General features: G+C 43.1%; 1 protein-coding gene across 1 annotated transcript; it reads left to right on the top strand.

Annotated features, from left to right (window-relative positions):
* Positions 1 to 918: 918 nt before the first annotated feature.
* SF3B3 (splicing factor 3b subunit 3) lies at positions 919 to 41,839 on the top strand (the record flags this gene model as incomplete). The annotated part of the gene is made up of 25 exons (XM_084257453.1): positions 919 to 988; positions 3,299 to 3,625; positions 4,348 to 4,520; positions 5,082 to 5,223; positions 7,852 to 7,964; positions 11,629 to 11,766; positions 12,524 to 12,627; positions 15,556 to 15,721; positions 18,122 to 18,217; positions 18,879 to 18,951; positions 24,466 to 24,617; positions 24,919 to 25,074; positions 25,769 to 25,924; positions 26,704 to 26,847; positions 30,111 to 30,233; positions 31,060 to 31,214; positions 34,905 to 35,079; positions 35,792 to 35,997; positions 36,089 to 36,245; positions 37,222 to 37,347; positions 38,384 to 38,596; positions 38,871 to 38,969; positions 39,951 to 40,094; positions 41,199 to 41,303; positions 41,699 to 41,839. 25 exons carry the CDS (start codon positions 919 to 921, stop codon positions 41,837 to 41,839), a joined length of 3,654 nt encoding a protein of 1,217 aa, XP_084113579.1.
* Between the last annotated feature and the right edge of the window lie 19,459 nt (positions 41,840 to 61,298).

Here is a 61,298-nt window from a genome sequence, read left to right as displayed (position 1 = left end):
AAAATTTATTTATTTATGCATACAAGAGCCACAGGGGCAGGGGTACAGGCCACAGGGGCAGGGGGGTGAGAAGATTCACCATAGACAGAGTGGGGAACAGAGCAGGCAAATTGACTGAACTATACTGCTGAGGGGAGCAGCGGGAGAGATAGGAGAGGACTGCTGCGCAATGTGGTCACCTCCCTGGCCGGGGATTGAACTCGTGCTGCAGTGGCTGTGGATTGCTTCATAGTGCTGACACTTAACCCCTTGTGCCACCAGGGAGGCACCAGAATGTCTTTTAAAATAACTTTCTTGCAACCATTTAAGCTGACCTTGTTCTTTTCCCCCATGAGGGCTGGTGTACAGTGACTGCAAACAGCAGTTTTCTTAGTGTATGCAGCCTGTTGGCAGCCTTAGGTGCCTTAAGGGACCTTGGAGATAACCTTTCCTGTGGACATTTATGTGGTACTTCATGCTTTCTCCAGTCTTAGACTATAGACATGTATGTAGGGTATAGTTGGAAACCCCTGGGCACAGTGTCCTGGACGGGTCCAGACACTGCCAAATCATGTCAAAGCCACAATTAAAGCCCTGTGCAGGGCCGAGATCATGTTTCCTGGCTACCAGAAGATCCAGGTCTAAGAAGTTAGGTTTTATCAATAAGGTGGCTGAATTTGGAAGACATGGTGGCTGAAAAGGAGCTCATCCTAGTGACTCTGGGGTCAAATAAATCCTTAATCATGATCCTGTGGGCAAATGGCCGGCCTTACATGCATGAGAGACTCAAAGCTGCCCCCTTCTTCCTATCTGGGGGTCAGGGGAGGGGAGATTTCCCTGCTAATATTTTTCCGCTTTTATGTGCTCTTAGCTTTTTTTGAATTGGTGCAACTGAGGCCTGGATTGTGGAGTTGTGAGTAGTTCAGTGTTGCTGTCACCATGTTCCTCTACAACTTAACCTTGCAGCGAGCCACTGGAATCAGCTTTGCCATTCATGGCAACTTCTCTGGTAAGTCTGTAGTTATCTTTCTGAATTTAATATCTTTAATATTGCTAGTTTTATTCAAATCCCTTTTTGAAAATTCAGTGTTATTCTAAAACAATTTACAGGAAAGAAATTTTTTAAGTCATCGCAGAACATTGTACTCTGCGTAATGCTTTATGGTTTCCAAAGCACTTCAGAATGCTTGATTTTATCCGATACCCAGAGGACCTTTGGAAAGTAAGGTGACCTCTTTAGTGGTGGCCTGAGCAAATGATGATGTATTGGCATGGAGAGGGTTGAGGTATCAGCTAGGAAGTGATTTAGGCATTAGATAGTGAACGTTTGTATCAGGGCAGTGGATCTAGAACATGAAGGATTCGAGTTTCTAGCCTAGGTAGCAGGCATTGACAGTTGAGACCAGAGAGGAAGTTTGGGAAAGGAGGAACTTAATTATTTTAAACATTTAGTTTAAAGATAATGACAAATCATCAAGGTGAAATTATGTAGCAGTCAGGGAGAGATGGAGACTGTTGACGTTTATGCATTTGAAGTGTTGGTTTTAGGAAAGTGTTGCAATTAGGAAAGCAAGTCAACTTTTTTAAGGAGTGAATGTTTGTTTTTTTTTTTAATTTTTATTTATTTATTTATACAAGCACTGGGTACAGTCAGAGGCGCAGGAGGGTGAGAGAATTCACCAGAGCCAGAGCGGGGAGCAGAACAGGCAGAGTAACGAAATACACTGCTGAGGGAAGCAGCGGGCGACAGGAGAGGTCTGCATGCCATGTGGGACCCTCAGCTGGTGGCCTGGGATCGAACCATCGCTGCAGAGGCTGCAGGCAGCTTCGCAACCCAGCGCTCAACCACTGCGCCATTGGGGAGGCCTTTTAAGGAGTGAATTTAGAAGTAAAACTTTACATTAGCAGGTCTCTTGCCTGCCTGTGATTATGAGAGTATCTCTTTTTTCCTCCTTTCCTTTTTTTAAAGATTTATTTTTATTTATGCCTACAAGAACTGGAGAGTAGGACAGAGGTTTGGGGGGGTGAGAGGATTCATTAGAGACAGAGTGGGGAGCAGAACAGGCAGATTGACTGAAATACACTGCTGAGGGGTGCAATGGGCGAGACAGGATAGTTCTGCTGTGCCATGTGGATTAGATCCCTGGCCAGGGATGGACTCATGCTGCAGTGACTGGTGATAGCTTGATAGCACTGATACTTTTGACTCCTCAGCAGCAGGGAGGCCCTTTTTCTCCTTTTCTAGTAAACCTGTCTCTTTAAAATGTAGAAACAAATTTTTTTTATGAAAAAAATTTTTAAAATTTTTTTTTTAACGGCTAACATTTTTTTAAGATTTATTTATTTATACAAGCACTGGGTACAGTCAGAAGCGCGGGAGGGTGAGAGAATTCACCAGAGCCGGAGTGGGGAGCAGAGCAGGCAGAAGGACTGAGGTACGCTGCTGAGGGGGGCAGCGGGCGGCAGGAGAGGTCTGTGCGCCATGTGGGACCCTCCTCCAGTGGCTGGGGAGCAGCCGGGGATCGAACCGGCACTGCAGAGGCTGTGGGCAGCTTTGCAACCCAGCACTCAACCGCTGCGCCACCGGGGAGGCCCCCCCCAAAAAAAAAACTCTTGATGACAGCTTAGAGAATTTTTTCAGATACTAAATCAAACTGCATAAAAAGTTAATAAGTTTTTTAGAATAATAGTTTTGAATATGGAGTTGAAAGTACCTTTAGAGATTTTTATTTTTTTAAAGATTAATTTAATTAGGCATACAAGAACTGGTTGTACAGGCCAGAGCTGCGGGGTGAGGGATGTCAGAGGATTCACCAGAGACAGAGTGGGGAGTAGACCAGGGCAGTTGACTGAAATACACTGCTGAGGGGAGTAGCGGGTGAGTCAGGTGAGGTCTGAAGTACCATGTGGGTCACCTCCTTGGCTGGGGATTGAACTAATGCTGCAGTGGCTGTGGATAGCTTCATAGTGCTGATGCTTAACCCCTTGCGCCACCAGGGAGGCCCATTTAGAGATTTTTAATCTTAGGAAACAAAATATATATCAGCTTCTAGTTATAGATAGCTCCTAATTGTACAGATTGATGATCAATCTGAAGGGGAAAAGTTTTTAAGAAAGTTAACTGGGACCATTTTTTATTTGATTCGATATTACTTCCAGCAGATCATTTCAATTCTAGAGAAAGTACTTGTCCAAATAGAGTAAGTTAATATGGTGAGCTTCAGACTTGTTTAGTTATCTTTAGTGGAATTACTGTCCATTCAGATTACTTTTTACGTTAAATCTCACTGTTCATGGATTTTATTTTTTGGCAATCTAGGAACCAAACAACAGGAAATTGTTGTTTCCCGTGGGAAAATCTTGGAGCTGCTTCGCCCTGACCCCAACACTGGCAAAGTGCACACCCTACTAACTGTGGAAGTATTTGGTGTTATCCGGTCGCTCATGGCCTTTAGGTTGACAGGTGGCACTAAAGACTACATTGTGGTTGGCAGTGACTCAGGCCGGATTGTTATCTTGGAATACCAGCCATCTAAGAATATGTTTGAGAAAATTCACCAAGAAACCTTTGGCAAGAGTGGATGCCGCCGCATCGTTCCTGGCCAGTTCTTAGCTGTGGATCCCAAAGGGCGTGCTGTTATGATTAGTGAGTGACTTGCTCTAAGAGTGCACCTTGGATTTTTATGGATGCTTGCTTTAAGATAACAATGCTACGATTTTGGTATTGTGCTAATAAATTACAGCTGGGTAAAGTTTGGATCATATTTGGTTTACTCCATGGTTTAAAGTTGTACCTTTCAAACCACGGAAAAGTCTTAACACACCTTTCTACTTACACTTCAGTTGAAAATGGATATTTTTCCATTTCTTTATTTGTAGCAAAAAGACTACACTTAAATGGTTTCATGTTACTAGATGATGAATATGATTGCTTTCATCAGCCTGAAGTGATGATCCACATTCATGTCTCTTCTCTGACAAATCTCTTGAAGAAACTTCTGTGTATCTGATCAGGCCTCCAGCGGGCAATTTTCTCTGACCAGTCATACAATCACTAGATTTAATTGAAAGAATGAAAGTTGGCAATTTTATGAATTATTGTTTTGTAGTATTCTGCTAAGGCACACTAAAAAGATTTGACGCGTTAGTGTGATATTAAGATTTCTGAAGCTTGAGGGCATGGATGATTTTATTGTCTACATTAATGATAGCAGAATCCTGTTAGTAAACTTTTAAAGTTAATACACTTGTACAGTTAATCTGTTACTGTTAATTTTTAAAGATACTTTTGATGTGAAACTAAATGTTCTGTAAGTCCTTTTGTTCCTTAACTGGAAATGTTACATGTTTTCTCTTACTCAAATGCAGGTGCTATTGAAAAGCAGAAATTGGTGTATATTTTAAATAGAGATGCTGCAGCTAGGCTTACCATTTCATCTCCCTTGGAGGCCCACAAAGCAAACACTTTAGTATATCATGTGGTTGGAGTAGATGTCGGATTTGAAAATCCAATGTTTGCTTGTTTGGAAATGGATTATGAGGTAAGGGGGATCATGCCTGTCTTACTATCTATTTCCCCTCTTTAATTCTCTCCCTTTTCTTCCCTCTTTTTGGGTTTCTTCCTGTCACCTCACTGCTTTCCTAAGATGTTTTCTTCATTGTACTTGTCTTACCCATCCTGTTAACAAATCTTACCTGTATTCAAAAGCCTTCCTGAAATGTTTTGTTCCAAAGCTTATTATGTAATAAGCAATGGTTTGATGGTCTCCCTGTGGAAATGGTATTTATTGGGAAGAGCTCCCTGAAAAGGGAGGTAAATTGATTGGTATTTTTTCACAGGGAGGTACTGAAAGATAGAACATACTGTTTCCCTTGAATGAAAAGGTGTATCCTTGAGTAGAGAAAAAGCTGGTGTCAGAGTTAAGAGACTTGTATTCTGTTTACAGCATTGTTATTATGTCCAGTATAAACTTTGGCAAGCCATTTGGCATCTATAGACCTCTGGTTCCTCATTTCTAAAATGGAGACTCCTAATATCCTTTCCAGCTATAAAAGTTTTGTTTCATAGTAGTGATTAGTTGTTGTGCCATTGTACTTTATAGGAAGCAGACAATGATCCAACAGGGGAAGCGGCGGCTAATACACAGCAGACACTTACTTTCTATGAGTTAGATCTTGGTTTAAATCATGTGGTCCGAAAGTACAGTGAACCTTTGGAGGAACATGGCAACTTCCTTATCACAGGTACTTTTTGGTCAAGACTATTCTATGTTCTTTTGGGTTTTTTTAAATATATATTTATTTATTTATATAAGCACTGGGTACAGTCAGAAGCGCTGGAGGGTGAGAGAATTCACCAGAGCCAGAGCGGGGAGCAGAGCAGGCAGAAGGACCGAAGTACACTGCTGAGGGGAGCAGCGGGCAGCAGGAGAGGTCTGTGCACACCAAATGGGACCCCCCTCCAGTGGCCGGGGAGCAGATGGGGATCGAACCGGTGCCGCAGAGGCTGCGGGCAGCTTCGCAACCCAGTGCTCAACCACTGTGCCACCGGGGAGGCCCTATTCTGTGTTCTTTTGCCTGATTCATCTTATGCCTGAATTTGGAAGGATTTACTTAATTGGGTTTTGAAGGGAATGCTTTTGTAGCAGACTTCAATGTGTTTAAATTCTGGTGAGGTTAGAAATGTAGGGGTGGTTAACTCTTGCCTTCTAATGGGGGCAGGGAAGAAAGGATAAACAGTCAGCTTGGAATGTTGAGACTGTGGTTGTTGTGATATTTTGACTACAGTCAGTCTTTTACTAATTAAGAAAAGCAAAACTTAGGTTATTGGACAGATGAATGGATAAATCCAGTAAGATCAAGCTGTATATACGTGACTTTGAAAACTTAGGTGAAATAGAATATTTCTGGGAAATATTATCAAAACTGATCAAATAAAAATCAAGAATCTGAAGAGCATCAACTGAGGGAATAGTCAAAAATTCTCCCAAAAGATTTAAGGTCCAGAATTTTCAGGGACTATAAGTTTCTCCTAAGACAAGAAAAAGAATAAAAACTACTCTCCTGCTTTACAACCTGAAAATAACTTCGGTACCAAAACTGGGGAAATACAATAACAGGAAAAATTTACAGACTAGTTGCCATTACAAATTTAAAAATCTATAGCAAATCAAGTTCAGTGGTGTCTTGAATGCACCATGGTCAAAGATATGCAAGGTGAGAAAATCAGTTTTCATTATATTAAAAGACTAAAAGGACAACTATGTGGTCATCTAAATTTCAGCAGGCTTGGGGAAGAACTGAAGGAGAATGGTAAAAATGACTTATTTTTGAGCATTAAATCTTAGGAAGAGACTTAGCAAAAAAACCTTTGAATGTAGGTTTTACATCTTATTACTTGCTGCAACATTAGCATAGCTTTTCATTTATGAGGACTTTAAATGAACTTCTATGTGTAAAATCAGTTCTACTGGGTCCTGCAGTGAAAAATTAGATGCGGTTTCTCTCATAATGTAAGATTATGTTCAGTGGGGAATACATAACAAGAGAGGACAGTATGCCAAGTACTTGAGAATGTGGAGGAGGGATTCCTAACCCAGGAAAGATAAAGGGATGTATTAGAAATTTTTTTTTTAATTTACACAAGAACCAGGGTACAGGCCAGATGTGCGGGAGGGTAAGAGGATTCACCAGAGACAGAGCGGAGAATAGAACAGGCAGATTGCTAAGGGGAGCAGCAGGCGCGACAGGAGAGGTCTGCTGCGCCATGTGGGCACCTCGCCGGCCAGCCGGGATCGAACTGGTGCTGCAAAGGCTGTGGACAACTTCACAGTGCGGCGCCCAACCACCTGCACCACCAGGGGAGGACCTAGAAATTATTTTTTAAGTTTATTTATCCTTGCAAGAACTGGGGTACAGGCCAGAGGTGCAGGGAGGAGGTGTCAGAGGATTCCACCTGAGAAAGAGTGGAAAACAGAACAGGCGGATTGATTGAAATACACTGCTGAGGGGAGCAGAGGGCTAGACAGCAGAGGTATGTGCCATTTGGGCTGCTCCCAGGCTGGCTGGGATCAAAAACTCATGCTGCAGAGGCTGTGGACAGCTTCATGGTACTGTGCTTAACCCCTTGCACCACCAGGGGGACCCTTAGAAATTGTTTTCTGGAGAAATGCTTTCCAAGCTAGCACCTGAGGACAAGTAAAGAGTTAGCTAGGAACAGTGAAGGTAGAGGAAGACAAAGGGAACAACATATAGAAAGAACCACGTGCCAGAAAGCTCATTGCCGGTGATTGGATCATTAGAGCTAAAGGGTTGGGATAGAAATAGCGATGGAAAGATTATAAGTACGGAAATAACTTGAAGGTTACTTGCTTATATTTTGACTATAATGGAGTAAAGAATATTAAGAATATGCCAGGAGAACAAGCAAGGAGATTGCATTAAGAACTATTGAAGAAGAAGCACCATTAGGACTGAGATGAGAAGATAAAGGAAGATGTCTGGGTTTGGGATTTGGTTTATTGGTTGATAGTGGTTTTCTGTCAACCGATAGACTCCAGGAAGAATCCAGGAAGGAACTTGAGTTTGTTTTTCAGCACCTTGTTTTTCTAAGGCTGCCTATGGTATGTTCATGTGTCCAGTAGACTGTCAAGATTACAGATCTGAAGCTGAGAACTAAGTCCTTAGATCTAAAACTGTTTCTACATTTTCCGCATTATCAGATTTTTGGACAGAACTGCCATCAACCAATTCTATTCCATCCTTGTCTAGCCTAATAGGAGAATGAAACAGTGTTGAAGGAGGGAAGGAATTGAAAGCTAAACTGTAATTCATGGTTATCAAGTCATTACTATGTTTTATTTTCTCTGGCAGTTCCGGGAGGGTCAGATGGTCCGAGTGGAGTGCTGATTTGCTCTGAAAACTATATCACTTACAAGAACTTTGGTGACCAGCCGGACATCCGCTGTCCAATTCCTAGGAGACGGGTAAGGTTTTTGCTATAAAAGAAAGAATATTTTTGTTAGTGAAGTGAACTAAATTTTTGTAATTGAAAGTGTGATCTTTTTTTTTTTTTTTAAGATTTATTTATTTATTTATTTATTTATACATACATACAAGCACTGGGTACAGTCAGAAGCGCGGGAGGGTGAGAGAATTCACCAGAGCCAGAGCGGGGAGCAGAGCAGGCAGAAGGACCGAAGTACACTGCTGAGGGGAGCAGTGGGCAGCAGGAGAGGTCTGCGCACCATGTGGGACCCTCCTCCGGTGGCTGGGGAGCAGCTGGGGATAGAACCGGCACTGCAGAGGCTGCGGGCAGCTTCGCAACCCAGCGCTCAACCGCTGCGCCACCAGGGAGGCCCGAAAGTGTGATCTTTTTGTCTGATAACAGATTTTTGTTTTCCTTGCAAATTATTATTTAAAGATTTTATTTATTCATAGAAGAACTGGGGTATAGGCCAGAGGTGCAGGGGTGAGAGGATTTACCAAAGACAGGGTGGGGAGCAGAATAGGCGATCTACTGAAATACATTGCTGAGGGGAGCAATGGGCAATAAAAAGGAGAGGTCTGCTTGCCCCATGTGGGTCAGCTCCTTGGACAGGGATCGAACTCAGGCAGCGGCCATGATTGTATGATAGTGCTGGGACTTAACTCCTAGGCTACTTGGGAGGCCCCCCCTTTGCAAATTTTTAATAAAACTGTTAAAATGCTTTAGTAGAGGCAAAACATTCTTTTTTTTTTTTAAAAAAAAGATTTATTCATACAAGCACTAGGTACAGTCAGAAGTGTGGGAGAGTGAGAGAATTCACCAGAGCCATAGCGGGGAACCGAACAGGCAGAAGGACCGAAGCACACTGCTGAGGGGTGCAGCAGATGGCAGGAGAGGTCTGCGTGCCACGTGGGACCCTCGCCCGGTGGCCGGGGGTCGAACCAGCGCTGCAGGGGCTGCGGGCAGCCTCGCCGCTGCACCACCTGGGAGGCCCCAAAACATTCTTTGAGAAAAGGAATTAAGACCACCTTCCATTTCAGAAACTAATGGGAATTAGTTTGAAACTTTCTAGTTTGTGTGAAAAATAGAGGCATATTTACCGAAGATAAATTGTTTTTCATTTTGTCTTTTCCCTCCATTCCAACAATCAGAAAAATTTAAAATAGTAGAACAGTGAATTTGTGTAAACTTTTCACTTAGATTCAGTTATTAATGTTTTGATACATTTGCCTTTTCTTCCTCAAGATAATTCTATATACTGTTCGGCTAACCCTTTTGAAAATAAGTTGCAGACATAATTACACTTCAAGGAAGTCCCAAGATGTAGCTAAGAGTAAGGACATTTCCCACAATTACCACACTACAACATCATGTTTAAGAAATTTAAATGTTTTGTGCAAAAGTTATCTTACATATAGTCCAATAAATATATAAGTTCATATTCCAATTTTTCTCAGTCTCAAGTCTCCATTTAGAATATTTTCTCTTTGTTTTTGGTTGTTTATGATACTGGTAATTTTTAAATACTTGGTTTAATTTTCTTACAGTCTGTTTCATAATGTTTTTCCTCATGCTTATATCTAGGTTAATTTTTTGTTTTTTAAGATTTATTTATTTGTTTGTTTATGCAAGCACTGGGTGACAGTCAGAAGCGCGGGAGGGTGAGAGAATTCACCAGAGTTAGAGCAGGGAGCAGAGCAGGCAGAAGGACTGAAGTACACTGCTGAGGGGAGCAGCGGGCGGCAGGAGAGGTCTGCGCGCCATGTGGGACCCTGCTCCGGTGGCCGGGGAGCTGCCGGGGATCGAACCGGCACTGCAGAGGCTGCAGGCAGCTTCGCAACCCAGCTCTCAACCGCTGCGCCACCGGGGAGGCCCTAGGTTAATATTTTTGATAAAAATATATGGTGGTGATACTCATTTCACATTACATCACATAGGAGTGTATAATGTTGATATGTCTCATTAGTGATGCTAAATTGGTCCTTAAGGTGGTATCTGCCTGCTCCTCTTGATTATAAAAGGGTGTTTTCTTTTTCATAATTGGTGTATTCTGTTCGCAACATCTTTTCACCCAGTGGTGTATAAGTCACTGCACTGGTGGTTGAGTAAAGGTATTTCATTGCTTTTAATTTTTTTCCTGCCCCCATACCCACGGTATGTTCTTAATATGCGCAGTTTACTGTGGAAATTAAGCACACAGAAAAGTAGAATATAATGAAACTTATGTGTATCCAGCTTTGGCGGTTATCACAAATGATTAATCTTGTTTCATTTTTGCTTCCTCAATTTCTCATCCCTGTTATTTTTTGTTATTTTTGGACTCTGGGCTAAATCTGTTAGACTTAGCTTATCTAACATGGCATCTGAGTAAGATTCCCTCAATTTTTAAAAATCTGGGAAGATATATGGCAAATTAAATTCTTCTTGGTAAAGAATGAGAAGCAATCAGATTTGGTTAACCAGATATTTATTGAGCACCTAACTGCCATGCACTATACGTGTACTTGGCTTTAGGGTGACAAAGAAGTAGAAAACATGTTTTGCCCTTGAAGCACTTACAGAGAAGAGTAAAACATGTTGGAAACATTAAAGTAAATCCAAAATCATAGCCATGGGGTTGCATTTTTAGAATCAAGGAAATTGACATCAGACAAGGCTGATTTTTGACGTTTTGTATCGCATTGTTGTGGACATTGTGAGAGTTCAATTTACAGCCTGAAATGATAATTCTTTAAATTTCAAATCTCTTGACATTTTTGTTTGATAATAGCTTTTACCTTATTGATGTGATCAGTCTGTGTAATAAAATTATAACTATTTTTTTAATTATAGCTATTTAAATTATAACTTTAATTGCACAATTTTTTTTTTAAGAAAAGATTTATTTATACAAGAACTGGGGTACAGGGGGCCTCCCCGGTGGCTCAGTGGTTGAGCACTGGGTTGCGAAACTGCCCGCAGCCTCTACAGCGCCGGTTCGATCCCCAGCTGCTCCCCGGCCACCGGAGGAGGGCCCCACATGGCACGCAGACCTCTCCTGCTGCCCACTGCTCCCCTCAGCAGTGTACTTCGGTCCTTCTGCCTGCTCTGGCTCAGTGAATTCTCTCGCCCTCCCGTGCTTCTGACCGTACCCAGTGTTTGTATAAATAAATAAATCTTTAAAAGAAAAAAAAAAAAGAACTGGGGTACAGGCCAGAGGCATGGGAGGGTGAGAGAATTCACCAGAGACAGAGCCGGGAGCACAACAGGCAGAAGGACCAAAGTACAGTGCTGAGGGGAACAGCGGGCAAGACAGAGGTCTGCTGTGCCATGTGGGTTTCTCCCTGGCTGGCCGGGAGTTAAACCCGTGCTGCAGAGGCTGCGGACAGCTTCACAGCGCTACTCTCAACCTGCTGTGCCACTGGGGAGGCCCCAATTGTACAATTTTTTTTTTAAATTGATAACTATTTAAAAAATTTTTTTGATATCTAAGCTATGTGTTTATACCAGATAGGGCTTTTTTGCTATTGTATTTTACTGCAACTTGGAGGCTGCTCTGGGTAGAAACTTCTATAGAAAAGTTCCAGGTGATGCTAGGTCCTTGGTGACCTGAATGAAAGTGCTAAATTTCAGCAATAAATCCTCATTTATGGTGTTGGTTGTTCTGTATTTGTCTTTGCTAGAATGACTTGGATGATCCTGAAAGAGGAATGATTTTTGTCTGCTCTGCCACCCATAAGACCAAATCAATGTTCTTCTTTTTGGCCCAAACTGAGCAGGGAGATATCTTCAAGATAACTTTGGAGACAGATGAAGATATGGTAAGCAGATGGAGGGGGGAAGAATGAAAATCCTCAATACCACTTGTTAGTCTGGTTTGATCAAACTTCGTACACTATTACTCTAATTTTAATATAATTAAATAGTCTTATTTTAAAAGTTGATATTTGTGTGTAGTCCAAAGTTTACAGGGTGGTTTACGAGCCAGTTCATTATGACGACAGTGACTCTGAGATAAGTGAGTTGGTACTTTACAAGTTAGAAACATGGAAACAGAAAAGGCTTTAAAGTTTTGGACTAGTATATGAATAGATTTTCTCCCTGTGGTTAAGAATGTTTTGGTTTGGTGCATGAGATTGGGTAATGTCACTTACGGTGAATAACAAGGGAAAACATTCCTGTCTCCTGAAGACTGGAAATATATATGATCTGTTAATTTTTTCATCCTAAGGAGGAGCTCTAGGAACAAATGGGCAATTTCTAAGTTAATTGTTTTAAATCAAGATTTGACTCTGGGAAATTTTTGTAAATGTCAGGTCATTAACGTTTTCAACTTTTGTGGCCATACATTTCTGAACAACTCCACCCTGTCATGGTACAAAAAGAGCCATAGCAATATTTAAATAATAAGGTTCAACTGATCTGTGGGCTGTAGTTTGCTGGCCCCTGGTTTAGATACTAAAGTACTAAAAATGCTATTTATTAGTTACTCTGCTTGCATGGTTTTATACTGGGCTCCCTTCCATGGCCTTGTTTCATTTGCCTACATACTAGAATCTTTTTTTCTTTTCACTCCAGGTTACTGAGATCCGGCTCAAGTATTTTGATACTGTACCTGTTGCTGCTGCCATGTGTGTGCTTAAAACAGGTTTCCTTTTTGTAGCATCAGAATTTGGAAACCAGTGAGTAACCCTCTTATTTCTGGTTACTATAAAAGTTGGGAGTAGGGAGATATAGCTTCAGGCAACAGGTTTTCACGAGTGTTAGTTTTTTTAAAACAAAAGTTTTGTCTTTTTCCTTTTATATTCTCTTCTGGTTATGTTCTTCATTTCAGCAACTTAAGTCAATAGCTATAGAAGTGGTACCTCCCAAGCTTTTACTGGACATTTTATCGAATTTATTTATTTATTTTTTAAGATTTATTTATTTTATACAAGAACTAGGGTATAGGTCAGAAGTGTGGGAGGGTGAGAGAATTCACCAGAGCCAGAGCAGGGAGCAGAACAGGCAGACGGAGCGAAGACACTGCCAAGGGGAGCAGCAGTGGGCATGGCAGGAGAGGTCTCTGCTCCATGTGGGTGGGACCCTTGCCGGCGACCAGGGATCAAACCAGCACTGCAGAGGCTGGGGGCAGTTTTGCAGTCCAGCGCGCAACTGCTGCGCCACTGGGGAGGCCTTGTAAATATTTTTTAAGTGTTCAATTAAGTGGCATTAATTGCATTTACAATGTTATATAGCCATTACTGTTGTCATTCCAAATATTTTTAGCATTCCACACCAAAGCTCTCCACCCATTAAGTACCCCCCCACCTCTCCCTCTTGGGGTTCCTGGTGTTGCTGTCTGACTCATTGCACGTACCATGATGTTTTCAGGATTTATATGTAACATGTATCAGTACTTCATTTCTTTTTAATTCCTGAATAATAATTCACTGTATGTATATATGCTACATAGGATGCTTGTCAGGTGAAATGGGTTTGAGTTTGTGAGAAATTGTCTATTGTAGCAGAAATCTGAAAGATTTAAGAGTGCTGGTTTGGGACTTCAGAGACATGCTGTATTTGCCACCTCATTCCTATAACAACCTGTTATCAGTCAAACATCTAATTGAGCATTTGTTCCAAGCACTGTTTTAATAAGCACTTTACAAGTATTTGTGTATAACATTCCCTATGTGACACTGCCATTATTCTATTTACAGTTTTGAGAACTGGGTTGTTTGGAATTTAATTTGATCACCTAACGCACTCTTGACAACTTGGTTCCAAAGTCTCTGCTATTAAGCACAACACTGTAGTTTCAGAAACTTTTAATAAGGTTAAGTCAAAGCAACCTTTCCTATGATGGAGATAGGGGTTCTACCATCAGTTTGATTCTGGCAGTTAGTAGACACCAAAGGCATGGTGTCTACTAACTTACGTGGTATTTATTATCTGTATGTGGACAGATTGTCTGAATAAGGAGTTCGTGTCAGTTAACTTTTTACATGTTTATCCTAAAATGTTTTTATAAATCATTCGAGAATGCTAGCCATATTTGCTTTTTCATAATTTTGTATAAATCTGCTATGTTCAAAAGAGTTAAATGCAGGGATCTGACACTCTACACTTCACGTATTTCAGACTCTGATACAGATTTTTTTTTTAAAGTTTAAGCTCCCTGGCAGGGGATAGAAGTCGTGCTGCAGTGGCTGCGGATAGTTTCATTGGTTGCATTTTAACCTCTTGCGCCACCGGGGCGGCCCTGATGTAGTCATTTTATTTATTTTTTAAAGATTTATTTATTTATGCATACAAGAGCTGGGGTACAGGTCAGAGATGCGGGGGGTGAGAGAATCCACCAGAGACAGAGTGGGGAACAGAACAGGCAGACTGAGTGAAATACATTGCTGAGGTAGTGTACTTTGGTCCTTCTGCCTGCTCTGCTCCCCGCTCTGGCTCTGGTGAATTCTCTCACCCTCCCGCACTTCTGACTGTACCCAGTGCATGTATAAACAACAAATAAAAAAAAAAAAAAAAAGATGCCTCTATTAAAAAATAAAATTTAAAAAAAAAAAAAAGAAATACATTGCTGAGGGGAGCAGCGGACGAGACAGGAGAGGTCTGCTTTGCCATGTGGGTTTCTCTCTGGCTGGCCGGGGATTGAGCTCGTGCTACAGAAACTGCAGACTGCCTCACAGTGCGGTGCTTAACCCCTTGCACCACCAGGGAGGCCCTGATATAGTCATTTTAAAAAGCTACACTGCTACACCAGAGACTGTTCAAAGTGCTGTTGACTTAAGGATAAACACAACCAGCACGTTGGTGTTTAATTGAACTGCCTTTAAAAGATCTCAGTGCACACTCAGTTAAGGATGGTATATTGCAGAATATCTGTTGTTACATTCCTTTCCCTGTTTTTTTTCTTGGTTTGCCTTTGATTCAGTTCACAAAGTGTTATTAGCCCAAGGACAAAGGGAAGAGCAAGATGATTTTGTTACATATTATCTCTGGATAATTTTTTATTTTGTTCCAGAATAATACTGTAATATCTGCATACCAGTTCTTTGTTTTTTTTTTTTTTTGTCATCACCAGAGTTCATGGTTCTTTTGTTAGATTTGATCTAGTTATAGGTTGAAATAGGAAATAGTTACAGATTATCTTTGGATTTCATTTATCCATATTTCAGTTCATATGACAAACACTGTTGCTTAGGTGCCATGTACTGTCGTAAGTCATTATGTTCTGGAAGGTACTGGTTTATATATGCGGCAAGTGAGCCACAGATGGATTAAGTAGTAAGCCTAAGGTTATGTGACTAGCTAAGTGGCAGAGCTGGGATCCAAACCTAGGCACTCTATTGGCGTCCCAGTACCTTCTTACCATTGTCATTTGCCAAGTTAAATTCTAGTAGTTTTAATTTCTTCATCCTCACTCTTTCCTTTTTTAAAAAAAAGACGGGGGTGGGGGGTGAAGAAAACGTCACTCAGAAGCAGAGATTTAGAACGCTAGATGCTGATTCAATAATATATACTGTGATTATGATTCGCTATTTATAAAGTGCTCTATGAGCATTATTTTGACAGCAAACATCAGACAATGTTTTAACTGAAGTCTTCTTGCTTCTCAGTTACTTATATCAAATTGCACATCTTGGAGATGATGATGAAGAACCTGAGTTTTCATCTGCCATGCCTCTGGAAGAAGGAGACACATTCTTCTTTCAGCCAAGACCACTCAAAAACCTTGTGTTGGTTGATGAGTTGGACAGCCTCTCTCCCATTTTATTTTGCCAGGTGTGAGTCTTTCCACTCATGTTCACAATTAGTGCCAACTAACTGGTTTTGAATCTGAATGAATTAAAAATTTTTTCTCTAATTAAGATCTAAGTCAATTTTGTCAGACTGTCAATGGCATCACCAGTGTAAAGGTAGACATTTGGGAATTGAAAACCATTATGTAAGTCCTTGACCTTTTAATTAATTTTTCAAATTATATAACTCATGGTCAGTTAACTTAAAAAACACTTTCAAGCATTTTCTGTGAATCTTGTATTTTGTGTTACATTTTTTTTAATGTAAGTGGCTTCATAGAATTTATAGCATTTTGAAATTTATCTTTTATCGTGTCTTTAAATACCTTTATCCCATTTTAGCACTCATTTCCTTACAATATCCTAGAGACACGGGGACCAATTAGTAACAGAAAAATTGAATGACGGGGGCCGGGGGGGGCATCACTATTGGTGGTGCTTCAGTGTAGCAGGAATTTTGCCATGCCATTGTGTACATACTACATAACTAGGATAGCCCCTAGGGGCTACATTCCACTGTTTAGTCAGTTACACTCTAAGTGGAAGATTTGCTTGTGGGGTGCTGGAGAAACAAGTCTTGTTCCTGCATTCTCTGATCATATTTGCCTTTTTGAAATTCTTCCTTTTTTTTTAAGATTTATTTATTTATTTATACAAGCACTGGGTACAGTCAGAAGCACTGGAGGGTGAGAGAATTCACCAGAGCCAGAGCGGGGAACAGAATAGGTAGAAGGACTGAAGTACACTGCTGAGGGGAGCAGCAGGCGCAGCAGGAGAGGTCTGCGCACCATGTGGGACCCTCGCTATTTGCCAGGTATCGAACTTGGTGCTGCAGAGGCTGCGGGCAGCTTCGCAGCCCAGCGCTCAAACCGCTGCGCCACCAGGGGAGGCCCGAAATTCTTCCTTTCTGAGAAAAATGTTTAGTTGTGAGGGTAGTAGAAAGTCAGTGTAAGTAATTCTTGATTTGGTTATTAGTAATTACCCCCACTTCATTGAAAGAAGTAATTGTGCAAATAATTTGTAGCTCAAGAATATAATTAAGGGCCTCCCCGGTGGCGCGGTGGTTGAGCGCTGGGTTGCGAAGCTGCCGGCGAACTCTGCGGCGCCGGTTCGATCCCCGGCTGTTCCCCGACCACTGGAGGAGGGTCCCACATGGCGCGCAGACCTCTCCTGCCGCCCGCTGCTCCCCTCAGCAGTGTACTTGGTCAGTCTGCCTGCTCTGCTCCCCGCTCTGGCTCTGGTGAATTCTCTTACCCTCCCGTGCTTCTGAATGTACCCAGTGCTTGTATAAACAAAACAAACAAACAAATAAATAAAAAAATATATATAATTAATATGGAGGTAGATATCTTGAGGGTTTTTAGCATTTTTTGTGCTGTAGATCTCTTTACTAGCTGGTGAGGTATTGGATCTCCTCTGAATAATACTTTTAAAGGCATACAGTAACATATTTATGATAGCCCAGATAGCAAATTATTTTTAGGTTTAAATGTAATTTATGTGCTTTATCAAGATTTTAGATAACAAGGTGACTTTATATAATAGGTGACTTAATATATTTTTTCTTAAAGATTGATTTGAAGGTTATATACACTCAATCCACATACTTATCCATTGTGACTTGAATTCTCTGCATTATAGAGTCAAGAATTTTTTTTAATGGTCCCATTTGACAAACTACAATACAAATAATTCACCTTTTTTCACATATTGATTAAGAGGTAATTGTACTGGAAAGTATCTAGATGCCAATATGAGAACATGTGACTTCCTCATTAGGTGGCTAAACAACTGGTTAGGGTTATCCAGTAGTTGGATTGCTACATCATAGGAGCAGCTTTAATAGGGCATCTGAGATCATGTACAGTCTAATGGCAGATCTTATCAATGTAATTTTGAAGTAGTGATAGGATAAATGAATTGGGGTGTCTATAAACTTTAATGTAAGTAAATGTAACTTTTATTTGTGGTAAAGTCACAGGTACAGATAGAATGTATTTTTGGTTGGAGAGAAATTAATTTCAGTTGGAGGTTCAATGAAACTTCATTTCACTACTGGAAAAAATTCCTTGCTAATTCTTTTTTAATTGGAAAAACCATTTCAAACTGGTTTGCTTTTTATAATACTGATTCCCCCCATTCTCTGAGACCAGTAGCCAATATATAACCTGTAAAACTAAAAAGTAGGGGTTTGTTTGTTTGTTTGTTTGTTTGTTTACATTTTAAAAGAACAGGGTTACAAAGAAAAGGAGAAAAAGAGAGGCACCTGCACAGTTACAGTCAGGCAGGAGAGCTGCTAAAATGTAGTTTGTCCTTTGAGAATAGTCAAAGTTGGATGTGAAGCTTCTCACAGTGATATTTTTTTCCTTTTTGATCCATGCAGATAGCTGATCTGGCCAATGAAGATACTCCGCAGTTATATGTGGCCTGTGGTAGAGGACCCCGGTCATCTCTGAGAGTCTTAAGGCATGGACTTGAGGTAAGATTGGAATTTCTAGGTATCTGTAGAATATGGAGGGAAGCAATGACAAAATAGCTTATGATTTTGCCCTGATGGGATAAAAGGTAAATTTAATGTTTCTATGAAAGAAAGGTGACTTTCCCTTACTCATTTATGATCGTCTGGAGTAGGAAGGACAAAGATCTAGTAGGAAGGACAAAGTAATTAATCAAAGTCTCATTTTAAATAAGTACCTTAAGAGGTGGTGAATGATTTCTCTGAGACCTTATAGGAAGGGGACATGTTTGCCAGCCAAGATAATAAGGGAAGATTTTTCCTGAAGGATGTAGCATTCGAATTAGTCCATTAAAGAGAGATGGGATTTGGCCTTATGTGACATAAAGGGAGAAAATATGGTGCTAACTTAGATGACTTGTTTCCCGAAGGCTTTTTATAGTATATGTGCTGGTGAAGAGAGCACTCTGGATGTGACCTGCAACAACTGCTCAGGAATTCTATGAGTTCTTGTTTAAGTCTATAATGAGGCATTGCTCATGCTTTGGCCTTTTTGGTGCTTGTATTCTTTTTTGACTAGGTTTTTCCTTGCATTTAATGCAACATATACCATGAGCATTGTCTTTGTGTAGTTTTGAGGACAGAGTGGAGTTTCCTGTTCACTGGATCTGTTGTCTCCTGTCAGGTATCAGAAATGGCTGTCTCTGAGCTACCCGGTAACCCCAATGCTGTCTGGACTGTGCGTCGGCACATTGAAGGTAAGCAGCTGTTTCCCAGCTGTCAAAGTGATACTGATAATAGAAGACTTAAGAGGCTGCATTCATAATATTTCTATATCACTTAATCTGACACCATGTTATAGAAACTTTATTTAGCCTGAGACTGTGTTTTTGATACTTTCCTGTCAGGATGCCCTCACCTGCTACTATTTGCACACATTTGGCAAGGGGTACATAGGTGGCTATTAGTATTCAGTACATACGCACTTTAGTTTGATAGAGCTGTTGTGTGTGATGTTCTTTGATTATATTCATCTTTAAGACATTGGTTCCATCTATAAGAGGTATTGTGTGAAGGAAAGTTGTTTTTCATTTTTTGTCAACTATGCTCCTGTGTTAAAAGTTACAGTGAAATTCAGGGTGTACTATAAATATTAAGATTTGTAAGGCTTGTTAATCAGTCCTACTCAGTGGATATAGTGGGTAAGGAAAGCAGAGATTAAGTGGAATCAGAATTTTAGATAGAAGAGAAAAGAAGGGGTTGAAGAAAGAGAATGGAGTCTGAGCTGCTTGCTGGGTAATAAAAATAGTCACCACATCTGAAATTTTAAAGTTATCTGAAAATGTGTAGTGTACAAAGGCAGCAAAGTTTCCTAACTGTGGAATTTATGTCCATTAGAAATAAAACCTAATTCTCATTTTCCCTTTGATTGGGGTGATATGTCATTTTGACTCCTAGACTTCATTTTCCTGTCTTTTGTTCAGGAATGTGGGATTGGTGAGTAAGATCACCCTGGAAATTCTTGATAGACGTTTTGATTGTGGAGAAGAAGGTTAAAGGAACTAGAAAATACATAGGAGGGAAATATCTATTCCAGAAATGTTTTCTACAATACACACTTTTTTTTTTTTTTTTTAAAGAGTTGGATTCACCAGAGACAGTGGGGAGCAGAACAGGCAGATCTACTGAAAAACACTGCTGAGGGGAGCAGCGGGTGAGACAGGAGAGGTCTGCTGTGCCATGTGGGTCACCTCTTTGCCCAGGGATCAAACTCATTCCACAGTGGCTGGCGATAGTACAATACACATATTTTGATAGGCTTGCTTTTCATGTAGGCATTGGGATCAAATCTGAGTTGAGTAGAAAGAAAAGTGGATAAGAGATTGGTGGGTTCATTGGCACTGAGAACATATTTATTATATAACTTGAAAAATTTCCTCATTGTGTGTCATGTCTTCAAAAGAAACTGGTCTGTGTTGACACTCATCTTTCATGCTTGGTGGCTAGTTGATATTAAGGCTTTCAGAAACATTGCCTACATGGTTTGTATTAGAAAGATCTTTTGAGATGAAAACATAATGTACCTCGCTTGTTTTATTTTTCCTTCTTAAACTATATTTTAAAATAGGTTTAGATTGGGCCTCCCCAGTGGCGCAGTGGTTGAGCGCTGGGTTGTGAAGCTGCCTGCGGCCTCTGCGGCGCCGGTTCGATCCCCGGCTGCTTCCCGGCCACTGGAAGTGGGTCCCACATGGCGCACAGACCTCTGCTGCCGCCCGCTGCTCCCCTCAGCAGTGTACTTCGGTCCTTCTGCCTGTTCTGCTCCCCGCTCTGGCTTTGGTGAATTCTTTCACCCTCCCGCGCTTCTGACTGTACCCAGTGCTTGTATAAACAAACAAACAAATAAATAATACATGCCTCTTTAAAAAATAAAATAAAATAGGTTTAGATTTACACAAAAATTACTGCTTATTTTTTGAAGAAGGCAAGGATCCTAAGAGAGCACATCGGGAGACTGAAAACTGTCTCCTGAATCCCAATCCAGTGCTCATTTTTTTAGCCCTTTAGTGGTAATCTATGGGTTTTGGCTTTTAGTTTTATACTCTGATCCTACAGTCTTTCAAGTGACCACTATGTACTCAGACTCATTACTAGGGTCCCTGCTCTCAGAGTACTTGCCGCCCAGAAGAGGAAACAAATGTCCAGAACCATTGTGTTGAACTGCACAAGCACATTGCCAGGAAGGTTATAGGAGAGGAAGTGGGCATGTGTTTGAAAATCAGGGGAGATCCTTTGGACCTTTGTTAAGTTAGTGACCTTTGTTAAGTTAGTGACCTTTGTTAAGCAGTGTGCCGTTGCTTGATGGAACTTGTAGCTGAAAATTTTCACCTCTGAATACCAAAATCCACAGACTACATCCTGATAAATACCTCTCTTTAGGAACTGTAACTCAGGTGATCACTCAGGAAAACAGGTCAGGTTTTCTCTGTTCATTCTCTTTGCTGATTTCCCAAATTACTGTTGAGTGAACATCTCACATTTCCTCACTTGCTACAGTCTTCCAGGCGACTACTAACCTTGGCTGGTACGTGGTGATACACACTACCAATACCAAGCCTTTTTTTCTCTTCCACAGGTGGCTGGTGAAGGTGCTGATCACCACAGGTGTGTACTTACTGTTAGGGTCTACCGTGGGGTCTTGCACTTTACCCAGGGAGAGGGACACAAAATATTGAGGCTGCCCTGATGGGTATGTCTTAAAGGGTAACTTTGCAGTTGGATGTCCATGTGTATTGCAATGATGTGCACCCATCTGCCTGTATATTAAATGGTCTGAGGCAGGAATCAACTTCTCTTCCTTTCTCTTACAGAATGTAGAAAATGCAATTAACTTTTTTTTTTTCACTAAGCTAAAACAAACAAACAAACAAAAAACCCTTAGCTTTGTAGTCTCCCTTTGGCTTTTTGTATGTTTCAAGTGTGCTGCCTTAAAGATTCTGCCCTGGAGAAAGTTTTTTTTTTCCTTTTCTTTTCTTTTCAAATCTTCTGAATGGTTGCTTACTTTACCCTTTGTAATGAGCTGCTTTATTGAGCCTTAGATACTGTGGCAGGGGGAAGAAGAATAAAGCATTCCTCCTTTATGGGGTGCTTCAACAGCCCTGAGACAAAAAATGCATTTTCACATTGTATCATCTTTTGCTGTATGAATTAATTTTCTTTCATATAACACTTGTGGTTCCTGGTAAAAGACAACATGGGTGTGTGTGTGTGTGTGTGTGTGGAGTCCCTAGTCATTTGCCTTGGCTGAAGCTTGAGTTTCATTGCTCTTATTGAACTCAAACCCACTACCTCCCTAGGAGATAAGAGAAACTGATCTGCAGATTCATCTGACCTTAGGTTAAAAAAGAAGTTACAGTGTACTTAGTATTAATTTTGAGGAAATGTGTGATATAAGAGCTTTCAGTTATCATTGCTCTACTGTTGAGTTGCCAGACTCTGTAAGTGCACTGAACTCTTTATGCCTTTTGCCAAAGGGAAGATAAAGATTCGTGTTGCTCTCCTTCCTCCCCTTTCTCTTGCATACAAATTAAAAGTTGCGTAATTTCTATTTTGAGAGTCCTTTCTCCCATTCTAATGAAGGGAGAAACAAGAAATTGTGGCCAATTAGGGCCCTTTGACTTTAATTTGCTTTGGTACAATCGTCAAGGTGTAAGGTTTCTGTAATGAGAAGTGAGAAAGGAAGATACAATAGATATAATATTAATATATTAAAGTGATGAAATTCCTATGGCTTTTATGCACCAGAAATTTTCAGTTTAAAAATTTGAGAGCTGGAGTAAAGCTTCCAAGTGGTGTTGTGTCTTCACACAACTGATACAGATTTTGTTGTAAGATGTTAGGATCGCTATTTCAACAGTAACCATGCCCTTATTTATATGGATGGTGAAAGTGGTTTCTTAAAAAAGCCTTTTTATAAGGTTTCCCTAAAGCATTGGATACATTTGGCAGTTAAAGCAAATTAACCTAAAACAAGCTATCACCTTGTCTTTGTTAATTCTTATGGTTTGGGGTCTGAACCCTTACTCTGAATTCCTGGTGTAGGCATTAGATTATACCCATTGCGAAATATTTTAAGTCCTTGCCTTTCATCCACCCAGTATTATTAGCTGAAACAGAGGTTTTGAAAACAGTACTTAGCCCTTCTTTGTGTGAATAGTTCAATAAGTTATGTTTATTTTTTAAGAATGTTAATTGTAACCTCCCAAATTGATTTTGTCCTGCTGACAGGTAGAATACTATTATAAAGTGCACCAGTGATAAACCTTCCTTTGCCCCTTTGGTTTAGCTGGACCACCATTGAGACCAATCTAAACGAAAACTGTCCTTTATGTGGGTAGGGTGGATTAGCTTTAGGTCTGAGTTCTGACATGATCTCAGATGAAAAGGATTCTATAGCTGCTTCTGCTAAGAGTGAGGTAGCCACTCCAACATAGCACGTTCTCTACTTGTTCTGTCCTGTTTACCTGAATTCTGTATGATGCAGGTAGAAGAAATAGATGATTTAAAAAACATTCAAATGTGAAAGCAGGTAAACTTCGACTTATTTTAAGAAATGTACATGCTTTTCAGTGTTTATCAAGCATTTTTTTAAAGATTTATTTTTATTTATGCATATATGAATTGGGGTGTAGGCCAGAGGGAGTGAGAGGATTCACCAGAGACAGAGCGGGGAGCAGATCTACTGAAATAACTGCTGAGGGGCGTAGTGGGCAGACAGGAGAAGTCTTCTGCACCATGTGGGTTAGCTCCCTGACTGGGATCAAACTCATGCCATAGAGGCTGGCGATAGCTTGATAGTGCTGAGACTTTAACCCCTGCGCCACCAGAGAGGCCCCTGTTTTAATTCCAAACATTGTTCTGGGTATGGGAGATAAACAGAAGGCGTTCCATCTTGTAGGGTGGGATATATGAGGGAAAATGGCCTTTAACTATGAGATCTGCCAGAGAAACTTTTGGGGTTGCCGTGTATCTCATGTCCCCTCACCTCCTTGAGAAACTTAGTTTTTGTTTAAACAACTACATTTCATTAAACAAAAAATAAATTGTAATAGGATTGCTCATGGCCACTGAATAGTTGTATTTTTAAATAGAGAAAAACTAGAAAGGTCAGGAACTGACAATATAAACAACTCCTTCCCCATTTCCCTAGTGTTCTAACATCATTCCTGTTGGGATATGCTAGCATTATCAGTTTCCAATCCTAGAATGACCTAGTCTCATGGAGGCTTAAGTAATCTGTTTTTGTCTTTAGTTCTGGTGTTCCCACATAGCTTTTGGAACAAACTGAGCATTTTTCCTGGTAATGAGGAGTATCTTTTAAGACTGGATTGTAATTGGCAACTGGCAAAAATAACTTCAGCTTCAGAATATAAAAATATTGGCATATTCAGAATTTCCTCATGCTTCTTACGCCTTGCTCTCTTCTTTTGCAGTTTATTGGCAGATGTCTCAAGGATATATTAATTTTCAAATATATTGGTGGTGGGCATATCTATTCAATGTATTTAGGCAACCAAGGAAGGAAAGTTTATCTGTAGGCTGTTGTGACCCTCAATTATCTTTTGGATCACCTCGTGCTTTTTGCCACATGACCATGTACGTGATGACTACACATAGAGGGAAGTGCCATGGAAGGTTTCTGAAGAGAAAACTGTCTCATTTGACTTGTAACTAATGAATTCTCAGCTGACCAACTCTTTTTCTCCCTTTTTCAGATGAGTTTGATGCCTACATCATTGTATCTTTCGTGAATGCCACACTTGTGTTATCTATCGGAGAGACTGTAGAAGAAGTGACTGACTCAGGGTTCCTGGGCACCACCCCAACCTTGTCCTGCTCCTTGTTAGGAGATGATGCCTTGGTGCAGGTGAGCATCCTTAACTGCTTATCAACTCACCTCACTTTGTTCTTTCTTTGCCTTCATTCTGGTGTAGGCTGCTCTGTTCACATTAATGAGCTTTGAACTTCTTTAAAGTGGATGTGAGAAAATATAAGTTTTTTTTTTTTTTTTTTTTAAAGTTATCATGCCTAGGGCCTGTTAACTTTTGTTGTTGTTTTTGACTTAACTGGTGCCTCAAATGCATGGCTTCAGATCTGGTAGATGTGAGTTGTTTTAAGTGATGAGTCAAATTACGAATGTTGGGTGTCTGTCTTTTCACTGACTCTAGGTATATCCTGATGGCATCCGGCACATACGAGCGGACAAGAGAGTCAATGAGTGGAAGACCCCCGGAAAGAAAACCATTGTTAAATGTGCAGTGAACCAGCGACAGGTGGTGATCGCCCTTACAGGAGGAGAGCTCGTCTATTTTGAGATGGATCCTGTATGTTTTCACTGTAGGGGTAAAAATGGGAGTTTTATAGTCCAGGCATTCAGATTATATTCACAAGAAAGAGAATTGAGAAAGAAAGTGTTTATGACCTAATCCGACCCTTAATGAGGGCTAAGGGGTAGATGTTTATGCTGGTTATAATTGGTGTAAAGAAAAGACAACTTAGAAATGAAATAATTGCTTTTCCTGCCCTCCACACTCTACTTTTCCACCAATTATTTGCCATAGGTTTAATTTCTACAGTCTGAATCCATTTCAGATTTTTTTTTTTAAAACATCGAAGGATGTTGGGCATACTTAGCTGTTAGTGAGTCTCTGTATGTGGCCATCTTGTGTGATCTAACTATACCTATGATAGAGATTTTCATATTTTAATTCTCTTGTACTCAATATACTTCCATGAACAGATTAACAGTTTTATATATTCCCATTTCCTGAGAACTAGGATGGCTGAGAAAATTTGTAGCTCATTGCACTTGTCAAAAGTTTCTTGAATATCTGGTCAGTAATTTTGCTTAGTGTTAGCCTGTGGGGTTCATCCCAAATAGAGAAATCTTTGGTTATTGATTATAAGAGGAATGAGAAGAAACAAAATGTAACTTAGCCACCCCCTTTTTATCCCCAGTTCCAGGGTTTGGGGGCAAGTTGGAGTGGTTTTGTAACTTCTCTGTTTTCACTGCTATAGTCAGGGCAGCTGAATGAGTACACAGAGCGGAAGGAGATGTCAGCAGATGTGGTATGCATGAGCCTGGCCAATGTGCCCCCTGGAGAGCAGCGGTCTCGCTTCCTGGCCGTGGGGCTGGTGGACAATACTGTCAGAATCATCTCCCTGGACCCCTCAGTGAGTGTCACCCTCAACTTTAAAGTGGAACTTGAGCATCAGGCTCACTCCATAATTCCTGGATTGGTCCCTGAAGTCTGCCTGTGTGACTTTTTTTTTTTTTTTAATTTATTTATTTTTTCAAGCACTGGGTACAGTCAGAAACGCGGGAGGGTGAGAGAATTCGCCAGAGTGGGGAACAGAACAGGCAGCATGACGAAATACAATGCTGAGGGGAGCAGCGGGTGGCAGGAGAAGTCTGCGGTCTGTGCACCGTGTGGGACCCTCGCTAGTGGCCCGGGATTGAACTGACTCTGTAGAGGCTGCGGGCAGCTTCACAGCCCAGTGCTCAACTGCTGCACCACCAGGGGAGGCCCTGCTTGTGCTACTTTTGATTATCAATGCAGCATACCTTAGAAGTCGTCTGTACTGCTAAGACTACTAAGTGCTTCTTTGGTTTAAACCTTGGTTTCCTTTCATAATTAAAAACAAACTTAAGACTATGTATTCAGAAAACAACTTGGAATTGCCTTTTTAATGGCATGCCTCTCTTACGTGACTTTAAGAGAGTTACACTTTGTTTATTTACTTTACTGTTAACTGCTTTGACAAGGAAAATGTGATTTTTCTCTCGAACTTAAGATTCGCTTGGATAGTAACCCACTACCCATTTAGAACTCACTCTTTGGGTTTTTCCCTCTTCATAAGAACGTTATTCACTCCTAGAGTTAGATTTTTACGTAGGTTTTTTCCCCTGAAATTGTTTATTTCCCTTTTTTTTTATTATTTTCTCTATGTAGGACTGTTTGCAACCTCTGAGCATGCAGGCTCTCCCAGCCCAGCCTGAGTCCTTGTGTATTGTGGAAATGGGAGGCACTGAGAAGCAGGATGAACTGGGAGAGAGGGGTTCTATTGGCTTCCTGTACCTGAATATTGGACTACAGGTGAGAGACCCAGAGGTTCACATTGTTGGTTTCTATCTTTCCTTGGGTTTCATATACTTTTTTCTTTTTAATTTATTTATTTATGCATGCAAATGCTGGGGTGTAGGCCAGAGGTACAGTGGGGGTGAGAAGATTCACCAGAGACAGAGTGGGGAGCAGAACAGCTCGATTGACTGAAATACACTCCTGAGGGGAGCAACGGGTGAGCCAGGAGAGGTCTGCTGTACCATGTGGGTTAGCTCGCTGGCCGGGGATCTGTGGATTGCTTCATAGTGCTGAGACTTAACCCCTTATGCCACCAGGAGGCCCTGGTGCTTTGAAATTTCCTTAATGATTATTTACTCAAACATGCCAATAATCCAGATCAGGTTCCTTTTTGCTTTTTAATTTTACTTCATACTTTAGAAATTTTCAAATGCGTGTAGAAGGTAGACTAATGTAGTGAACCTTTAGGTCCCTGTTACTGATTATCAAAATTCTGGTATCCTTGATAGATGTATTCTACCTTTTTCCTGATGTATTTTAAAGATTTATTTATTTATGCATACAGGAACTGGCCAGAGGTGCAGGGTGAGGGATGTCAGAGGATTCACCAGAGACAGAGTGGGCAGTTGACTGAAATACACTGCTGAGGGGAGTAGCGGGTGAGACAGGAGAGGTCTGCTGCGCCATGTGGGTTGCTCCCTGGCCAGGGATCAAACTCATGCTGCAGTGGCTACAGTCAGCTTCATAGGTTGCGTCTTAACCCTTGCGCTGCCAGGGAGGTCCTCCTGAAGTATTTTAAAACAAATTAAAGATTGTGTCATTTCATCTACAAATACTTCAGGATCTATTTCTAACAAAAGTGGATTTTTTAAGATCTTACTATTACCCTTACCCCAACAAAATTTAGCCAAATGAAGATTGTTATCTGATAACACTACATTGTCCTTGTTCTACTTTTTTTGTTTAAAAAAAAAGTCTGCATTGGTTCTACTCAGAATCCACATACAGCCGTCCACAGTTTGCATCTGCTTGATCTTTTTATGTTTTGTTTAATAATAGTCCCACACTTTTTATTTAACGTTTTTATTTTTTAAGAGATTCAATCATTTGTCTTATAGAATTTCCCACTTTATGGATTTGGCAGTCTTTCTATGTTTAATATTATTCTAATTCTTTGTATTTCCTGTAAACTAGTGGTTGATGTGGTTGATTAATAATATAACATAAACCACATGTGTAATTAAAAGTTTATCCAGTAGCCACAGCAGAATGAACAGCTGAAGTTGATTTTTTTTATTAAGACTTATTTATTGATGCATACAAAAACTGCTGTATAGGACAGCGATGGTGGGGATGAGAATTCACTGGAGACAGAGTGGGGAACAGAACAGGCAGATTGACTGAAATGCACTGCTGAGGGGAGCAGTCGGTGAGGCAGGAGAGGTCTGCTGTGTCATGTGGCTTGCTCCCTGGCTGGTGGGGGATTGAACTAGTGCTGCAGAGGCTGCAGATAGCTTCACAGTGCTGTGCTTATCTCCTTGTGTCACCAGGGAGACCCCCCAGATGAAGTTGATTTTCATGTTTGGTTTAACCTAATATATTTTAGATAGTTTGTATATATTTTTTTGTACTAAGGATTTGAAATTTGGTAATTTGTACTTTATACACTATAGCATTTCTCAATTTTGACTAGCCCCATGTGGTGTGATAACTATAGTGATAGGTTAGCACAGGACACAAAATTGATTTGCCGATTTTTTGGTGGGGGGGGGGGATGACAATATTTCCTAGATGGTGCGCACTATTACAGCACATCCCATTGTTAGTGATGCCAGGATGTTTGTGTCTATTTTGTTTTAAAGTTTCCATCAGCCTTTTTTTTTCCTTTAATAACAGACATTGATATACACTGCCTAGATTCATTATCTCATTAGTGGTTGAGAATGATCACATTTCTATTTAAGTCTTTAATTAGTCAGAACTTTAAAGACAGAATCTGCTTCAAATCTTTGCTTATCCTGAGGAACAGTTCATAAAGGGAAGTGATAAAGACTTCATTTCCCCCTGTTTGTTTTCCTATTTTCAAAGTAAGGAGTCTCACTGCCTTAGTAACTCCATTGAAGACTAAGGAAGTGGGTTGTTTTTTTAAGTAACATTAATGTGCAGATTTTACATATTTGTGCTTAGAACTATGTGGTATTCCCCTGCACCTATTTTTTTTTAAATTTTTTTTTTATTTTTTAAAGATTTATTTATATAAGAACCAGGGTACAGGCCAGATGCATGGGAGGGTGAGAGGATTCACTAGACACAGAGTGGGGAACAGAATAGACAGACCGATGAAATATACTTGCTGAGGGGAGCAGTGGGCGAGACAGGAGAGGTCTACTGTGCCATGAGGGACCCTCACCGGCTGGCAGGGATTGAACTGGTGCTGCGGAGGCTGCGGACAGCTTCACAGGGCAGCGCTCAACCACCTGTGCCTCTAGGGGAGGCCCTGCACCCTTTTTTTTTTTAAGCTAAATTACCTCATTTTAGATTAGTATACGGTTTCCTTTGTCCTTTTAACTGGGTACTTCCTTCCTCTGACACAACATGTCCCATACACATCTGAAACATTCTTGCTAGCAGACTTTAGCAATTTCTCATAGGATTTTCATTCCTTTTTTTTTTTTTTAAAGATTTTATTTATTTATACAAGCACTGGGTACAGTCAGAAGCACAGGAGGGTGAGAGAATTCACCAGAGCGGGGAGCAAAACAGGCAGACTGACAGAAGTACACTGCTGAGGGGAGCGGTGGGTGTGGCAGGAGAGGTCTGCGCACCATGTGGGACCCTTGCTGGCTGCCTGAGATTGAACCGGTGCTGCGGAGGCTGCAGGCAGCTTCGCAGCCCAGCGCCCAACCGCTGCACCACCGGGGAGGCCGGATTTTCATTCTTTTTGGAGGAAAATGGTATTGGAAAACACAGTAAACCAAGTTGTTTTTAACTACATATATTTTTGATATTTAATAAATGGTGAATTTAATGGAACATGCTAAAAAACTTTTTAAGGATACACAGTAAAAAATAACTATACTTTTTACTTTGCTCATTAGTAAATGGGTCATTGTTACTATTTGAGTGATTTAAAGAGAAAATGAGAATGGCAGGGTGATTATTGGGATACTCTTTAAACCTCTAAGTCACTTCCTCCATCTGTTTGAAATTATTGTATGAAGTGGCCACAGGACCTTCCATTATGGGTAGGCTTCATCTACTTCTCTCCTTTCTATTAGAATGGTGTGTTGCTGAGAACTGTCCTAGACCCTGTTACTGGGGATCTGTCAGACACCCGTACTCGGTACCTTGGCTCCCGTCCTGTGAAGCTTTTTCGAGTCCGGATGCAAGGACAAGAGGCAGTAAGTAATGAAAGGGGGCAGACAGCGTGTTCAGATGTTAGTGACATTAGCTGAGGAAATTCCCTTGACGTAAGTTTTGTTTCAATAATTCCACCAGTGTGTAGTTTGACATTAGCTCTATCTTGAGCAATTTCCTTCATGTGGGAAGTCTTTGTTCTTTCATCCAGAGCTTCTCGACTGGGATTCTGTGGCACTAGGCCATGGGTTGGTATTAGGTAGATTGAAATATAGATCCCTTTTACCATCAGGCTATCTAGGACATCTCTCCCATGAACAACCTTGTGTCAATATTATGATCCACTTTGTACAGCAGGTTATTTAATGACGAATAACCAACTTGGGTTTACTATGACATTGAGGAGTCACAAAATGGGGGACTTTATGAAAAAAAGAAAATACCAGCTGTAAAACCTGCTTTAAAGTTCTATTTTCCAAGAATTTAAGAAAACTAATGTGACAGAGGTTAGGAAACATTGTCCTTTATAACTAAGAATATTAGTGTTACTGTGTGCTGTGCTCATTCTTTACCTGTTACTGCATTTAATTCTTGTAGTTATCTAATCTTTGATAGTATTCCCATTTTATGCACGTGGAAACTGAAGCTTAGATTAATTGAGTAGGTCATATTATCTAAGTAGTCCATGCTTTTAACAAGTACTTAGTTACACTGCTGCTTCATTTGGCCCTCTATTCCTTAATGAAGCTTTTTAGGTTTTTAATTTGCTTTGGGATATCTGTGGGCTGAAATTTGGGGGTTGGAGTATTTGATCAACATACCACATTTGAGTTTTCCCCAAGCTTATTGGAAGTGTTTTGATTTCCTCAGGTGTTGGCCATGTCCAGTCGCTCATGGTTGAGCTATTCTTACCAATCTCGTTTCCATCTTACCCCTCTGTCTTATGAGACCCTGGAATTTGCATCTGGCTTCGCTTCAGAACAGTGTCCTGAGGGCATTGTGGCCATCTCCACCAATACTCTGAGGTGAGTGACTCCCATAGTTGAAGCCCAGAGAGAAGCCTTTCTGCCAGGGGCTTAGACCATTTTGCCAGTGTTGGAAGAAGGTAAGAAGAGATGGCAGAAAGCCACCTCTTCACCATGGGACTAGTTAGTGTGTTGAAATTGAAACCTTTATTTGGCTCATGATTTAAGTACCTGGTAGCCAAGTTTCGGTGTTTTTAATTTTTAACTTCTGCTTAAACTTACAGGGCCAAGTTTTATTACTTAGTGCAGCTCATTTTTCTTGAGATTTATGATTCCCATTTTCTAAGACAATGCCATTGGATTAGTTTTAGAGCAGACATTGAATCACTGACATTTTTTCACTTGTCATTCCAAATGTTAGATACAAAATTTTAACCTCAACATAAATTATGTAGGCCTTTTGCAAGTTGACAGGCTTATTATACAGGCTTATTATATTGGAGTGAGCACTGTCTATACTGCAAAATGGAAAATAACCTATTTGACTCAAGTTTTGAGAGTTTGGGTTTTTTTTGAACCGTTTAATGCCACCTTTGTTCACATTTTGGTTATAGCTCTTGGCTGTTCCCAACTCTGGTCTCTTGATAATCACTGTTACTTATAAAGTGAATTCCCAGATTTCTGGATCTTTCCACGGTTATTGTTGTGAACATTTATCTGCAAGACTTCATGTGGATGTCTTCATTTTTCTTTGTTACATACCTGTAAAGGTAGAATTGCTAGGTCATGTGGTGACTTACCAGTTTTTGAGGAACTATGAGACTGGCAAAGTAACTGTACCTACCATTTTATAGTCTAAACCAGCAAGGTATAAGGGTTTGAACTTTTCCACTTCCTTCCCAACAGTTTTTAATTGGACCTCTTGATTCTAGCCATCCCAGTGAGTGAAATATTATCTTGCTGTGGTTTAGATTTGCATATCCCTGATGGTTAATGACATTGAGCATCTTTTCATATGCCTATTAGCTGTTCTTTGGAATTTAGAAGAATTTGCCTGTTGATTTTAGGATTGTAAGAGTTCTTTATATATTCTGTATACAACTCCCTTTTCATAGTATGATTTTTAGATATTTTCTCTTACTCTTTTGCTTGTCATTTCACTTTCTATAGTTCCTCTCCTTGCCATCTTTTTTTGCATTGTCACTAATACGTTGAATAACTAGGTGATTTTTGTTCTGGAGGCCTCCCACTTTATTTTATGAAACCTCATAAGCACAAATACTGCGTGTATTCAGGTAATTGTGGTGTCATATGAAAGACTAGTTATTTATTAAAACATTTTATTTATTTATTTATTTATTTTTAAAGATTTATTTATTTATTTATTTATACAAGCACTGGGTACAGTCAGAAGCGCGGGAGGGGGAGAGAATTCACCAGAGCCAGAGCGGGGAGAAGAGCAGGCAGAAGGACCAAAGTACACTGCTGAGGGGAGCAGCGGGCGGCAGGAGAGGCCTGCGCGCCATGTGGGACCCTCCTCCGGTGGTCGGGGAACAGCCGGGGATCGAACCGGCGCCGCAGAGTTCGCCGGCAGCTTCGCAACCCAGTGCTCAACCACCGCGCCACCAGGGGAAGCCCAAAACATTTTATTTTTGAAGTCCATCTAAGAACTGCCTGAAGTCATTTTGGGTATCATCAATATGCTACTTGACACACACTGACTAGCCTCATGTTATCTAAGGAAGAATGCACTTAGAGGAAGCACTGCTTCCTCCAGTGCTGGGGGTGTCCTCCTGAGGGCAAGTAATTCTTCTGCCTTGAGTCTGCCTGTAGTGTGGTATGTAGAGTGCCTTTATAAAAACAGGTCAGTGTGTTGAGTGCTACCAGAGCAATGAAAACTGGGTCGATGGTTGTAGTTTCTGTTTTCTATAAACCGTTTTTCCCCATCTGCCATCCCCATCTACCCCCCAAAGAAAGATTTTTTTTTTTTAAAGATTTATTTTCATTTATACAAGAGCTGGGGTACAGGCCAGAGTCATGGGAGGGTGAGAAGACTCACCAGAGACAGCGGGGAGCAGAACAGGCAGATGGACTGAAAGCACTGCTGAGGGGAGCAGCAAGGTGAGACAGGAGAGGTCTGCCTTGCCATGTGGGATTCTCCCTGGCCGGCTGGGAATCGAACCGGCGCTGCGGAGGCTGCAGAAAGCTTCACAGCACTGAGTTCAACACGCTGTGCCACCGGAGAGGCACAAAAAAAAAGATAATTTTTGATGTTGAAAATATTTTTCATTACTTGGGCATTTGTAAGATACTAGATTATAATATCAAGGAATGTACTAATGACTTGGATATCCCCCAGATAGCCAAGAATTGTATCAGAAAATGTGATTTATATTACGTGTTCTAAAACAGTGATTCTAGGGCCTCCCTTGTGGCACAAAGGGTTTAGCATCAGCATTGTGAAGCAGTCTGCAGCTGCTGTAGCACAAGTTTGATCCCCGGCCAGGGAGCTGACCCACATGGAGCAGCAGACCTCTCCTGCCGCACCTGCTGCTCCCCTCAGCAGTGTATTTGAGTGGTTCTGCCTGTTCTGCTCCCCACTCTGTCTCTGGTGAGTCCTCTTATCCTGCGTACCTCTGGCCTATACGCCAGCTCTTGTATGCTTAAATAAATAAATCTTTAAAAAAATTAAAAAATGAGTTTTCTTTAAAAAATATGGAATAGTTCTCTGCTCTTTTTAAAAATTAGTCATATGATTGTGTGTGATCTGTGGAGAATATATACAGTATGTGTAACACTGTCATTAGAGATCAAGTTAGTGGGTTGTTTTTTTTTTTTTTACAGATTTATTTATGCATACGAGAACTGGGGTACAGGCCAGAGGTGTGGGGGGGTAAGAGGATTTACCAGAGACAGAGTGGGGAACAGAACAAGCATATTGACGGAAATACACTGCTGAAGGGAGCAGCGGGCGAGTCAGGAGAGGTCTGCTGCACCCTGTGGGTAGCTTCCTGGCCAGGGATCGAACTTGTGCTGCAGTGAACTGCAAATAGCTTCATAGGTTGTGCCTTAACCCCTTGCGCCACCAGGGAGGCCCTCAAGTTAATGTTTTTTTAATATTATCTGTATTCCGCTATTTTGCACATATTTGGCCTAGGGATAGCTCTGTGTTCTATTTAACAAAGCTAATAGGTTCCCTCCTTGCCATCTCTTTTATATTTCTTGCATTTCCTAAAGCTTTCTGGTTTTAGTTCAGGAGGGCATCCATTTTATTTCATGAATCACCATCAGCATAAATACCACTTTGCAACAGACTTAGAATTGGAGCTCTTCATTTCAGAGTTTGTCAGTAAGAATCAAGAGGAAGTTTTAACTTCTCACAGTCCTTGAGTGATTAAAAAAATTCCTTTGTGACTTCTGATATGGACTGCACTGGTGAAAACCAAAATTGCCATGAAAAATGGTGGGCATGGGCCTCCCCTGGTGGCACAGCGGTTGAGCGCTGGGCCACCGCCGCCGGCGAGGGTCCCACAAAAAAAAGAAAAGAAAAAGAAAAGTGGTGGGCAATTGCTGAAGTGGAGGCTTCTTAGAACTCCTTGTCTCTTGTGCAGAATCCTTGATTAGAAGGCTGTTGTTTCATGTTATCTGAGGTTCACATTAGAGCTTCAGAGGTGTGTTGACTGACTACTCCTGTGCCCTTTCAGTTTCTAGTTCCTGAGTAGCCTATTAACTCCTTGCCTTTTGCCACAGGATTTTGGCATTGGAGAAGCTAGGTGCTGTCTTCAATCAAGTAGCCTTTCCACTGCAGTACACACCCAGGAAATTTGTCATCCACCCTGAAAGTAACAACCTTATCATCATTGAGACTGATCACAATGCCTATACTGAAGCCACAAAAGCTCAGAGGAAGCAGCAGATGGCAGAGGTATTTAGAGTGACTGACCCTCAGGGTTCGCTTAAAAGGCATTAATGTAAAACTACGGTGAAAAGTTTAAATCCTAATCTAAAAACTAATCCTTGATGATAATCTTTGTGATGCTGGAAATTCCAGGCTTTTTTCAGGTCTTTCAAAGTGTTCTTTGCCTAAGTCTTTGTGACTCAGAAACTATTATACAGACTTGGATTTATTTAGTATTCAGCTTTACTTTCTGAAACAGAATTCTTCAGTCCTCAAGCTTCCAAAATAGTGTATGTTACTTGTTTCTTGGATTTGGATCTGAAGAGGCTGCTTTCATATTCCTCACAATCCAAGTTCCTTCCAGAACAATTTTCCCCAGCACAAACCAAATAACCCCGACCATAAAAATTTGCATCTGGCCTAGAAAAGAGGGTAAGTAGTTTTTAGCAAGGGCATTCAAGATTGACTAGGTAGAAAAATGGTGTTTTCATTTTCTTATTTCTCAGACCGCTGGTCAGGTATTTGCCACAACTTTTTGCTCTTTCGAGCATTAAAGAAGTGCCTGGTATCCCCTCTAGTAATCTTTTATCATGTATCTGTATACCGCCCTTTAATCTTCATTTTGGGAGATCCTGGTTTTGTTGACAGACTTTATTATGAGCTTCCCCTGAGGGTGTTCTCAATATTTGTCAACTTTTCAAGCACAGCATACCAACTCTTTCTTCATTTTTGAATTTAGGAAATGGTGGAAGCAGCAGGTGAGGATGAGCGGGAACTGGCTGCAGAAATGGCAGCAGCATTCCTCAACGAAAACCTCCCTGAATCCATTTTTGGAGCTCCTAAGGCTGGCAATGGGCAGTGGGCCTCTGTGATCCGAGTGATGAATCCTATTCAGGGGAACACACTGGACCTTGTCCAGCTGGAACAGAATGAAGCTGCTTTTAGGTAAGGATCCCAGGACTTTACCTGGTTGGGAATCTAAAACGGGAATTCCCTGACTCTGGCTAATGCCTGACTCTTCTTTCTCTGTATGCAGTGTTGCCGTGTGCAGGTTCTCCAACACTGGGGATGATTGGTATGTGTTGGTGGGTGTGGCCAAAGACCTGATCCTGAATCCCCGATCTGTAGCAGGGGGCTTTGTTTATACGTACAAGCTTGTGAACAATGGGGAAAAACTGGAGTTTTTGCACAAGGTAGGAAACAGTGGGTCTCCTGGATATTAGCTCCTTTTTTCCTTAAGTTGTGGGACAAGTCTTAGTAATCATTTTGAGAGTGCGGACATTGATTTGATTTAGATTTATCACCTGGTGGCACGTGAAAAATGCTGGGGCTTTCATTCTTAGTGATGCTCTGGTGCCTGTGATTCTCACAGAATGCCTGTGTACTAACTTGACAAAAGGGAAGTAAATGTACAGAGTTTGTCCCTTGTTTACTGTTCTTACTAAGCTGGTAGTGATTTACTGTTCTTAATAACCAAAATCAACGGTTAAAAAGAATATATTCTCTAGGAATTACTGGTACAGTTACTCTTTGGAAAGATGAAAGAGTTCTGGGTATAGAGGTGGCAAGGGTTACATAACAATGTAAATGTACATAATGCCACTGAATTATATACTTAAAAGTGGTTAAAATGGTAAGTTGAAGTGTTATATGTATGTGTGTGTATACACACATGTGTGCGTGTGTGTGTGTATCTTGGTGTTAAAAATTAATTCCTGGTGTCTCCTGTACGCTGACAGCACACGAATGCAGCTTCTCCAGCCCTCCTACAAAGCATGTGTCCTCTAGGAAATAATTATTTCGCACAGACTAGTTTGCGTATCTTCCCTACAACTAACTTGTTACTTGTTATTATCATTCCTTTCTCATCTTTCACAAACCAGTCATTTTGATATTGAGGCTTCACTGTTGACACGATGAGCCCTCAGGCATCAGGCACCAAGACTTCTGCTCACTGTGGCAGTAGTCCCCTTACTGGGTGAAATGAAGCTTGTGGGATCTGTTTACCCAAACACCCCATTTCATAGACAATTGTGTTTTGGTTTATTTCTCTGATGAGCAAAACATGATCACTCACTGTCTTCTAACATACCTATAGGAGGCAGTTCTGGGACGAAGGGTTGTGGCTAGCATGTTGTATGTTTTGCATTACTTAATTTTTTCTCACAGACTCCAGTGGAAGAGGTCCCTGCTGCCATCGCCCCATTCCAGGGGAGAGTATTGATTGGTGTAGGGAAGCTCCTGCGAGTCTATGACCTGGGGAAGAAGAAATTACTCCGAAAATGTGAGAATAAGGTAAATGTACTGATAGAGGGTCCTGTATCTAACGAGTGAGGAAGGAGACATAGATGGGGTGGTGGACAGTAAATCATGTGTCTTTATTTTTGGACCTTGTAGTCTCCTAATTCCAGGCTCAGAATTAGGCCCTTCCTCCCCGGTGGCGCAGCGGTTGAGCGCTGGGTTGCGAAGCTGCCCGAGGCCTCTGCGGTGCCGGTTCAATCCCCGGCTGCTCCCCGGCCACCGGAGGAGGGTCCCACATGGCGCGCAGACCTCTCCTGCCGCCCGCTGCTCCCCTCAGCAGTGTACTTCAGTCCTTCTGCCTGCTCTGCCCCTCGCTCTGGCTCTGGTGAATTCTCTCACCCTCCCGCGCTTCTGACTGTACCCAGTGCATGTATAAACAAAACAAACAAGCAAACAAATAAATAAAGAAAAACATGCCTCTATTAAAAAAAAAAAATCTTAAAAAAAAAAAGAAAAAAAGAATTAGGCCCTTAAGATTAAGAGGGGTGGTGGGCCTCCCTGGTGGTGCAGCGGTTGAGCGCTGGGTTGCAATGCTGCCCGCAGCCTCTGTAGCGCTGGTTCAATCCCCGGCTGCTCCCCGGCCACTGGAGGAGGGTCCCACATGGCGCGCAGACCTCTCCTGCCGCCCGCTACTCCCCTCAGCAGTGTACTTCGGTCCTTCTGCCTGCTTTGCTCCCCACTCTGGCTCTGGTGAATTCTCTTACCCTCCCCGCGCTTCTGACTGTACCCAGTGCCTATATAAATAAACAAGTAAATCTTTAAAAAAAGAAAGAAGATTAAGAGGGGTGGGAGTTGTTGGGTTTCTTCGGTTCTTTAAGAGCCAAATTTCTGTCCTGCTTACTTCTTGTGAGAATTAGACATGTGTTTGCACCATTTTTACTTTTTTCCATCTTCTAGGAATTTATTGCTGACTATTGTTCTTTGATGTGTGCTATTCTGCAGACCCTATATCTTATAGTTGGGGTCAGCTAGACTTTCTGTCGGTGCTGAACCCCAAGTTTATGGTCATTGTTATGCTTGTTTTTCCTAGCATATTGCCAATTACATCTCTGGGATTCAGACAATTGGGCACAGGGTAATTGTGTCTGATGTCCAAGAAAGTTTCATCTGGGTTCGCTACAAGCGTAATGAGAACCAACTCATCATTTTTGCTGATGACACCTACCCTCGATGGGTCACTACAGCCAGCCTTCTCGACTATGACACTGTGGCAGGGGCAGACAAATTTGGCAACATTTGTGTGGTGAGTTGATACTTATATTCTTGTTACATATAGGAAACCTGGCTTAGTTTGTGGGACAGCCAAGGTTCCAGGATGAGCTCGAATATAGAGAAAAAAACCTTCTAACTATTTTAGATTCTCTCCACCCCAAGAACATGATTTAATAGCAATAGGTATAGTTTGAACTAATGGTTAGCAATAATTTTCACTTTTTGTCAGAATTTTGGTTTGGTTTGGTTATTCTTTTTAAAACCACATCTGACTTCTATTGTTTATCTGTGTCATTTCCTTGTAGGTGAGGCTACCGCCTAACACCAATGATGAAGTGGATGAAGATCCCACAGGAAACAAAGCCCTGTGGGACCGGGGCTTGCTCAATGGGGCCTCTCAGAAGGTAAGATTGAAAAAGGTGATCCAAGGGAGAGACACCAGCATGCACTGTGTTCCCAGTAACCCTCATGAGGAACACTTTATTGAGTAATCCACAGTGCACATGACTGTACTGAGTGCTCTCCTGCATGGTCCTCCTTTTTGGAAAACTCTAAGATAACGATATACAACCTGTGATGAACTCTGGGTTTGATATAAGGTGTCCAGTCACTGTTTCATTTAATGATGCTGTAGGATTGAAATACACTGCTGAGGGGAGCAGCGGGGGGCAGCAGGAGAGATCTGCATGCCATGTGGGACCCTCGCCAGCAGCCGGGGATCGAACCGGCACTGCAGAGGCTGTGATCAGCTTCGCGACCCAGCACTCAACCGCTGCGCCACCGGGAGGGCCCCCAGTTGCTGTTTTTTAATTGCTGTTTTTCATAATTGTTTGTGGTTTCCTTTTTTTTTATTATAAATTTGATAAAATTGCAGAAGTTTTTCCATTGTTATCAAGTCTGATCTAATTTTAGCATATTTATGAGAATTTTTTTTTTTTTAAAGATGTATTCATTTATGCATATAAGAGCTGGGGTATAGGCCAGAGTTGCGGGGGGTGAGAGGATTCACTAGAGACAGAGTGGGGAACAGAACAGGCAGAGCGACTGAAATACACTGCTGAGGGGAGCAGTGGGCAAGACAGGAGGGGTCTGTCGTGCCATGTGGGTTTTTCTCTGGCCGGCCGGGGATTGAACTCATGCCACAGAGGCTGTGGATAGGTTCACGGTGTGGCACTTAACCCCCCTGCACCACCAGAGAGGCCCAATGAGACCATCTTTAAATGTTGAGAGCACTGTAATATATTTTTAAATTTTTGTAATTTATGGATTTTAAAAGATGGTGAAATTTCCCTGAGGTGGGGATGGGAGTGTGTCATTACCTGCTCTTCGGAATCTAGAACAGGCTGACAGGGACACCCATAATAACCAGTCTTTTTGATTTGCAGGCAGAGGTGATCATGAACTATCACGTGGGGGAGACTGTTTTATCCTTACAGAAGACCACTCTTATCCCTGGAGGCTCAGAATCACTTGTCTATACCACCTTGTCTGGAGGAATTGGCATCCTTGTCCCATTCACATCCCATGAGGTGAAATCTCCCATAATGTTTTATCTGTTCCTTGTCAAGACTATTTCTTGGTGCTGAGTCTGCCTAAGAGGGAAGACCTTTTTTTTTTTTTTTAATTTTTTTTTTATTTAAGATTTATTTTTATTTATTTATACAAGCACTGGGTACAGTCAGAAGCGCGGGAGGGTGAGAGAATTCACCAGAGCCAGAGCGGGGAGCAGAGCAGGCAGAGGGACTGAGGTACACTGCTGAGGGGAGCAGCGGGCGGCAGGAGAGGTCTGCGCGCCATGCGGGACCCTCCTCCGGTGGCCGGGGAGCAGCCGGGGATCGAACCGGCGCCGCAGAGGCCGCGGGCAGCTTCTCAACCCAGCGCTCTACCGCTGTGCCACCGGGGAGGCCCAGGGAAGACCTTTTTATCCCACCTGTAGCTGTGAATTATCTGGAAATTTTGTAATTTGACAAAATGCCTGGGGAGGTAGGAATCCTGATATTCTACCCCCTTGGGGAAAGTCATTTATTTTAAAGATTCATGCATATAAGAGGTGGGGTACAGGACAGAAGTGTGGGGGATGAGAGGGTTCACCAGAGATAGAGCGGGGAACAGAACAGGCAGATTGACCAAAATACACTGCTGAGGGGAGCAGCAGGTGAGGAGGAAAGGTCTGCTGTATCATGTGGGTTGCTCCCTGGCCGGCCGGGGGATCAAACTCATGCTGCAGAGCCTGCGGATAGCTTTATAGGTTGCATCTTAACCCCTTTCTCCACTAGGGAGGCCCGAAAGTCATATATTTTTATGCTGTTCAGTTTGGTTCAGTTCTGTTGGGAGTACAGAGTTAGCTAGAGATCATTGTTCCAGAACCAAACCCCACAGAACTAGAAGTGAATGGGCATTGTGGACTGGGGTTCTTACTGTTCATGTATGGTGTTCTCTAAGTACGGTGAGGGGATAACTTTGTCATAATAGCAGGAAAACCTGTGATAGGCAGAGGAGCAATTAACTCTTTGCCACCTTTTTGCAGGATAAAAATCAGTGGTTTGTGTTTTCATTGTGCTTTAAAATACCATAGACTGGTAGTTGAAATCATTTTTTCTTTCTGTGACCAATTTTTTTGTTTCTTCCACCAGGACCATGACTTTTTCCAGCATGTGGAAATGCACCTGAGATCTGAGCATCCCCCTCTGTGTGGCCGTGACCACCTCAGCTTTCGATCCTATTACTTCCCTGTTAAGGTATTTGTTGGAAATCTCAGTTTCTAAAGGGGGTTCTTAGCCCTTTTAGTTGATTTTTTTTCTCTGGGCCTCCCTCCCTTAAATATCATAATAGTTCTAAATGAAGAAGCAGCAATGGAATGGATTGATAGAAGCAAGAATGGGGGGAGAGGACTGGTGATATGCAGAGTCCTCTCCCTTTGGGACAGATCCCAGCTAGAGAGGTGGTTTCACTTGCCTTTGTAATCGGAACTCTGCTACTAAGGATTAATTTAGATAATGTACATGGTTCTGTCAATGGTGTTTTGGTATCTGGGGGGAAGGTAAAACTTTTCCTTGCAGCTAATGCTTTAGCATATGCCATTTTCTATGGATGGCTAAGATTTTTCTTATGCTCTCATTTTTCCTTGTCTTAGAATGTGATTGATGGAGACCTCTGTGAGCAGTTCAACTCTATGGAGCCCAACAAGCAAAAAAATGTCTCTGAAGAATTGGACCGCACCCCACCAGAGGTGTCCAAGAAGCTTGAGGATATCCGGACCCGCTATGCCTTCTGAGCCCTTCCTTTTCCTGTGGGTCTTGTCAAAGACTCTGTGTTTTGTTTCCTCCACCACCATAACCACCACCTGTCTCTGAACCCATATGGTAGAAGGGTGGCTGGATAATTAAGACTGCAATATCAAGATTAATAGCTCTTTCCCATTGATTTCCCCTGGAATGACTGGTTTCCCCTAAAATTGGCACTGAGATTCACTGTGCTCTCCCTGCCTGGTACATAATGCATTGCCTAGGTTCCATTGTGGAATACAACATCCCTACTCCCCAGGGCTTTCCCTACATTGATGTTTCTGACTCTAGTCTACTTTTGTACACACCCTTAATTTTTAACTGGTTTTCCTGTAAATATAGTTTTGTACAATGCTATCTTTGTGGGAGGGTGGGAAGTAAACTGAGGTGGGAACCAGGTTGTATGGTAAGTATGATTTCTGAGTTTTGCCACTCTGGAACCTAACCGGAAATACAAACCTAATTTTTGAGGTGGCTGGCATCCATGTGTCTTTTTCTGCGGATGAAAATTTAGGCGGGGTGGGGAGCTTAAGCCCATGTTGGAGCAGGAAGAATTGAGTACCCTCCTTATTTTTCTAGCTCTTGCTCAGGCTTTTGGCACCCTCTGGTCTCCCACTTCCAGCCCTGTGATGCTTTCTTTGGCTTTTCTAGTCCTTTCTGTTATGCAAATGAAATTTGGGCTTGACCACAATGTAGTCACCCAATACTTCCCTTTGGGTATTGAAAAGGGCTGGCTGATTTTTCATCCCCTTTTTTAGCTTCCGTCTTTGAGGTCTTAGATTGAAGGATTTGGCATGGTTCCCATCTGGGTAGTTTCTTAAGAGATGCTCCCTTTACTTCTACAGCTCCTGAAATGATCTTTTGCCATAAGACTACTAGGAAGGCTCAGTAAGTACAAAAGAAACCAGATACTAACCTGCCGTTGGGAACAAAGTCTCAGTATATGTGTTTCCTATTCAAAGGCACATGAGTCAGCACCTCTGTCTATGGCAGATGTCTAAGACATGTACTGGAGGGCCTGTGGGATATGAGGAGATAGCACTTGGTAGCCTGTCTGTTGTAAGTGACTCAGTCTCAGATTTGTACCCCCCGCCCCCAATACACACACACACACCAAGGAAATAAACTTTGCTCCTTCCCAACTGTGTGAGGAGCCAAATCATCCAGCAGCTTCAGTGAACCTGAAGAGACCTGAGCTTACTGCTATTCTCAGTACCTCACAAATAAAATGTTCTTTCTGTGTATGCGCTCAGCCACTTTCATTGAGCAGATTCTCTGTGACTGGCACTGACAAAATCAGGCATGGGGGTGATTAGATTTGTGTTGATCCCAAACAGTTCACCCTCCAGTGCAGAGAGGGTCCCTGATAGAGACCCTGGGTCTGCATATTCTTTAATCATGTGTTAGAATGTTCAGTAGAGAACCAGGTTTTGCCAGGAGTTTAATCTCTGAATAATACCTTTGTCGCTTAGCTCATGATTCATATAGACAGTACTTTTTATATTTGCATAGCATAATTCAGTGACCTAGTTTTTCCTTTGGCCCCATCTAAATCCCATTGAGTCTGTCAGATTTTATGACGTTAGTGTGCAGTTGTCTAAGAAACCAGACCGAGTAGCCGCTCCTTATTCCTAACCTCTTCCTGAATGGCAGGAGAGGGGTTATATTTGAAAGGTAAACTTGATCTCTGTAGAATTTAGAAATTGTCATCATTGAGCTTTCCTTTATATCTAGCCATCAGTTTGCTTTTTCTCTGTATAGAGAGCTCTGCCAAGTAGAATTTCCAGGACACCAGGTACAAGGAATTATGTTGAGAATAGGAATTTTGTCTACTTCATAGCTGTTGATCCAGGACCTAGAGAAGGTATTTAATAAATATTTAGTGATTGGATGGGGCTAATTCCCATCTGTGTGGGTGTTATGTGGACCTCTCAATTCCTTTGGTTTAGTTGAGCTACCAAATGAATGGGACAGTCTGTTCAGTCTTGCAGAATGTATCAAAGATTGCCATGGAACTTAGAATGATGTCAAGACACTGAAGCATTTGAACTGGGTTACTGGGTTTGCTCCCATCTTGCTGCTCTAAGTCCCTGTTGGTCTAAGAGGACAAAAGTTTTCAGCTGCCTCAACTTTTCCCTGATCTCACGGGTGGAGGAGGTTTTGCAGATGTTTCCTTTGGAAGATCGGTTGCCAAGAACAGCATTCCTTGGTGTGTGGGGGGGGGGTTTCCAGTTGGGCTGTGGATGGAATGTTACTTTTCCTTGGTTTTTGGAATATTGCTAGCAAGACAGCTGCTGGGGCTGGGAAAGACTTGGGGGTGCACTCGTCTCCCAGGAAGAGCACTAATCTCCCGCATGCATGCTGCTCCCATGAGTGCAGCCTCCCTTGAGCTACTCATTAGTGTGAAGCCAGACATGATGGGAGCATCTTTCGGATGGGATCAACCTCACTTTCCATTTCAATTTTTAAATTCTGTTTCTATTCAAAATAGAAATGTGTATGAGTCATATTTGTTCATTTGCACATGGGATATTGAATGTGAATATTTTAAGTTTATTACACTCTGAAAATACATTCAAGGGCTATATGCAGCTCTCAGAAGAGCCATCTCTGCTGCTAGGGGGACAGATGGCTCACTCTGGGTATGTGGGAGGAATTCAGTGAACACCTTGGTCGGTGGTTGATTCGGGGATCTGATAGTCCAATGTGTAGGACTTGTTTGAAATTGAATTGAACTGAAATCAGTGGATACAGTCTACACAACAAAGATTTTTTTTCTTGAGTCTTGAAAACCAACATCAGGAGATATGCCTCACACACTTGAAGATGCTGCTTAATTCATTTATTCCATTATTTATGGGACACCTAGTCTGTGCCCAGGTTTGCTCTGCAGAAGTTGAACAAAGTGTTATAACCTAGCTGTTGCTGACCCTCAGTGGCGTGAGGTGAGTCAGTTTGGGAGCCTGGCAACATGTTAGGAGGGCCTAAGGCCCATATCTCAGTCCCCTATAAAACAGGCACAGGGCCTCCCTGGTGGTCCAGCAGGTTGAGTGCAGCATTGTGACAGCTGTCCACAGCCTCTGCAGCGTGGGTTCGATTCCCGGCCAGCCAGGGAGATTCCCACATGGCATGGCGGACCTCTCCTGTCACCCCACTGCTCCCCTCAGCAGTGTATTTTGGTTATCTGCCTGTTCTGCTCCCCTCTCTGTCTCTGGGGAATCCTATCACCCTCCCGTGCCTCTGGCCTGTACCCCAGCTCTTGTATAAAAATAAAAAAGAACAACAACAACAAAGAAAAACAGGCACAGCTTTGGAACTTTTAGGGAAAATTAGATGGTTCCAAGTCAAAGTTGAGGTGGAGGGTGGGCAGCCAAAAGTTTTACGTCAGGAAGCTGTAGAAAATCTGTAACTGGTTTTTAACCCCAGTGGGATGTTAGGCTGATTCCCGGTTTCTCACCTGGGTGACTGAAGAAACTGCTGCTGATTTCACAGGTAGATTTATGTGGTGATGATGACCCAACCTAGAAACCACTAGATGTGGTAGGAGCACTGAGGAAACATTGCTTCTTGTTCAAAATGAATCAAATAAAATTTGGAAATTAAAGATTTGGGACAAAAGGCTGGGAGAGAACTAGAAGTTAAAGGCCCCTATCAGTACCTCCTCACTCTAGATCTACCAGCTTTATCAGTATCCCATCAGGTTTGGTTGTAATCCCAGAAGAAAACCCATTTCAGTTACCATCTCTTTTTTTTTTTTTTTTAATGTATTTTTTTTTTAATAGAGGCATGCTTTTATTTATTTATTTATTCGTTTGTTTGTTTTGTTTATACAAGCACTGGGTACATTCAGAAGCACGGGAGGGTGAGAGAATTCACCAGAGCCAGAGCGGGGAGCAGAGCAGGCAGAAGGACCGCAGTACACTGCTGAGGGGAGCAGCGGGCGGCAGGAGAGGTCTGCGCGCCATGTGGGACCCTCCTCTGGTGGCCGGGGAGCAGCCGGGGATCGAACCGGCACCGCAGAGGCTGCGGGCAGCTTCGCAACCCAGCGCTCAACCGCTGCGCCACCGGGGAGGCCCTCAGTTACCATCTCTTAACTCAGCTTTTTGGAGCTCACTCCTTAAATTTTCAAAAAATTGTCAGTCCACAGGTGGACCCAGTAGAAATCAAGAGTACAAGGAGAAAAAAAAAAGTACAAGGAGAATTCAGGAGTTAATCTTCAGTCATGGGTATGTGTAAGCTAGTGATGGGTAATAGTCAAGGGAACTATTAGCCATCACTGTGTTATTGGGACCTAGTGCTGTTGGGAAGGCACCCTTGGGAAACTTACTTAAGGAGCTGATGCTGCAGCTGGAGAAAGGCAGCTATCAGAAAGCAATCAAGCAGGACCCCATCTGCCAAATGGAGTGAAGGCCAGAGTGAGTACTGGACACAACCAGTCTCTGAGCACAGGCTTGGTTTCCTGTCTGAAAAATGGGGAGCATAGACAGGGTTGTAGTTAGTAATCAAGTCCAGAGGCGCTGAGGCGGTATGGCCACTGGAATTGGGTCTGGAAGCCTGAGAAGACCTGGAGCCACTCTTACATTGAGCTTTAGTCTTACATGCAGAGCTTTGAAAGGAAGGGGCATTATTCCAGGCATCTGAGACCCTACTCAGATCCTGCAGCTGTGCCCCTGTCACCTCCACCCCCTCTTGCCCTCCCATGGACTGGCTAGGACTACCCACTGTTATGAATCAGCTTGGCTGATTACCACAGGCCTCGCAGGGGGTGTGGCCAATGTATCCACTGTTTTGGGGACGGGGGTGGGAAATAAGCTTAGTGCATTCCAGTGTGGGCATTATTGTCCAGCTAGAAATTCAGGGCCAAACTAGAATTCCAGCTTTGTCACTCCAATTGAGAAACCGTATCTTGAATAACTCCTTGTACTAGGCATAGACATTCAGAGTAAGACACGATATCATCTAGGCCAGTGTTTCCCAAACAAGTTGCTGTGGAATCCTGGAAATTAACAAGGGAACCCTTAAACTATCCTGTGCTCATATTCAGGAAAACAGTGTAGACTATTTTGGATAATTGGATGTGAAAAGTAGGGAGGGAGGACACTTCCCCTGTGATGCCCTGCTGGGCAGAGGCATCCGTAGCACTCTGCTTAGGCAAAGGGAGAATGCCCTTGTCCTTCAAGACAGGGCTAAGGGTGAAGGATTTCTGTTCCCAGGAATTCCTACAACTGCTGTGTCTGGCCTCTTGTTACACTAAGGATAGCCCTGGGGAAAGCCCTGAAGTTTATTAGATATTTTGTCTCTCTGAGCTCTTGTCTTCGTCTTTATTCTGGGTAATCGGTCAGTCCTCAATAATACTTATCAAAGGTCTTTTCTCCAGTATCCTTCCCCCTACATACTCATGTACACTCTGGTAACTACCACATAACTCAGTCGTATAAGCTTTTGTAAGAGAATTTTATTAGAGTAAGTCTTTTCTACAGAATCCAGAGTAACCTCACAACAGTCCAGATTGCCTAAGATTTGGGTTCTAGGGCCTCCCCTGGTGGCGCAGTGGTTGAGTGCTGGGCTGCGAGCCTGCCCGCATCCTCTGCAGCGCTAGTTTGATCCCCGACCTCTGGCAAGCGTCCCACATGGCGCGACAGACCTCTCCTGCTTCGCCCGCTGCTCCCCTCAGCAGTGTATTTTGTCATTCTGCCTGTTCTGTTCCCTACTCTGGCTCTGGTGAATTCTTTCACCCTCCCAGGCTTCTGACTGTACCCAGTGCTTGTATAAATAAATAAATAAATCTTTAAAAGAAAAAGATTTGGGTTCTAAAAACTCCCATTGATTTGCTTGGTGTCAGGGTTCTTGGCTGATCCTCTGGGCTTATGGCCCCCTCCTTTGTACTCCAGGCAGGCCAAGGACACGTGGCCCTGCCCCGCCCTTACTGGCTCCGGTTGCTGAGTTGGAGTTGCAGTAGCCTGCTTTCCCCACCCTGGATTCCTATCCGTCTGGAAGCCTGGATTGTGTACTGGGGTGAGCCGCAACTCCTACCTGGCGTTGCCCCCAGCATCTAGGCACCTGCCTCAGGCCCTAAGGTCCCTTAAAGCTGCCAGCAAAGCCCAAGAAGACCTCATCCTGGTTTGTTAACAGGTAAAACAGTGGGTTTTCTTTGCCTGGTTTCACCTCATTTTAGCTTTTTCCTTCACAGATCACAGCAAGAGGGATTTGAGTAAGAGGAAGAGTCCCAACTAAGAACCTCTGAACTGTGATTCAGAGAAATTATGTGAATTCCTTACTCTGGCTTTCATTTCTAAACCTTTGTTCTTAGCCTTGCAGGAAAGCAGCACCTCTAAACTACCATAAAGCAAGTGCTTCTCTCTGTGTTCCCTTCCAAATATTGCAAATTGCCGAATCTGCGTTCTTAAATTGTTGTCATGGGGTCCTGGCGGCTGCCCCACCATATATTACTTCGGATCCTTAGAATTTAATGTATTATGTGCATGAATTTTCTTATCAAAAATTGACTTAAAATTCTTTTTTTTAAAGATTTATTTTATTTATGCATATAAGAACTGAGATCTAGACCAAGGTGGGAATGGGTGGGATGAGAGGATTCACCAGAGACAGAGTGAGGAGCAGAACAGGCAGATCTACTGAAATACACTGCTGAGGGAGCATTGGGTGAGACAGGAAAGGTCTGCTGCGCCATGTGGGTTGGCTCCCTGGCCGGGGAGCAAACTCATGCTGCCGTGGCTGGCGATAGCTTGATAGCTCAAGGTCTGTGTGGTATATACCACATTAACAAACCCATCCCAGGATGTGCAGCCTTTGTTACCTGATTGTGAGGTTGGATTGAGTCCAAGTGTTTTGCAATTAAAAATTCAACTTATGTGGCCTCCCCTGGTGGCGCAGCGGTTGAGCGCTGGGCTGCGAAGCTCCCCGCAGGCTGTGCAGGGCCAGTTCAATCCCCAGCCGCCGACGAGGGTCCCACATGGCACAGCAGACCTCTCCTGCTGATCCAACTTGCTAACAACATTTTTGTAGCTCAAGTCACATAATGCATGGGTCAGTTAACTCATAAGAAATTATTGATAATAACTTGCTAATAGGACTATGATGACCTGAGGAGGGTAAATGGGGATGTCTTTTCTCTGGGGGTTTTTCAGATAGTGAGATGGAGGCAGTCTAATGTGGAGTGGTTATGACTTGACCTTTGAAGGCGGACTAGCCTGGGTTTGTATGCACAGCTGCCTAACTTTCAACCTAATAACTTAATTGTATTTGAATTTGTTCTCAAATAAAATAGAGGCTATAAAGCTTAGGAGTACAGGTCTTGTAAAGCACTTAACACAAGGTCTGGCACTTAATCAGTACCCCTAGAGGGCTCTTATGAGCCTGGACTTTCCCTGGGCCACTTTATAACTGGACATCTCAGGAGCATCTTGACCCCCTACTCACTGTACTAACTAGAGTGAAAGACGTCATTTCCTGTTAAAGGATTTATTCATTTAGGCTCCTGTCTGTGCTAAAGGCTTAGGACTGGACATCAGGGGCTAGACTGCTGACTTCCCACTGCTGTCAATCTGAGTGCTACCCTTCCCATGTCAGCTGCTTTCCTCAAAGTGCAGGTATACGGAATCTCTAGAAAGAATGGAGAAATCCCCACAAGTTTGGGCACAACTTTCATTCTCTGCCCCGTGGGGTAGTGGGAGACCGCGTGCAGCACAATGTCCACAAGCTGGTCTGGCTGGGTTACAATACTCAATTCAGGTAGTATCAGTTCCCGACTGTGGGCAGTCTGTGGCTCTCCCTGAACATGAAATTCCTCGTCTGTAGAATGTAAATGTCAGTGCTATAGAGCAACATGAGATAACAGAGTTAAAGCAGCTGGCCTTTAGTGGCCTACACTGTGGAAGGTCAAGGATATGCAGTGCATTTGGAAAGAACCATAAAAGACAAACTTTGGGGGAGTGTGGGTACTTTGATGGTACCCAAATAAATTTAGAGAGTAGGATTCTCTAGATAGACTCAGTATAGGGAACTTTCGCCTTGGAGTTGGGGCCCTGGGCGTGAGGTTCCTTGTTTTTCTATCACTGAAGTAGGTGGGTCTCCTAGCTCAGAAGAGGGTTCAAGACAGACTTTCCTTCTGGGAAAGTCTAGAGGCCACAGTGCCACCTCCGTCACAACTCTTGGCAATACTATCTATTGGCCATTGTTGACCCAGCCTTGGGAGATAGAGGCATCTTGTTTGAAATAGTTTTTTCCTTTGACCCCAAGAGAATCCACGGATTAAAGAAAATTGTGGCTTCCAGGCCTGTGACAATCCCAGGGGAGTTATGGGCTCCAACTGTCTTGCACACTAGTGCATGAGGGCCTTTCCTCATTCTTGGGGAGGTCTGTGCTCTGGGAACTAAGCTGCAATAGGCCTGGGAACCTTCTTCCCCAGGGGCTGTCGGCAGAGTTCTGGCTATGCATCCCAGCCAGGAAGGGCCCACTGTGTTTACCCCTGGAGAACCAGCCAAACCTTTCCCCCTGTGCCTTGTAGGGTGGTGAAAGATGTATGAGCTGGGCTAGGACAACTGTTAGCAAGGTTCAGGTCAAGGTGATTGAGATTGAAGGACCAAAGAGAGGCGAACTTGCTTGGCAGCTGTTCTGAAATTTGGGACCCTGCTCTGAAATGCCTATAGCCTGTCACAGCACGAAAACGTCCACAGTCTGACCCAGGTCTCCCACCACATGCAGGCCGCCACTTCTGTGCTTATAGCCCATGTCTCTTGGACTCTCCCGTCCTACGACACCAGCCCTTCCCTCTTTCCCAAGAGCAGGCACTTTGGAATTTCTACTTTTTCAGATTATTAAAATTTCTTTGTAAGCATTTTTTTAAACCATTTTTAAGTAGTAAGTTTATTTACGTTATTGTGTGTAAAGCAGATCTCCAAAACTTTTCAACTTGTGAAGCAAACTGCCCATTAAATGATCATTCCCCTTCCTTACCCTGGCAGCCACTGTTCTACTTTCTTTTTCTTTTCTTTTTTTTAAAGATTTATTTATTTATGCATACAAGAACTGGGGTACAGGCCAGAGGTGCAGGGGGGTGAGAGGATTCATGAGAGAGAGTGGGAAACAGAATAGGCAGACTGACTGAAATACACTGCTGAGGGGAGCAGCAGGCAAGACAGGAGAGGTCTGCTGCACCATGTGGTTAGCTCCCTGGCCAGGGATCGAACTCATGCTGCAGTGACTGCAGGTAGCTTCATAGGTTACATCATAACCCCTTGCGCCACCAGGGAGGCCCGCTTATTTGTTTTTCTAAGAAGTAGACCAGAACTAATACATTCCAGTGTGTTATTCCTCAAAGGACCCCTGGGAACCTGTACTCTTTAAAGCTCTGCCAGCCCTGCAATAGTGAGGGGCATGGGAGTGTGGCATAAAGGTGAGCTAGAGATGGGATATATTTGGTTCAGATGAAGGACAAGCGAGCAGAGAGATGCATGGGCACAGGAGGAGGCTGTGGTAGCCAGCACTATTTGATACTGCTCATCATTTGGTGCCCATTTAATGCACATGGCTCCCTGCAAGTTTTGACTTGATGAAAAAACTAAGGCATAGGGAAAACGAGGTTGCCCATGGTCACACGGGTGAGATGCAGCAACGCCAGGGATGCACCTGGGTTCCTGCCTAGCTATCTTGCTTGGGTCACCTTCTGGACCTTCCCCATGGCCCTCTCCCTGCTCCAGCTGCTCCATGTCCTGGTCCCACAGGATTTGAGAATTAGTGATCCATCTGGAGCCCGGCTCCCTCCAGGCTGGCCAGAGAGACCTCCTGGGCAAAGTCAATCAGCTCAGTGGGCCTCACAGGGTGTTTTTTCTATTGAAATGCTAGTTTCAGGGTCACCTGGTTCTGGGGGTTTCAGAATCTGGTCTTGCACAATTAGAGTGTGTGTGTGAAGTCTCCTTGTGTCACTGTCTCCTTCCTGGCCAGGTCCTGGATGGAACTCAGGGGATGTTGAAGGCCCCAGGGCCGTCACTGACTAGGTGGGCAGCAGGGAGTTTTGGAGATGGGGATTACTGGAAGCACCAAACACAGACAGCCCTGAGTTTGAGTCCCAGCTCTACTGCATGCTGCCTGTGCAACCTTAAGCAAATCAAGGGATATCTCCAGCCCTACTTTGCTGAGATGTCAAGTAGGAATAAGAATTGGATCCCCCTATTCCACTTCATACTCATTAGGATGATTATTATAAAAGAAATTACAATAAAAAGCAAGACAAGTATTGGAAGGGATGTGGAGAAATTGGAACTCTTGTGCTGTGTTGGTAGAACTGTACAATGGAATAGATGGTATGGAAAACAGTTTGGCAGTTTCTCAAAAAGTTAAAATGAGGGCCTCCACGGTGGCGCAGTGGTTGCGTGCTGGGCTGCAAAGCTGCCCACAGCCTCTGCAGCTGTGGTTCAATCCCTGGCTCCAGCAAGGGTCCCACATGGCGCATAGACCTCTCCTGTCGCGCCTGCTGCTCCCCTCAGCAGTGTCCTCCGTCTGTCTGCCTGTTCTGCTCCCCACTCTGGCTCTGGTGAATTCTCTCACCCTCCTGCGGTTCTGACTGTACCCAGTGCTTGTATAAATAAATAAATAAATCTTTAAAAAAAAAAAAAAGTTAAAATGAACTGCCATGTGATCCAGCAATCCCATTTCTGGGTTTATACAAGAATTGAAAGCAGGATCTGGAAGGGAGATCAGTTAACTTTCTGTCAACAGATGAATGGATGAACAAAATTGTGTGTGTGTGTGTGTGTGTGTGTGTGTAAAAAGGAATATTATTCTGCCTTAAAAAGGAAGGAAATTCTGATCCCAGCTACAACACAGATAAACCTTGAGGAAATTATGCTAAGCAAAATCAGCCAGACACAAAAGGGCAGTGCCTGTATGATTTACTTACACAAGGTATGGGATTCATCAAAATTATAGTAATGAATGGTGGTTGCCAGAAGCTGGAGGGAGGGAGAAAGGGGGGATTGCTGTTAACTAGTAGAGTTTTGGTTTCGCCAGGTGTAAGAAGTCCTGTGGAAGGATGGTGGTGAGGGTAGCACAATAATGTGAAGGCACTTAGTACCACTGAATTGCACACTTAGCCCCAAACCAAAATCTAGGCTAGGATTGTTACGTGTATTTTACCATAGTTATTTTAACTTAGGGGAGAGATAGTATGACCCTTACAGGGGTTGTATGAGGATCAGGTGAGGCAGAGCATGTGAACTATTATTAGAGTTAGGAGATACTGAAAACTTTCTACCTACAGACCAAGTGTTGTGGGAGCAGTTGCGCCATTGTGCATGAGAGGTTCAGGGCGGGGTTCAGGTAAGACTTCCTGGAGGAGTGACTCGAGCCCTAATCGGGGATTCTAGCATTCATGAGATGGGTGGATTACAAACATCGGAAAGTCCCTGGCAGAAAAATCAGTTGCACTAAGGGGCAGTGTGCAGGGAGGAGATTTTAGTTCCACCTGGAGAACTCGTGATCAGAGCTATGTGAATGTGGAGCAGGCTGCCTCATGGAGCTGTGAGCAACCCATTAGTAGAGGCATGTAAGGAGTGTCTGGGGCAAACTGCAGAGGAGACCCCAGTCTCCACGCCTCTGTGCCTCTCTGATGAGATCCAACCTAGGTAAAGTTATGTTTAACAGGCCTGGGTATAGGGGGACCCAAGGTGGATGCGGGCAGGTGGGAAGGCTTGTATCAGTCTTCCCTAAATAACAGTAATCACAGCTCCTGCAAGTGCCATGTTCAGTGCTAAAGAGGTCTCACCGCATCCCTGTGTGGTGGGTGCTATTGTCATTCCCATTTTACAGCTGGGAACTGAAGCCCAGAGATTAAGTCACGTGCCCATAGTCAGTAGACACTAGAGCTGGGGTTTGAACCCAGACAGTCTGACTCTTGCCCTCTCTGATGGACAGAAATCTTCAAAATCCATCTCCAGTTGCTACCCAGCCCCTGCCGCCCTGGCTGCCGTTTCCAGGGCACTGACACATAAGGGTTTAGTGGCTTCCTGTCATCCTTTCTCCCTCTGGCTGGCTTGTCTGAAGCTTGGGTCCAAGGAGAGAATTGAAGACACACTGGCCTTTATTGGAACCAGGTTTCCTATCGCTCAATGTTTCCCTTGCCGCCTCCTTAACTCTTACAGACCTCAAAATCTTTCCTAGGGCTGTTGTGCTCAGTTTGTTATTTTATTTGTTTTAAATTTATTTTTGCATAGAAGAACTGGGATATAGGCCAGAGGTGCAGGGGGTGAGAGGATTCACTAGAGACAAAGTGGGGAGCAGAACAGGTGGATCTACTAAAATACCCTGCTAAGGAGAACAGTGGGTGAGACAGAAGAGGTCTGCTGCGCCATGTGGGTTAGTTAGCTCCCTGACTGGGGGAATTGAACTCAGGCCACAGCAGTGATAGCGTGATAGCTCTTAGACTTAACCCCTAGGCCACCAGGGAGCCTTCTTGAGCTCATTTTGTGTTTTCTCCCGCCCAGTTCTCTGGGTGCCAAGACCTTGCCAAGTGGTTTAATTTGTCCAACTCCCAGTCTGACATCCACAAGGCAATAAACAACATCCCTAATGGTGGCTGCCTCTGTCGTCAAATCTGAGCAGGATTACAGAGGAAACCCTGGCAGGGACAGTGGTTATCTAGAATGACTCAGCTAGAGTGGCACAAAGGTACTGCTTATGAAGGTGCAGGGGATGATCATTTATGGACCCCTCTGCTGGCAGCATGCTAATACCTGTGAGGACACTATCTCACTGGATTTATAGAGATCCCAGGAGATTGTGTTACTCTCATGTTACAGATGAGGAGACTGAGTCTGGGTAAGGTTAAGTCATGTGTTCAGTGCCTGGATTTCACCCCTTGTTGCTACCCTTGAGGGTGTTGGTTGCTGGATCTGATAGCTATAATATTGATTCACTTGCTGCCTGATGGAATAAGGACATTTAAACATTTTCTTTTGTTGCCTCATGATGCCCTCACTGCCACCCTGGAAGTGGGTGTGGTAATGATGTTTTAGGTGATGAAGATTATTAGGGACTCCCCAGAGCCCCACAATAGAAGGACACTCTGGGACAAGGTGCTGATCCTTCTGACCTCCTCATTCTGCTGGCCTTTTTCCACCTCCACTGTACTGTGTCATGGACTGTTTCATGCTTCCTCTTGTCCCCTCAAAGGGGCTGTCCCAGACCCTAGTGCAGCTGCAATGCACAGACGCTAACAGACCAATGGAGGCTAGTCTGCCCGATGGAGGCCAGACTGGGACCTTCCAGTGCTTTCCCACAGCTGGGAAACCCTCACTAGGCAACATCTCTGGTGAGGCTGCCTCCTGGTCCTGCTGGCCTTGGTTCCCCTCCCCATGAAGAGAAGACATGTCTTACTTTCCCTGGAGATCACTATGGTGACTTGACTTCTGGCTGGCACCCTGCAGTAACAGAATTCTAGGATGCTTAAGCCAACCCCATAAGGCATGACTGCTGACCCCAGAGGAGGAAACTCAGGGTGGTTCAGAACCTGGGACTTAAACCCTGGACTGCCTACCTGCAAAGTCCCTAGCATTGGCTGACTCCATTTTCAAATACTTTTTAAAGCTTTATTTTAAAGAAATAATAGGCTTAAAAAAATGATAATTTTAGACTTACAGAAAAGTTGAGCAGCTACTACAGAGGTGCACATAGCCACACCACTTCAGGCACACACACACACACACTCTCAACATGTTGGGTTATTAGTGAGGTGCATTTATTGCAATCGATGAATCCACATTAATACATTATTATTAGCAGAAGCCACAGTTTATATTAGGTTCACTCTCAGTGTTGTACTTCTGTGCATTCTAATCAATGTGTAATGTCATGTATCTATAATTACAGTAGCATACAGAATAGTTCGTTGCCCTATAAATCCCCTGTGCCCCACCCCTGATTTTTTTTTTTTTTTTTTTTGGTGTGTGGGACCCTCGCCAGCAGCCGGGGAACGAACTGGCGCTGCAGAGACTGCAGGCAGCCTCGCAGCCCAGCGCTCAACTGCTGTGCCACCAGGGGAGGCCCCAACCCCTGATGTTTTTACTGTCTGTAGTATTCCTCTTCCAAATGTCATGTACTTGGAATCGTATTGTTTATTGCCTTTCTAGTTGGTTTCTACTTGCATATCTAAATATGCATTTAATGTTTCTTTGTGTTTTTTTCATGGCTTAATAGCTCATTTCTTTTTAGCCTTAACTTCCCATGGTATGTGTGCACTGTAGTTTATCATTTATTTATTGAGGGATATCTTGATTGCTTCTAGTTTGAAGCAATCATCAACATGTATACAGGTTTTTTTGTGGATATAAGTTTTCAACTCAGTTGGGTAAGGGCCTAGGAATGTGGTTGCTGGATCATATGATAAGACTATGCTTAGCTTGTAAGAAACTGCCAAACTGTCTTCCCAATTGATTGTACCATTTTGCATCCCTACCAGCAGTGAATGAGAGTTCAGGCGGATTCAGGCGGATTTACTGAAATAGACTACAGCTGGGAGCAGCAGGCAAGACAGAAGAGGTCTGCTGCACCATGTGGGTTAGCTCCCTAGCCAGGGTTCGAACTCATGCTGCAGTAGCTGGCGATAGCTTGGTAGTGCTGAAACCTAACCCCTTGTGCCACCAGGGAAGCCCTCCAGCTCCAGGTCTTGATGGGCTCTATCTTTTAGGCCAAGCCACAGTGTGTCTTATAGTCAGGGTCTTCGAGCGGCACAAAACTGTTGGATGTGAGGATATATTTTCCTCCTGCCATCAGACTGTCCTCTAATACAGAGTTATCAGCATGCTCTTTGGGTTTAAACACACTTAGAGTTAATATTTACTCTTGTGCTTGCTAGCTTTGCAATCATTTTTTTTTAAACATTTATTTATTTATGCATACAACAACTGCGGTACAGGCCAGAGGTATGGGGTAGGGGCGGTGAGAGGATTCACCAGAGACAGAGTGGGGAATAGAACAGGCAGATTGACTGCTGAGGGGAGCAGCGGACAAGTCAGGAGAGGTCTGCTGTGCCATGTGAGTAGTTCCTAGGCTGGGAATCAAACTCATGCTTCAGCGGCTGCAGCTAGCCTCATAGGTTGCATCTTAACCCCTTGTGCCATCAGGGAGGTCCTAGCTTTGCAATCTTGGGCAAGTTGCAGAACTTTCTGGGTTTTGATTTCATCTTTAAAATGAGGTGAGAATTCCTAACTCCGATGTTGGGTGTGTGTGTGTGCACGTGTGTGTATTATATGACATAAAGTGATAACATTAGCTGTTATCATTGACATTCATTTAGCCCTTTTATTCTAGCTGAGGTAGTCCCAGCTCCATCCCATGGACGTTGCCAAAATTATCAGCAGAAGTTTTATAGGCTAAAACTAGAGATGCTGCTAAAATTAAGAGGCACTAAATAGAAAAAGCATGTTTATCTGGGACCAAAGAAGAACAAAGATTTGAATAAAAACCCAAATAGTGGGCCTCCCCGGTGGCGCAGCGGTTGAGCGCTGGGTTGCGAAGCTGCCCTCAGCCACTGCGGCGCCGGTTCGATCCCCGGCTGCTCCCCGGCCACCAGAGGAGGGTCCCACATGGCGCGCAGACCTCTCCTGCCGCCCGCTGCTCCCCTCAGCAGTGTGCTTTGGTCCTTCTGCCTGCTCTGCTCCCCACTCTGGCTCTGGTGAATTCTCTCACCCTCCTGCGCTTCTGACTGTACCCAGTGCATGTATAAACAAAATAAACAAACAAAAATAAATAAATAAATAAAACATGCCTCTATTAAAAAAAAAAAAAAACCCAAATAGTGTCCTGAAAAGGAAGAAAATGTAAGGATTTTTATGGATAGAATCGAGGAAAATGAAGTAGTTAAAAAAAAAAAAAAGACTGAGTTAATTAGCACTAACAAGGTTAAGTTATTCTTGGCTATAGATCATAGGTTGCTGGCTCTCCTCTGGAAAAAGGCCACAAGCATTAGTCCTCTGATCAGGAGACTTCTCAAACAATTGTTTGCTTGATGATTTCTCAAAATAGTTGAGCTTTGGCCTAGTTCCAAGGAGTGGCCAGTTTGAGCAAGCTGTGCAAGGTGCTTTCTCTGGAATGACTGCTCTGACTCCATTTAAAAATGGCTCCACTTATGTCATTTTTTTCACAGCTCCACACATCTCTGAAACAGACGCAGCACCATCTGTAGGAGTCCTTCTGTTTTTTCTTCATTCTACTAGTTTCCACTGGGTTATCTGCTATATGTCTGTCCAGAGGGGGCTCTGTCCAGTAGACACTAGAGCTCTAGTTCCATTGGAGACAAAGCCAAGATCCTATTACAAAGAAAAAAAAAAAACATAAGAGCTTTTCAGCGAGGAGACTGTATAAAACATCTAAGAACTTAGCATACAAAACAATCGACATTTTTTTTTTTAAATAGAGGCATGCTTTATTTATTTAGTTTGTTTGTTTGTTTGTTTGTTTATACAAGCACTGGGTACAGTCAGAAGCGCGGGAGGGTGAGAGAATTCACCAGAGCCAGAGCAGGGAGCAGAACAGGCAGAAGGACCGAAGTACACTGCTGAGGGGAGCAGCGGGCGGCAGGAGAGGTCTGCGCACCATGTGGGACCCTCCTCCGGTGGCCGGGGAGCAGCCGGGGATCGAACCGGCGCCGCAGAGGCCGCGGGCAGCTTCGCAACCCAGCGCTCAACCACTGCGCCACCGGGGAGGCCCTCGACACTTTTTTTTTAATGTGTGCACAGTTGTGCTGCGTGGAAAGAGTCGCTGTACAAGCAAGGTGAAGGAAGTTGGTGAGGGAGCTAGGCTACTTTGCCTGCTCTGAGGACTTGCTGGTCTGGATAACCCAGGATTTAGGGTTAACTAACTGCTGGGAAAAGGGAAGAAGTTTTAAGCCAACCTGCAGCGGAGAGTAGACCAGAGACTCCTACGGGTAGCTGGAACCCCCAAAAGTTTAAACCTCCCATGAAAATTAGACCAGGGACAGAGAGGAAAGCTTTTCTGACATGGCTTGGGTCTGGTTGGGGAAGAGGAAGGCCTTTTCTCAGAAATGTGTAGCCACACAGCTGCCCTCTTTTGGATTTGGGGATTAAATTTATACTACTGTCATCCTAAGGTCTCCAGGTCTGGAAATGAAACTCTTCCTAGCTGGAAAGTTCATAGATCTAGAAAGCAGAATTGCTAGGAAGTGGGGGAGAAGGGAAAGGGGAACTGTTTCATGGGTATTGAGTTTCCATTTTGCAAAATGAAAAGAATTCTGGAAATTGTTTGTATAACAACATGGAATTATTTAACACCACTGACCTGAACACTTACAAATGGTTATGATGGAAAATTTTATGTTATATATAGCTTACCACAATTTAAAAAAAGAAACCACAAACCCCAAACAAACTAGTTCTGGCTGATAACTCCTTGGGATACCTGGCAGAAATAAAAGCACCTCTTTGAAAGAACATACCTTCAACCAGCCCACTCAGGCTGCTGACAGGCTGCCCATCAAACTTGAGCAAACAATCCCAATTACAAAATGCACAGGGAAACCAGACATCATAAGGGAATCAGCAGCAAAAGCAAAAATGAAAGCAAGAGGGGCCTCCCCGCTGGCGCAGCGGTTGAGCGCTGGGTTGCAGTGCTGCCCGCAGCCTCTGCAGCGCTGGTTCGATCCCCAGCTGCTCCCCGGCCACCGGAGGAGGGTCCCACATGGCGCGCAGACCTCTCCTGCCGCCCGCTGCTCCCCTCAGCAGTGTACCTCGGTCCTTCTGCCTGCTCTGCTCCCTTCTCTGGCTCTGGTGAATTCTCTCACCCTCCTGGGCTTCTGACTGTACCCAGTGCTTGTATAAATAAATAAATCTAAAAAAAAAATACTACCTCCTGAAAAATGACTTAAAAAAAAAAAATGAAAGCAAGAGGATAAATGTCTGTGGTGTTTACATAGCTTTAGTCATAATGTTAACAGCAACAATAATAATGAATCAAAATAAAGGTCTCTCAGCCACTATTTTGCACCCATTAAAATGTTTGGAGGGATTTTATGATTGAATGAAAAAAGTAAAAAAGAGAGATGTGTTGATCCTATTTTTGCAAAACAACCCCAAAGAAAGCAAAACTCGACCCCAAGCCCCACACTTGTGTATGTGCGTATTTGTATATGGATATATGAAAAATGGCAGTGATGGCTGCCCATCAGGGGTACTTGTGTAGGGCTATAGGTGAAGGAAGGGAGAAAGAAGGGAGAGGAGAAATTTAAAAAAAAAAATGAAGATGTTGGGCCTCCCTGGTGGCGCAGCGGTTGAGCACTGGGTTGCGAAGCTGCCCGCAGCCTCTGCAGTGCCGGTTCGGTCCCCGGCTGCTCCCCGGCCACCGGAGGAGGGTCCTACATGGCGCGCAGACCTCTCCTGCCGCCCGCTGCTCCCCTCAGCAGTGTACTTTGGTCCTTCCGCCTGCTCTGCTCCCCGCTCTGGCTCTGGTGAATTCTCTCACCCTCCTGCACTTCTGACTGTACCCAGTGCTTGTATAAATAATAAATAAATAAATCTTTAAAAAAAAAATGAAGATGTAAAAAAGGTAGGAGACAGTGACTGAGATATTTTCAGATTGCACTGAAAATATTTCCATCACTTAACCCTCAGCATGCCTGCTAAGATTTCGTGTATGGAGGATGCTCTGTGTGTGTGTGTGTGTGTGTGTATCTGTCTAAAGCATAGCAAAATTAGAATTTTGACTTAACAGATATACCCATCACTGACTGAAGTGGGAATTGAAAACAAAGTTATGTGTTGATTTGATTTATTAACACAAGCAGACTTCTTCTCCCTATCTATGCCCACTAGTGTTAGTGTGAGCAAGGAGGAAGGAGAAGGACAGGAATACAGTAAAAGAGCAAGGGGAGGAAAGAGCAGTGGGAAGAGATGTCTACTTCCCGTGTCCTTGTAAGAGGGACCCCACAGACGCACATACAACTATCTTTGTATTGGAGTATTTCTCTACAAATTTGCATTAATTTGGAGCATGAAAAAAAAAATAAAGACAATTACAAACAAGAAACCAGTGAGCCAATGAAAAATACATTGCTTCTAAGGACATAGTGAGAGCTCCTTGAGAGCTATTTTGCAATAGCTTTTAAAAATGTAAAGGTTGGGCCTCCCTGGTGGCACAAGGGGCTAAGCTCTGCACTATGAAGCAATCTGCAGCCTCTGCAGCACAAGTTCGATCCCCGGCCAGCCAGGGAACAAGCCACATGGCGCAGCAGACCTCTCCTGACTCGCCCGCTGCTCCCCTCAGAGGTGTATTTCAGTAGATCCGCCTGTTCTGTTCCCTACTCTGTCTCTGGTGAATCCTCTCACCCCCGCATCTCTGCCTGTACCCTAGCTCTTGTATGCATAAATAAATAAATCTTTAAAAAAAATGTAAAGCTTCCTGGTGTATCCTTCTACCTTGTGA

This window comes from Talpa europaea, assembly GCF_964194135.1.
Source record: "Talpa europaea genome assembly, chromosome: 16".
In the NCBI taxonomy this organism is placed as follows: domain Eukaryota; kingdom Metazoa; phylum Chordata; class Mammalia; order Eulipotyphla; family Talpidae; genus Talpa; species Talpa europaea.
The sequence above is the reverse complement of the archived record's forward strand: the minus strand, read 5'-3'. Positions and strand labels throughout refer to the sequence as shown.